Source organism: Lolium rigidum, chromosome 1 (genome assembly GCF_022539505.1).
Source record: "Lolium rigidum isolate FL_2022 chromosome 1, APGP_CSIRO_Lrig_0.1, whole genome shotgun sequence".
In the NCBI taxonomy this organism is placed as follows: Eukaryota; Viridiplantae; Streptophyta; class Magnoliopsida; order Poales; family Poaceae; genus Lolium; species Lolium rigidum.
In genome coordinates this window covers 206522064-206592233 of record NC_061508.1, presented here as the reverse complement: position 1 = coordinate 206592233, position 70170 = coordinate 206522064, and the positions used below count along the sequence as shown (strand labels likewise).

The window sequence follows — 70170 nt, the reverse complement described above, 5'->3', positions numbered from 1 at the left end:
CACAACCTCCGCCAGCCTGGCCTCGGCGGCAGCCTGGGCATCCTTCAGAGCTTGGTCCTGCTGGAGCGCGGCTTGCATAGCCTGTTCCTTCAGCTCCCTCGAGGCGGTCTTCTGGGCGTCCAGTGCCTCGTGATGCTCCTTGATGAGCTGCTCTTTTTCGCCTAGGCACCGGAAAGAAAAGTGTTAGCAAGTAGCATCTGGTAAAATAAAAAAAGAACGGATAGACCGGAAGAGAAAAAATGACACCTTTGAGCGTGGCAATCTGGACCTTGAGGGCCTCGATGGTAGCTTCCGGAACAGCTGTTGAACAAAAGATGCGTAAGTGTTAAAGAAGAAAACTTTCCGGTGAAAAGATGCCGGAAGAAAAGAAAGGAAACAAACCTTGGCAGTGGCTGTGGGCCTCGGCAAGATCCCGATGCTCCCACAGAAGCTCCTCGAAGAGCTGCTTCCGGGCATCCGCGGTGCTCTGTTCAAAGGAAGATAATTGTGAGAAAGAAAGAACAACGATCTTAACCCGAAACTCGGGGACTGGCTATGCCGGTTTCGCGCGTTTCTAGTTAAGTTTCGCGCTAAGAGCAAAGATCTTAACCCGAAACTCGGGGACTGGCTATGCCGGTTTTGCGCGTTTCTAGTTAAGTTTCGCGCTAAGAGCAAGATCTTAACCCGAAACTCGGGGACTTGCTATGCCGATTTCGCGTTTCTAGTTAAGTTTCGCGCTAAGAGCAAAGATCTTAACCCGAAACTCGGGGACTGGCTATGCCGGTTTCGCGCGTTTCTAGTTAAGTTTCGCGCTAAGAGCAAAGATCTTAACCCGAAACTCGGGGACTGGGAGGATAGACAAGATCCGGAAAGAAAGAAACCGGCATCGACAAAAAGTACAAGAAGGTCGGCGAAACTTACCACCACGTTGCTGGTGGCATCGTACCACGCACTGTCGAACTCCTTCACGGCACGCTTGAGCCGCATGAAGTGTTCTTCAGTAGACCGTGGCCCAGCGGGATCCGGCGCAGGAAGGCGATCCTTCCCCAAGCCCTTCGTGGATGCGGAGATGTCCGCATCGTTCCATTTCTGGGCATAGGGGAGAAGGTGCCCCAGCTCCTTGCCCTCGCGCCTTAGCTCAACGATCCGGCCCAGGAGGCCGGAAGGTTTCTCTGGGACCGCAGCGGCGGCAGGCCCGACATGCAGCACTAGAGACTGCGAGCCGGTTGACGCGCTGCCATCCACGGCCTTTCCGCGGGACGCCCCCGGCTTGAGGAACTGGGTGATCTTGGGGGTCGTCGGCGGCGGCTTTGGCTTGGCCGCGGGAGGTCCTTGGCTTGGCGGCGGAGTTGGAGTAGTCCCGGCTGGCTCGAGGATAGGAGCTTCCGGGCGTGATGCTGAAGAGGCCGGCGCGGAGGTATCCGGCGCGGCCTTGGTAGGGGAAGAGCTTGGTTGCTTCTTTTTCTTCTTCTTCGGGGGGGGGGGGGAACCAGAGGTTCCGCCCGCCCGGCAGTTTCGTCGTCGGCGCCGGTGTTGCTGGCGCCGATGTCTTGGGTCTCAGGAGGGAAGATAAGATCCTCCTCCGCGCGGTGATCTGGCGGTGTAGGGGCCGCGCGCCCCGAACTTGTAATGCCTCCCGGAGGGGAGGCAGAGATGATGCCGGCACCGGATGGTGCCGGGCTTGAATGAGGAGGAGGAGTCGAGGTCCTTGCCGAGCCGGCAGAGCCCTCCGGCTTGGAGCCAAGCTCGAAGCGCGGGGCTGAAAGAGAGAAAAAGAAAGGGTTGGGAAAAAGCAACCGGAAGAGAGCTTAGTAAGAACGAAATAAGCAAAAAGAGAAACAAGGAACTTACCCGGAAGAAACCGGCATCCGCTTGTGCTTGTAGCGCTTGGTGCCAACCTCCTTTCCCCCAAGGACTTCGATCCGAGGGCGTTTAGCGAGGAGGAGCTTGGCTAGGGCCGGCGTCAGCAGCCGGAGCCTTCTTCTTCTGGCCTTGGGCCATGAGTTTCTCCACAAACTCGTCGCCCGCCTCGGCCCCCAGAGGAGCAACGTGCTCGTGGACCTGTGGTTTGGGGCTAGCTGAGGGAGCGTCTACAGAAGAAGATACGTAACAGAAGAACATGAGAGAACGAAAAGAAGAGCTACCTCAATCGAGCTCGGGTCGTCGGACGAACCGGTCGGCTCCGGTGGAGACTTGCCGAGGCGCGAAGCCGGAGTCCGGCCCATCTTCAAGATCTAGCCAATGGATGAAAGGGTCCGGGTCGAACTTGTCGAGGGCACGCTTCCGGCAAGGGCCTCGCCGATCAGAGTCGATGCGGGGGAAGCGGTCCTTGGCCTGAAAACAAGCGAGAAAAACAGTTAGCTATAATACAAAAGTTACCGGTAAACCAACCCGAGTTGCACGAATCTCTTACTTCTTGGGTTGGAGGATTGGTGGAACTAAGAGGCCGGAAACCCCATTCCCAATCAACCGGCATGTCCGTTTGGCATATCTGGTTAGCCTTCAGGACCACGTCTGCCTTGCTCAAGGGCAGGCCGGTGATCTTGGTGGGATCACCGGGGCCATACATCTCGCTCATCTTGTGAACGCGATGCTTGAGGGAAAGCACCCGGCAGCTGATGAAAGTGCGGATGATATCGTCGGAGCAGATGTTGGTTTCTTTCATCAGCTTCAACACGAAGCGTACCACCCGGTTCGTCTCTATATGATCCGTACCAGGGTTGTAGTTCCAGTTGGTCTTGGCGGGCGGCGCCGGGTTGAAGGGCGGCAGGTTGATGAGATCGGTGGCGCTCTCGTTCTTCACGTAGAAGAATGTTGTCTGCCACAAGCGGCAAGACTCGAGGCCGTTGAACTTAAAAAAGGGGCTCCCTTGGCGGGAGCCGATGATGCAAGACCCGCATTGTACGGGGGGTTTGGGCTTGGGAATATCCTTGCCCTGGACCGAGTTGATCCGAAGAGAGAAAAAGCGTGCAAACGTCTGACGAGCGGGACGAATGCCGATGTAGCCTTCCATGAAGGCCACAAAACAAGAAAGGTAAAAAATGGCGTTGCCGGGAAGGTGGTGAGGCTGGAGTCGATAGAAATCAAGGAATTGGCGGAAGAAGTCGGAGGCGGGGAGGCCGAAGCCACGCTCGAAGTGAGCAAGGAAGACGACGACCTCACCAGGGTTGAGCACCGGTTCGATCTCGTCGCCGGGAATCCGGCAGGAGACCCCTTCCGAGTATCCTCCTAGACCGGTAGAGCCAGTCAATCTCATGTTGGGACACGTCGGAACCTCTCCAGGCTCCGCGTGTGATACCGGAAAGATCCTTTCCGGGGGCTCGGCTGGAGGTGCCGGCCTCCTGATCCTTGTTGGATTCTAACTCCATCCGGACGAGGTCTTCGGTTAGCCCGTCGGAGGTACTACTGCCTTGACTACTAGAGGAGGGGGCAAGGAGAGACTCTTCGCTAGACATGTAGATCTGGGCGACACCGGTATCTACCGAAAAACAGTTTTCCCCAGAAAGACCCTCGCGCGAAGATCTACGAGTAAGAGAAAAAGCAAAATAAAGAGGGGATAAATACTCTACCGGCCCAAGATCTGGAAAACTAAGAGAGAAGAAGTAAAGAAGTATCGGGCCTAACCTGAGGCGGCGGAGTTGCAAAAGGAGAAGTTCGCCAGAAGGAGGACGAGCCTAAGGCCGGCGAGGAGGTCCGTCGACGGCGAGGTGAGGAAGAGCTCGAGGAAACGCCAATGCTGCAACTGCGGCAGAAGCGCCGCAGAGGTTCTTCACGCGATGAAGTTCGGCGGCGTCCGGCGGAGTAACAGCGGAAGTTCGTCGGGCGGCGGAGCTCGAACGACGAAACGGAGCGGCGAAGGCGCAGAGGGCAAGAGCACTATGCGCGAAGAAGTGGAGAATGCGAGAAGAGGAAGAAGAAGGAGCGGTTTCGCCTTATAAAGGAGAGAGAGATGTGGGCCGAAAACCGCTGGGCCTCGGTGGTTTGGATCGTGGGCCGCGACGGTTCGCTCCACGGGCCGCCACGTGGCATGGTGATACACGCGAGAAAATAGAAGGCCACAGGGAAGGGCATACGGATCCGAAACGGTGGCCAGGATTCGCTATGAGGCAGTTAATGCGCGCGCGGGAGTCGAAGGGAAGTGACCCCTGACACTGGCGCGTCAGTCACAGTGCGCATGTCACTGACAGGCGCGGGACCCAAGATATTCTCGACTTCACCGAGGAAGTGTTTAATGACTAAGATACCGGAGGATAAGACACCGGAAAATATCTTGCAAAGAGAGAAAACGATAATCCGGGCAAAGATGCCGGATCCAAGCCCAGTGCCGGGTAGATTAAACCGGTATCCTAAGGTAAAGGAACCTGGCATGGTCTGTTGGATAGAATCCACCAGACTATACCAGCTTCGGGGACTAATGTTGGGGGGATGACCCCCGGTATGCCAAAGGCATGCCAAACCGGATGGTTTGTGCCATCAAGATACCGGTTTAATGTTCGTACCGGAACATACAGATAAGAAGTTAGCTAATTGAGGCTAAGCCGGTATCCCCAAGAGGGGTATGCCGGAACCGGGTAAAAGAAGATACCGGGCTACCGGAAAGAAGAGCATGTCGGCAGGACTGGACAAAGATCCTCTCCAGAGCTAGAAGACAAAGATGAGCTAAGAAAAGTAGCTTTAAACGAAGGGCTGACGATAAAGAGAAGGATGACGGTCAAAGAAGCCGGAGGACGTCAGCATCCCTGATTAAAGAGGACTCCGGTGTCATCTATGATTAAAGTAGCTTTGTAAAGTAGTTTGTCTAGTCAAAGATGCCATTAGGGTTTCTTGCCCTGTAAGCCACCCTCTCCCCTATATAAGGAGAGGGGGCAGCCCTTCTCACGGACACGCACGAAGAGAGCTAGGTTTAGAAGAACACTTGTACTGAGAAACTTGTAACCTGTTGACATCAATAAAGAAGATGATCTAGAGCGAGTTCTTCCTTATGTCTTTCTTCTTCAACCTCTAGCCTTGGCTAAGTTCTTGAGGAAACCATCCGGAAGTTCATCCCATCTAATCACAAACCCTCCCCCGAATCCTCTTGCGTCCATTCGGCCCCAACTTAAGCCATCCTATGGCATCTGTCTGTTCACCACGACGACAGTAAAAGGCACTCATACTCCGGTCCCAGGTAACTAAGTACTTTTCTGTTGCCGTTGTGTGTGCGCTCGAAGCTATTTCCTTTAGATCCTGCAATTGCATCTTTTTGTTTCTTGTTTACACTAGTAAGGCATAATGAACAACAATGAGCTTCTTATTCTATTTCCTGAGTTAAGACATGAATGGTTTAATGCGAAAATTTAAAAACCTATGGAACCTTATTTGCATGCTAGTAGTAATATTAGTATGAACGCTTTGAACACCATTGTTGATAATGATATAGAAAATTCTAAGCTTGGGGAGGTCGGTTTTGATGAGAATGATCTCTTTAGACCTCCGGGTATTGAGGAGAAAGTTTATGTTGATTATGATATGCCTCCCATATATGATGATTATAATGATAGTGGTCTTTTGGTGCCGCCTACTATGGAGGATAAATTTAATTATGATTATGCTATGCCTCCTATATTTTATGATGAGAATAATAATGATAGCTACTTTGTTGAATTTGCTCCCACTACAACTAATAAGAATGACTATGCTTATGTTGGGAGTAGTAATAATTTTATGCATGAGACTCATGATAAGAATGTTTCATTTGATAGTTATATTGTTGAGTTTGCTCATGATGCTACTGGATATTATTATGAGAGAGGAAAATATGGTTGTAGAAATTTTCATGTTACTAAAACACCTCTCTTTTTGCTGAAAATCTTGAAGCTGCACTTGCTTGATACGTCTCAAACGTATCTATAATTTCTTATGTTCCATGCTACTTTTATGATGATACTCACATGTTTTATACACATTATATGTCATTATTATGCGTTTTCCGGAACTAACCTATTGACGAGATGCCGAAGGGCCGCTTCTTTGTTCTTGCTGTTTTTGGTTCCAGAAATCCTAGTAAGGAAATATTTTCAGAATCGGACGAAATCAATGCCCAGCATCCTATTTTTTCCACGAAGCTTCCAGAACACCCGAGAGCCACCAGAGGGGAGCCCTGGTGGGCCCAGATGATAGGGCGGCGCGGCCATGCTAGGGCCCGCGCCCCCCTATTGTGTCACCGCCTCGTCAGCCTTCCGACTCCGCCTCTTCGCCTATTTAAAAGTCCCTGACCTAAATCTTTGATACGGAAAAGCCACGGGACGAGAAACCTTCCAGAGCCGCCGCCATCGCGAAGCCAAGATCTGGGGGACAGGAGTCTCTGTTCCGGCACACCGCCGGGACGGGGAAGTGCCCCCGGAAGGCATCTCCATCGACACCACCGCCATCTCCATCAACGCTGCTGTCTCCCATGAGGAGGAGTAGTTCCCCCCGAGGCTAAGGGCTGTACCGGTAGCTATGTGGTTAATCTCTCTCCTATGTACTTCAATACAATGATCTCATGAGCTGCCTTACATGATTGAGATTTATATGAGTTTTGTATCACAATTCATCTATGTGTTACTCTAGTGATGTTATTAAAGTACTCTATTCCTCCTCCATGGTGTAACGGTGACAAGTGTGTGCATCATGTAGTACTTGGCGTAGGTTATGATTGTAATCTCTTGTAGATTATGAAGTTAATTATTGCTATGATAGTATTGATGTGATCTATTCCTCCTTCATAGTGTGATGGTGACAGTGTGCATGCTATGTTAGTACTTGGTGTAATTGCAATGATCTATCATGCACTCTAAGGTTATTTAAATATGAACATTGAATGTTGTGGAGCTTGTTAACTCCGGCATTGAGGTGCTCTTGTAGCCCTACGCAATTAGTGGTGTTCATCATCCAACAAGAGAGTGTAGAGTGGTTTTATTATGTGATCAATGTTGAGAGTGTGCACTAGTGAAAGTATGATCCCTAGGCCTTGTTTCTAAACATCGAATCTCCGTTTACTTACTGTTCTGTTGCATGTTTACTCGCTGCCATATTTTATTCAGATTGCTATTACCACTCATAATCATATACATCCATATTACTTGTATTTCACTATCTCTTCGCCGAACTAGTGCACCTATACATCTGACAAGTGTATTAGGTGTGTTGGGGACACAAGAGACTTCTTGTATCGTGATTGCGAGGTTGCTTGAGAGGGATATCTTTGACCTCTTCCTCCCTGAGTTCGATAAACCTTGGGTGATCCACTTAAGGGAAACTTGTTGCTGTTCTACAAACCTCTGCTCTTGGAGGCCCAACACTGTCTACAAGAATAGAAGCACCCGTAGACATCAGCAAGCTACCGGGCGGATTGTTTAGAGGCGTTCTCGTACCAGTGGATAAGTGACGATGCCGCGAGTAGTCCCGTAGGCCGTAGTGTGTGTGTGTGTGTTGCCTTTTATTGAGGTAGCGTGGAGTTGCATTTTGTTAGGATTTAATTAATAGGTTAATTAAAGGGGTAATCCTCCCTCATGTAATTCTCTATGTTGGTTGGTTTGTCAACAGACACAACCCTTCCTCACACCTCTTCGAACGGACGTGACCCATATTCGCGTCCCTTCTCCTTGTATATGAGTTGTGAATCATCAATGGAACAGAACAATTGAATCATTTTGTTGTCTCTCTCCATTGCCTCTCGATTTTACTTCTAACACATTTCACTGACGCCCTGTGCCATAAACGTGTTGTACATCGGCCTTCTAGCCATGCCTATCCGCTCAATTCGTAAATATTTTCTTGGTTTTGTTCCTTCAGTTGCACCGAGAGCGACCCGAACGCGACGTCAAGCCCATTGGGCTCCGCGAGCCCAAGTACTCCCTGTTCGGCCCCAGCCTCCTCGGGGACACCGAGAAGGACCTGAAGGAGGCCCGCCGGCGCGACGAACCCAAAACTCCTACAAGCAACAAGATAAAACAAGGAGAAATCCTCTGAATCAGTAAATGCACATCAACCTAGCGTTGATTAACACCTTATGGGTAGTATACATCCAGTGGAAGGGAAACCTCCACAACCCAGCTTCAGCTTGCACACACTGGCTAGCACATCGGAACACTCGGACTCACGCGTATTGGGAAATCACGAAGAGTCATCATGGGTGCTTGAAATTTCCTCCAACTATATCGATACTGGAGAATAATATGATTAAAACCTACAAATGTTGACAATATTTTTCTTGTATGATTGCAAACATCCTTCACAATGATTCAGATCCAAAGACCATGGCCATGGCAGAGTGTAAACCACTTTCTCAGACTGAAACAATCGAAGGATGCAATCCAAGCAGAATTAGCCTCGCTCCTCAAAATGAATTCCCTATGCGGTTCAGTATGTTCTCTTCCAGCAACGAAATGAGATAACAAGGTGGTGAGAAAGCAAGGCTTGTAGCACAAGGTCAGATTTACGCAGAGATCCGAGACCTAATCTCCAGAAGCGAGTGGAATCTTTTTTCCGATACATTATATCATTGGTAGTACAAAATCATATATCTATGCAGTTGATAGATGTAGTGACTACATATCGATGTGGATCACTAGATTTGGACATGTATGGTTCCCGATGGAATCACAATCCAAATCGAAATGCAAATGCAACATGTATTGTGTAAATTTAATAAGTCACAACATGGCTTATTGTTGTCGGTATATTTTGGTACAACCGATGTAGTGAGTTCCTTATACACAAGGATTACTCCTACAATGATGATTACCCATGTGTGTTTGTCATACACAAGGATTACTCTTGCCATGACGAAGCACGTGATCATCTAAAAGACGGAATTTGAGATGAAGGATTTGGTGAAACCAAAACAGTGCTTGATATTACAAGTCGAGCTACTTCACTCAAGTATTATGGTACACCAAGCTGCCTATACTATAAATATTGGAGAAACTTAAAATGGACAAGTCATGTCCATCTCCCATGCTGGTTGTTTGATCTCTAGACGTAGAGAAAGATCCACTCAAACCACGGGATGATGTAGAAGAGATGTTGGAACTTGAAGTTCCATATCTTAGTGCCATTGGACCCACCAACGCAATTGGTTGGGAATCAAGAATATCTTTCGATATCTCCAAGGCACCACACATTACTTGACATATTCTTGTAATTTCAGAGAAATCTGAACTCCAATATCATCAGGATACACTGATGTTGGCTACTTGAATGATCCCCACAATGTGTATCAACATGGTAGAATTGTCACTCCATTGATGTCTTCGAGATAGACTCTGGTGACTACACCTACCAATTATTCTAAAATACAAGACCTCGTACACACATGTAGCTTTATGAAATGATAAAGCACATACATCAGTCATGTTGTATTGGTTCCCTTGAACCATCAACCATTATCTACACAGATAATATCGCTTGTGTTGCATGGATGCAAACAGGGTACATCAAGAGCAATATCATAAAACATATTGCCCCTAAATTGTTTTATCTCCATGAACTTCAGAAGAGTTGGGGAATAAATATCTTGCAAGTCAAATCATGCGATAATCTTGTTGGTTTGTTCATGAAGTCTCTACCAACTTCAGCATTTCATAAGTATTTTATGAAATTGGTATGTGACGGCTTCCAAATTTGCAAAAATCAGGGGGAGTATCTTCCTGAATCAGTCATGTTCAAAGCATCATATTACACTCCTTTTCCCTTTATGAGTTTATTATACAGATTCTCATCAAGGTTTTTAATGAGGTAATATCAACACAAGATATATGTCATATTTTCTGTTTTCCCCACCTGGTTTTTTTTAGGAAAATATATATGACATATATTATTCTCTATACTCTATGGGTTTTCCCTTTTACAAGGTTTTTCTCATATCGAGTTAACAAAGAGACAATACCAATTATATGCAGTGTTATTTTCTCCTTATTTTCCCACTGGGTTTCGAAGGAGTTTTAACAGCATATCCAACCATTATATGTTGCACCATTTTCTTCTTATTTTTTTCCACTGGGTTTTTAAGAAGTTTTAGCAACATATCATACACACTACTCTCCTCGTATTTTCTCCACAGGGTTTTTAGAGGAGATAATTTCAAAGATGATTCTAGAAATGACCAAGCACAAGGATAAAGAAGGATTAGGGGGAGTGTTAGGATTTAATTAATAGATTAATTAAAGTGGTAATCCTCCCTCATGTAATTCTCTATGTTGGTTGGTTTGTCAACAGACGTAACCCTTTCTCACACCTCTTCGAACGGCCCATATTCACGTCTCTTCCCCTTATATATAAGTTGTGAATCATCAATAGAACACAACAGTTGAATCATTTTGTTGTCTCTCTTGCATTGCCTCTCGATTTTACTTCTAACACATTTTACTGACGCCCTGTGCCATAAACGTGCTGTACATCGGCCTTCTAGCCATGCCCGATGCCTATCCGCTCAATTCGTAAATATTTTCTTGGTTTTGTTCCTTCAGCTGCACCGAGAGCGACCCGAACGCGACGTCAAGCCCATTGGGCTCCGCGAGCCCAAGTACTCCCCGTTCGGCCCAAGCCTCCTCGGGGACCTGAAGGAGGCCCGCCGGCGCGACGAACCCAAAACCCCTAGCGCTCTCCTGCCTGCAGGCGCCGCCTACTGACTCGACACCTCCGGCCGCCGCCGCCGCCGTCCCCCGCCTGCCCGCCTCCGCGCGTCCGCGATGAGGGTGAAGAAGCGGTCGAGGCACCGCAAGGCGGTCAAGTTCTACTCCACCTGCTTCGGCTTCCGCGAGCCGTACAAGGTGCTCGTGGACGGCACCTTCGTGCACCACCTCCTCGTGCACCACCTCCTCCCCGCCGACGACGCCGTCCGCGACCTCCTCTCCGCCTCCAGGACCACCCCGCTCTTCACCTCCAAGTGCGTCCTCGCCGAGCTCAGGCGCCTCGGCAAGTCCCACGCCCAGGACTTCGACGCCGCCCAGCTCCTCGCCACCGCCAGGTTACCGCCGCCGCTCCCCCCTCTTCGCTTCTCACCACTCTAATCTATGTGCGCATTGCTAGTTACCCGATATAATTAGAGTCAATTTTGGTTTGCGCTATCTGAAACCTCGATGCATTTTTTCTTCTTCTTGGTGAAACCTAGATGCAATTTCAATTGCGGATTAACTCCACACCTCCCTTTTATTATCTCTCGTTAGCTTGGTGCCATCACATCTGTTTTACTTTGTCAGCTTTATTGCGTGCAGTACTATCTTGTATCTATTAGTGCACTGATGATTATTTGTTCTATGGACTTGTGTTGATGTGTTTCAGTTGCGAGCATGAAAAGGTGGTCAGTGCAGTGGATTGTATCCTGTCACTTGTAGGTGATAAGAATCCGGAACACTACTTTGTTGCCACCCAGGATTCTGACCTCCGGGAAAAATTACGGGAGGTATACATTCTACCTTTCCTATCACCTGAACTTCATTTTTCGAAAGAATCCGTGCAGGGACACAGAGTACAATTGACAAAGATCATGACATCTGATGTAGCAGAAACAAATGCTAATAGAATGTATTGAACCATCTTCTGAGGAATGTCCTTATATGTATTTTTTGCTTGGATGTAGATTCCTGGTGTTCCTGTGATATACGGTCTGAAGAACTCCTTGTTTATTGAGCAACCCTCTGCCCAGCAGCGTAAGTTTGCTCAACTGGATGAGGAGAAGCGTATACATATGGAAAAGTCAGAATTTAAGAAGCTACTCAAGGCATCATCTGAAGAGAAGGCACCTGGCGATGGAATCACACCCGGAGTGGCAGAGAAAAGCAAGTTTAAAAGGAACAGAGCAAAGGTAATATTTACAGCTACTCTGTTTCATGGTATTCGATCGTTAGTGAGAGTCATCAACATTTTGAGTTAACGACTGTGTCTCCGCTATTTATACAAATTGTTAATGCTTGTCCTTTTGCAGGGCCCAAACCCACTCTCCTGCAAGAAAAAGAAACCAAAACCTCAACCATCAGATGCTCAAAATCTGGTAATCATTGTTACACAGCATTAGCAGTTTACATCTGTAAGCTTCATGTAATATCCGGAACACGCTCATGACAAGTATCTGTTGCAATGTTGTAAAAAAGCAAGCCTAGAGTTAAATTTGTATGTCATTTCTTGAGGTATAGAATGAGTAAGATAGATAAGAGGAGCTCATGTGAAGCTATTCTTGGGTAGGCACTTAGACAGTCAGACGCACCATTTTTTTGTTTTGTTTCTGTAGCTCATGAATTCTGTTATTTTGATATATCAATCCATCGCTTGACTCAAGAGCACTTCATGTATCCTGCAGGGTCCTGCAGCTGATGGCGAGGCGAAGAGGAAGAGGGTTAGGAAGCGGAAGAGAAGCGGCAAAGATAGCAATCAAGCAGAGACAGCGAGCTGATGGATCGACCAAGTTGCAACCAACAATGCCATCACAGCTCTGATCTGGCTTCAGTCCATTACAACCACGCCAAGATTATGCGTGGATGGTGTTTCTTCAGATGTAATACGTAATTCAATCATCTCTAGAGGATTGTATCTGGAAATGTTCTACAAATTATTAACACTTGTAGTCTATTCTGAGTTTCTCTGTGGAAGTTGAGGCTGTTCTGACATGTGTATTTTATTCCCAGTTTTTATTTATAAGTTCAATCAAGCCATCTCTAGGGGTACCTTTGTCAATGGGTTCGAATTTCAAGGTAAAATTTGACCTTAAATTTAATTTAATGTAGAAAATATAAGTTATATTGACACAAAAAGCATATCTCTAATTGAAAGAAGTTTTCGATGGTATAATAGCATGAAATTTGAGAACTCATAAATCCAAACAGAGGCAGAACCATCTACTTAAAAGAAATGGCATCACACAATGTATTATGCCATCTTAAACACTGCTGCAACAATGCGCTCAAGTAAGTTTTGCTTCCTGTAGAATAAACAAATGGGAAAAAAAATCAGAATATACAGCTACCGAAAGTGTCATCAGAAGGATTGTAGAGAAAGCTTTCGATGAGTACTTAATTTTCGGTTTGTTTGAGGCTGTTTGAACTTGTAAATCCTGTCCCAATTTCTTTTTTTTTTTGCGAAGGCCTGTCCCAATTTCTTATTTACAAGTTCAAAGAGGGCCCTTTGACTGTTGATTTCTGCTCAAACATTTAAGAAGCTTATAGTACAATTCTCACACAGGGTAACAGGGAACTCTACAAAAACGATTTTGCAACGAGATTCAAATTTTCAGATCCATCATGTTTCCCCTGTAAATTCTGAACGGAGATTTCTTCCCAGAAACCCAGAAGCGCCGAGGGTTTTGTTCCTTCAGTCTCAGCCCACCTGCCACCGTCGCCAGTGGCCGCTCGGCTCCGCCGCCTCATGCTACTCCTCCGCCGCGCGCACCCGCAGCGGCCGTGCCACCGGTACCTCTCCAGCCTCCTGGACCGCTACGGCTTCGTGCCGCCGGCCTCCCTCACCCCCACCCAGCAGCAAGATACGCCCCACGGCGGCGGCGCCGCCGACGCCGACAAGAAGCGCCGGACCAAGAAGCCCCCCTACCGGCCGCCGTCGTCGCTGGACCGCGGGGGCCGCCCGGCCTCCCACTCCGACCTCCCCTTCGACTTCCGCTTCAGCTACACCGAGAGCAGACCTGACGCCAAGCCCATCGGGCTCCGCGAGCCCAAGTACTCCCCCTTTGGCCCCGGCCGCCTCGACCGCCCCTGGACCGGCCTCTGCGCGCCCGCCGTCGACACCACGCTCCGGAGCGTCGACGCCGAGGACCCCGCCCCCGCCGCCGAGAGGGACCTGCAGGAGGCCCGCCGGCGCGAGCGAGAGCGCGTGCTCGGCGAGCCACTCACCGCCGCCGAGCGCACCTTCTTCGTCGACAAGTGCCAGAAGAACCGGACCAAGCGGCAGATCAATCTCGGTACATTTCGGGCCTGGTTCGAGAAATAATGATGAATTTGTGCTGCATTTTGGATTCAGTCGGCTGATATTTCTGTAGGGAGAGATGGGCTCACTCATAACATGCTAAATGACATTCATAACCACTGGAAGCACGGTGAGGCTGTCAGGGTGAAATGCCTCGGCGTGCCGACGGTTGATATGCAAAATGTGTGCCACGAGCTCGAGGTAGCCTCATCTCTTTTATATCAAAGAAACATGTATACACCATACTTCACTTAAGGAAGCATATGTATGCACATTTTCAGAGCTCTTATTTGATGTCAATAGCTATAATATTACTGTCGTGTAGAAGGGCGAGTAATGCTACCTTTTCTCCAGGATAAAACTGGTGGCCTAATCATCCACAGGCAGGGTGGTCTGTTGATACTCTACAGGGGGAGGCATTATCATCCAAAGAAAAGACCTGTTATTCCGTTGATGTTGTGGAAGCCAGCTGAACCTATCTACCCGAGGCTAATTAAAACCACAATAGAAGGGCTGACAGTTGAGGAGACAAAGGCAATGAGGAAGAAGGGCCTACATGTTCCTGTTTTGACAAAGCTCGGTAATCCTTGTTCCCCCTTTCCATTTACAAACATATGTCTAGCCATGTCTGAACAACCATGCCATTTCACAGCAAAAAATGGCTATTATGCTAGTCTCGTGCTGATGGTTCGAGATGCTTTTTTGGCTGATGAATTAGTTCGTATTGATTGTAAAGGATTGCCAAAAAGTGATTACCGGAAGATCGGAGTCAAGCTCCGGGTGAGTTTATCATGTAATATTAATGCTCGTTTGGCCTGAAATTAACACGTGACAGAACTCTTTGCTCTTCCATTCTTTTGTACTGCAGGACCTTGTTCCTTGCATTCTTGTGTCTTTTGACAAGGAGCAAATTATTGTTTGGAGGGGGAAAGATTACAATGAAAGCGTACAGGAGGCATTGCCTTCGGTTCTTGAATCAGAGAGTGCAGGAGCAGTGAAGAATGAGAATGGTGAACAAGAAGAAACATCAAGTGAGAATGTAGCAGCGAAAAATGGGAAGGATGAACAAGAAGAAAAATCAAGTGATTGGTCTTCAAATGAATGGTCGGAGGGCAGTAGCTCTGATGAAGTGCCAGATGATAAGTAGCCATTTCGTGGGTAGAATCTCCTTTGATCAATCTGACATGTCAACATCATACAGATAACATGACATGTTAGCCAACACCTTGTCTATTCTTTACCTGCGGTTATAATGTTATATCATTACTGCACTAGTTGCAACTATGACCAGTAGCTCTGTTTCTATTTTTCTAAGTCTCCGTGGGTAGTTTTTGGCGGTTGTACAAGTTAGCTAATTTCCATGAATGACTATAGTTCAGATTCACATCAAGCAATTGTTGCTTCAAGCTCGGCCAGTTAATAATAACTGGAGCAGAATATTGATCTTATTTTACTAGAAATTTAGAATGAACACGGTGAGACAGTGATTATTATACAGACGTCATTTGACTTTACAGAACTCATGCAATTATTTAACGAACAGCAATTCAATAATGCCGTCGGGTCTTTTCTGACCATGGAGGTTCTCTTGATTTTTCGTGTATTCACCACTACCAACTGAATTGGTTGCTCTTCCCACTTCCTTTTGGACTAATCTACCTAGAGGACAGGGTGCATGTTTTAAGCTTTTACAAGGCTGTATCGTTTGGAGGCGAGGGATCACAAGAGGCTGGCACATTGGCCTTTTTTACTCGTCAGCAACTCTGGATCAAGCAGTTCAGCCAAGGTAAGATATTGGAGGAAAACAAACTAGGCCATAAGACAATCTATTGAGTAAATTTCTCAGGACCACACCTTTGCCAAAACATTGGAACCCCCACCCGAGCAATGTATTTACAGAACCACACTTTTGCTGACAAACATTTCACAAGACCACACTTGCGGTGTGACTGGCAAAGTGTGGTATGGAGAAATATTCTGCCATATGAACTGTGGTTCTGTGAAATGCTCTCCTAGAAGTGTGGTTTGTTGATGCTTTGTGACAAAAGAGGTCTGTTTCTTGAGAAACTTGCTCTAATTCATAATGCCTCAGTTTGATTTCCTCCAATTCTCATGTTGGGTGCCTGCACTCTATCTGTGGACCTAGCTTTGCAGATGGACCAGTCAAGGTGAGATATTAGAAGAAACTGAACCATCATTCAATCTTTCCGATGGATGATTCAGTCCCCTCTAATCCTCGCTTTGAGTGGCGCATGCTTATCCCTAGCTAACCCAGCCTGTTTGCTGTCTCTAGGCTGTAGACGCCGGGCAATCAACCGAAGGTGAGATATTGGAGGAGGACAGACTGATCAGCGACAAACGATAGTACATCTTTCAGAACCAGTTTGTCCTCCTCCAACTCTCACTTTCACTGCCTGGCAAGCACTACAAAACTAACAACAACAGAACCATCTTATTTATTCAGATGCTACCCTGTGCTGGTGAAGCTGTTGCTCTTCAGGTCTAGTCAAATTTATAGCCATCTTCGGTAGAAGATAGGTCTTTGAGATTCAGGATGGCAGCGGCATATATTTCTGTGACACCTGCATGCGCATCCTGCCTGAATTATGTTCAAAAGGCTGCAAGACTTTGTGCCCTGTACTATGTACCACTGTAACTGCCACATGCATCTGATCAGGCTTCAGTTCACTCTGATATGCCAACTTTAATCCCTAGCCAAGGGAATAAGAGCTTTAGTCTTTGGTACAGTATGTTGCTCTTTCCCCGCGCGCCCCCTTGTATCGGATTTTTGGTTTGATTTTCGTAGTTATATCGCGGTAAAATAAAGAGCCCAGATCCGCATGTAGAGTGGAAGCTAGGGTTTGGACATGCGGTATAAATTCAAATTTAAACATTGCGAAAAAATCTGAAAAAATCATGCATGTTCACAGCACATATTAAGATAACCCCTAAAAATTTCAGATCGAAATTCGAAACATACATCGAGAAACAAAAAAGAGAAACTCAGATGTGAATAGTCTACACAGAAACTCAGATTTGAATTCGGGAACTATTCATTACAGATAAAAAAGAGTTCAGTGTTTGGCCCAATACAGCTGAGGAGCACCACCAAAAATTTCTTCAAATAATACTAGGCACAATAAAACACCACCGAAATGAAACGATAGCTCTTTCACAGTAGTGTCTTGTGCTCAGCAATCAGCACAATAACCTGCTTTCTAGCTGAATGGCGTACATGTTCACGAAGAATTATTCTAATCATAAAGCAAATCATCCATGCAAGGGGTATAGATGAAGGACTCGAGTGTAGGAGTCATGAGAGGAAAATGGCCTAAGCCCGACGGGGAAAGTGACCCCAAGTATTCCAACTTGGAGCTACCCAGGTAGTAAGCATATCCCCTAAAACGGTTGCCTAAGAATATAATTTCCTTGCAAGGATGGTAGCCCAAGAAGTCGACGCCGGAGTAGGAAAACGTGGAACCTCTGTTGTTGTTGTTGCTGTTGTCCATCTCTCCTTCCGCATCAGCCATACTATCGTCGTCGGAGTCCCACTCGTTGTTTTGTTCGTCCTCTACGGGGTCCAAAATCCAGGACCTATCAACCTCTGCTTTTCTTTGGTGGCGCAGAAAAGAGGGCTTAAGATCATGCTGATACTTGAGCTCCCATTCTGGCATTTGACATGATCGCTCAGATACTTGGCGCAATATCCACACCCGGAGGTGATAGTCGTGGATACTAGTGTAATAGACACCATGCTTTGATTTCCCCACCCAAATGCTTGCTTGGTTTCTCGTGCTCGTCGTCGGTACGTGATCCCGCAGAAATATCTAATCTTGGAGTCTTGATCACTTCATATTTCTCCTCCATTGAGCCCACCCTGTTGACGTCACGCTCCATTGAGCCCACCCTGTTGACGTCACGCTCGTAAGCTTCTCTTACAGGCGGCGGCAGGTTGTCGTAGCTGTAACGGATCAGGATGGCCGACCGTCCATTGCGACGTTCGGGATATGGCTTTGGCTTTTCGGGCACCTCAGGGAAGTAGAGCACGTCGTAGTGCAGCGAAACGGTCGGGTCGAACATAAGGTACAGTCGGTGGCGGTAGAAGCGCTGATGATCGGTAGGCGTCGGCGGCGGCGGCGGCAGTGCTGCGCACCGCCGTGTCGCCGGATTGCACAGGAATAGGTTGGTCCCGTTTTGGTAGATGAGGATCCCGTTGCGGTGGTCCAGGACTCGCGAGGTGTGGCACATCCGCCGGCGGGGCAGGAAGGAGAGGGCGTGGTCGACCCGCGACGGCGAGGCGCCACGGGAGAAGAAGCTGTGCGTCTCCTTCCCAATGTGGTTGACGAAGATGCCCCGCAGGGACCGCGGCACGAGGTGCGCGACGGCGTGCAGCAGCCGGCGGGTGTCGACGACCGCGCGCCAGTCCTTGCAGACGCTCCGGCACACGGCGAGGCTCCGTGGCGGGAGGCGGCGGACGACGTGCGCGAGCATATCCTCTGGAAGATCATCCATGCCGGTCGACATGCGTCGTACGTCTCGATCCTGTTTGGCCACCACCGGGTTCTGTGGCGTGCGCGCGATAGTACTCGCGTGCCCATCATTATAAGGGACGCGAACAATTGAACGGCAAGCAAAGCCCAACGGCGTGTCGATCTCAAGCCTATCGATTGGGCTCCTTTCCGTTGTCATCACTGATAGGGATTCCTCCCTCGCTTGCTCTATCCCTCGATCTTGAAAACGAAAAGAAGGAAGAAAAAAAAAGATTGCCACGTGGACAGAAAAACCGGTCCTCGGCCGGTTCGTGACCAAATCGCTCACCAAATGAGAGTTTAGTGACCGGTTTTCACATTTTGAGACTTGAGTGACCAGTGTGCTCATCTCGAAAAAGTTTGGTGGCCACCGGTGCGTTTTCCTCTATGAAAAATGTTTTGTAGCCTAAACCGGTTCACATCCGTTTTCACCCCTAGCTAGCTTTCTATCGACAAGCTCTTCGAAACTAGCTTCTACTATATGTATGTGCAAAGGACGTCAGGTTGTTTCCTCGGTGAGGCAGCGTAGCCACGCTGTCTCGGCAAGTTCTTGATCACCCGGCAGCCCAGCGCGCCAAAAACGAGTCTCTTCACAGCACATTCGAAGTAGAAGGAGAGGCAGGGTGCTCGTCTCGGAGATTCCACATGTAGAGGGTGAAGGTCATCGCAGAGTCGGGCACCGTGGCAGGCGCCCCGTACTCATGAAGAAGCCGGATATCGGCGTCGTCAAGGAACTAGAAGCCAACCGCGTCCCAAGAACCGTACGTCAAACGAACTGACACTCGAGGAAGATGTGCATACTGCTTAGTCGTTTCCAAGGGAGCTTGACGTATGGAGCAGATTGCTTCAGCCTTCTGCGGCAGACAGGATGTTCTCCCGCAGCAGCGCCGTCCGGAACTGGATATGGGCCTTGAACAACAACCAAGCGAGAACTTTGTTAGGATTAATCTTGATTTATGTATCTGTATTTTCGAGTTCATATGCATGTAGTTATAATTTTAGGACTTGTAAGCTGCCGAAGCTTCGTCTAGCGCCAATGGCGAGATGCCGCGCTGCTGCGCGATGCAGTTTGCAAGGTGAGATGCCAATGCCGTGTGAAACGGCATGGCGCATGGAGAAGAAGACGGCCTGCATGGTCTAGTGTCAGCCATGTGAATCGGTAATTTAGTTAGTGCATGCATGCGTTAGGTAGGTGCTTGGCCAAGTCGTGTGGGAAGCTGCGCAAGTGGTGGACGTGGGCATGTATGTAGCTAGTGATTAGTTAGCACATGGAGTTAGTGGCCGAGTGTGGCAGCTGGCCTGTTCGTGCGCGTGTCTACTTAAGGCTCTGTATGCATACTTAAGGCTCTGTATGCATCGTGTTTATTTGAGAGATTAAGGAGTTGAGAAAATGTTGGCTGTGAGAGGCAGCCACCGTCCAAAACACTTGCGTCTCCATTGCTATTTCTATGAGAGTTTAGAGGTAGGTAGAGGTAGAAGAAAGGGAGCTGCGAGATGCAGCTCCTACAAACTTCACCTTCGCCGGTGCAAAGTTTCCAAGGGAGATGTGGTTGGCTGTTTCCAAGGGAGCTTGACGTATGGGGCAAACTGCTTCAGCGGCAGACCTGATGTTCTTCCGCAGCAGCACCGTCCAGAACTGGATACGGGCCTTGAACAGCAACCAACCAAAGAACTTCACCTTCGACAGTGGAAAGTATCCTGACGAGGTTGACAACTTATTTTGTAAGAATTGTGACATGTTAATTTTGGCACAAATATGGTAGGAACTTCTACAAGTACCGTCACGTCACTTTGAGTACGGAAAATAATTGTCCAAACATACAAATATGAAGTCTAACTTAAAAGATCTCAACAAAATAAACAACCCGTTTATTGATGATGGATCTTAAATCTGATTCACGTTTTTGAATTAGGAAAAAGGCTGGTTGACGCCATCATTTTGCGCATACATGCCAAATAATTACTCCCTCCATCCCTGAAAACAAGACTTATAGTTTGTTTCAAAGTCATAAAAATTGAAGTCTGACCAGATTTTTAGAAAAGACTAGCAACCACTCCAATACTATATGAAAATATAGATCTAACTATGTAGATTTGGTATTGCAGATGTTAATGATACTTTCTAATCAACTTAGTACAAAACCAGCCTATCACATGTTTCATTCTGTTAGTAGTCATTCTTTTCGGTTCTTGAATCAGAGAGGGCGGCAGTGAAGAATGAGAATGGTGAACAGGAAGAAACATCAAGTGAAAATGCAGTAGCCAGCAAGGGGAAATAGGAAGGGTGAACAAGAAGCATCAAGTGATTGGTCTTGAAATGTGTGGTCTGAGATCAGTAGCTCTGGCGAAGTGCCCGATAATATATACTACATCCAAATTTAAATAAAGTTAAGACATGTTTCACGGGACGGATGAAGTAGTTCATTTCTGGGGTAGAATCTTTTTAGATCAATCTGACATATCCAGATCACAGAGACCACACTGACATGTCAGCCAACACCACCAGCTTGTCTATTCTCTCTGTGATGATAATGTTGTATCACTAGTCACGGCCAAAACCAGTAGCCATGTTCCTATTTTATTTATTCTCCATTGCAAGTTTTTGGCGATTTTCAAGTTAGTTAATTCCGATTGAGTGGCTATAGATCAGATTCTCATCAAGCAATTGTAGCTTTAGGCAAAAACAGCTAATAATAACTTTACCATAATCTTGATCTTATTTTACCGACTACCAATACAATGAATATGGTGAGACAATGAATATTATAACCAGAAGAACATCATGCAAGTTCTAATGAACAGTGATTCAACAATGTTGTCTGGTCTTTTCTAGCCCTGGATATTATCTTAAGTTTGGTTTTATTCACTACTGCCAACTGAATTGATTCCCCTTTCCCACTCCTGAACTAATCCACCTTGAGGATTGAGAACAGGGTGCATGCTATAAGCTTTGACAAGACTACATCAGTTGGAAGCGAGGGATCACAAGAGACTGGCATGTTGCCTCTGCTTCACTAACAGTTGGTTAGCAACTCAGGATCAAGCAATTCGTCCAAGGTAAGATATTGGAGGAAAACAAACTAGGCCATAAGACAGTTTACTGAGTCAATTTCTCAAAACCACACCTTCTTTGTCAAAACTATCGAGAACCCCACTTGAGGAATGTATTTACAAAACCACACTTTTGCAGACAGAACATTTCACAAGAGCACACGCCTTGTAATTTAACCTACAGAGTGTGGTTTAGAGAAATATTCTGTCATATAAAGTGTGGTTTTGTGAGATGCTCCCCTAAGTATGTTTTCTTGATTCTTTTTGACAAAATAAGTCTGGTTCTTGAGAAAGCTACTCAAGTTTAATTATATCTGCCTCAGTTTGATCTCCTCCAATTCTCACATTGGGCGACTGCACTTGTTTCTGTGGTACCTAGCTCTGCATGGTTCCCAGATGGACCAGTCAAGGTGAGATATTAGAAGAAACTGAACCATCGTTCTGTCTTTCCGATGGATGATTCAGTCCCCTCTAATCCTATCTTTGAGCGGCGCATGTCTATTCCTAGCTAACCCGGTCTAATGGTTCTCTCTAGGCTGCAGACGCCAGGCAATCGACCGAAAGTGAGATATTGGAGGAAGACAAGCTGGATCTGCGACAAACGATTGTTCACCTTTCAAGACCGGTTTGTTTTCCTCCAATTCTCATTTTCAGTGCCTGGCAAGCACCACGAAACTGGCTACAATAGAACTTGTCCATTCTGGATCTGTGAAGCTGCTGCCCTACAGCTCTAGTAAAATTTATAGCCATCTTGGTAGGAGGATAGTTCCTTCAGATTTCGAACAGCAGCAGCATATATTTCTGTTACGCCTGCATGTCCATCGTGCTTTGTCCTGAACCCCGCTTAAAAGGCTGCAGGACTTTGTGCCATGTACTACGTACCACTGTAACTACCACATGCAGCCGATCAGGCTTCAGTTCAGTCTCCATATATGCTTTTCCCTCTCTTAGACTAATGGACGTCAACGGTCAATAGGTAGCTTTCTCTCGTTTTTCAGCATGCAAAAAAGAAAGTTGAAATAATGACCTACGTACATCACTCCCACCATGTTCAATCATGACATTAACTTAAAAGATAAAAAAAGATCTTAAAAGACATTCACTTGTGTTCAGATTTTATTTCCTGTAGAGGTCTGAGATCTCCGAAATTCCATACAACAACCAAGCATTTACAATTTACAGACAGTGAACAAGAAATGGCATTAACCTAGTAAAACTGCTGGTGCCTCCTTTTTCCGCATCAACTCAGCATACACAGAAATTTCCGAGAAAATAGCCAAACACTAAGGGTCCAAACAAGGCTTCACAGACATCACACCCAAGACATCAAACTATGCGGGAGAGCTAATATGCAGACAACTAGCACTCAAGGCTTCGATGAGAAAAGGTTGGGGTAGGAGAATGGATCGTCCTCCAACGATGGCGATCTCTGAGGCACATGAGAAGGTGCATAACCCTGCATGTCATTGGAAAAGGAGTCCTGATGATCAAATGCTGGTTTCTGTGTCACCTCAGTTTGATGATGACTTTCCTTCTCGCTACCATCGTTGTAGTTCTCATAAGCCCTACTGTTCTTCTTTAGATCGGCAATACGCAGTTGCGCAAGGTTTGCTGCAGCACGGGCTGCCGATGCAGCTCGCTCTGCTGAATCAGCAGCAGTTTGGGCAGCTGAAAGCACGTCATCCAAATCAATATTTTGCCTGCTCTCTTTGGGAGATGCCGAGTGCACCTGCTCTGAATGCTTCGAGAACATGTTAAAATCGTTTAGTGTTTGGGGAGGGGTCACCACTTCATCAATTGTCCTTGTGTAGAATTCTGGCTCTGTTGGCTTCAATGCAGGTGTTGGAGAATTTAAGGGAATCGAGTCATTGCTCTCCATTGAAGAAGCAGAAGCAAATGGTGGGGGAGAGGCAAAAGGAACAAATTGCTTCTTTTCATTTGGGAGAGCTGGCATACTTGGCTGAGCAAATGGTGCTGAAACAGGGGGCTGTGAACTTTTCAGGTTATTATAGAACGTAGCATCAGCTGTTGGATTCTCTTCCAAGTCGGACGGGTTTGAGAATTCATGAGCAGACGGGTTTGAGAATTCATGAGCAGACGGGTTTGAGAATTCATGAGGAGCCGACTGGGAGCTTTGCACATGTGGACCAATATCTGGGGTTGATGGAGTATCAGAAACCGGGCGAATTACTGCTTTTGGAACTTCAGGCAAATCCAGCTCATCAAAACCGCCATCAGACTCATCGTCTTCATTAGATTGGACCGCAGCACTTGCAGCTACTGTTTCCTCATGTTTCTCCTTTGGAAGAGGAAGCATTGAGCCACTGAAGTAGGTGGGTCCATTCTAATGAAAGGAAACATTTACGAGGTGAGATTAAAAAATAATGAACTAACCTTATTTTCTGTTAAGCAAATACTTACCAACAGATCTTCATGGGGTTTAAGATATTCTGTCTCTGTTTCTGAAGGATCCCAATCGATCTCGTGCTCCTCAGCAATCTCCTTCAGGAGTTTCATCTTCACTTCAACCGGAGGAGGACGGATAGAAAGCAGTTCAATTATCTGCAGAGGTATTGATTCAGATCGTTTCAGCATCCTTCTAATCTTTAAGTAGCATAACTAAAATACTTTCGATGGAAGTTGGCATATGACCTGCCGGTTGACCCCACAATCTGGCATAAGCTCCGCAGCTGCAGCAACAAATTCTTTCCCATACTTTGTGGCAAACATCATCTGGACTTGGATCAGTTCAGGCAAATCTGAGCATCTTGGAGCAGCAAAACAGATGCTGGATATCGCCTCCTTGAGATCAATAGGGCACTCCCTGAAGCAGGCAAAGAAATTTAAAAGGTTAGCACCAATAATTTAGCTGCAAAGCCAACAGAAACTGTATAACCATTAACCACCACGTTTGAGAGGATACACTTGAACAAAGAATTGACTAAGGATGTCAGAAAGATAATTTAGTGCCACACCCTTTGGGGAAGGTCAAAAGGAGGCAACAATCTGATGCTTAGGGGCATATGTGCTACCAGATATGCATCCTTCCAAATTACATTAAGAAAAGTTGTTCTGTATTACAGAATAAAGAACTGATATAATATATTAGAGAGGCAAACTAACATGTTTGAAAATAGATGACCACTTACAGACATGAAAGAAAGCCATGTTTTAAGTTGAATAGAGATGCCATTCATGACATGCCAGTCCAACTGCAAATGCAACTGAGCACTAACAACAGATTGCAGCTACTCTGGGACTAAAGAGATTAACTTAACCTATCAAGTGCCACAGGGCATTAGCCATAAATTAGTACTGTATTGATCAGCTCAAGTCAGCCAGGGCAGCAGCTCCACTGCTCCAGCACACTTGAGTGGAATTTGACATGTAACGAACTCGATCCACAAAAACAATTGCATAAACCAAAGAACACTAAGCCTTAAGCCTAAATATGGTTACTGAATGAGAGAGACTGGGAGAGCAGGACAGGTTACAAACTTTTGCGCCTCGATGATGGGTAGGCGGACGGAGACGAGCTCGCAGAAGAGCTCAAGGATCTCCTGCGCCGCCATCATGTTCTCCTCCCGGATGATGTGCTCCACCTGCGACCGCAATAACGCAATTAAACCATGGCTCATGAAACCCAAGACCCCGGTACAAGCCTAAACTAGAGGCCCCTTTACCCTGATTCTGGCGGTGGCCTCCTGGCCGGCCTCGAGGAGCTTGGCGATGTCCCGGCGCATCTGGCGCAGCTGCAGCTCCCTCCGGTTCCGCAGCAGCTTTATCCGCGGGATCGACAGCTTGAGCAGCGTCTTGCTGGTGTCGCGCGCATCAAGAAACGAACCGAATCAGAAAAAGAAAGTCGCGGAATCGAGACCAATTCGTTCACAAACCAAGAACTCGTGTCCCGGCCAAGAAACCCCGTACCACTTGGCGCCGCGGAAGGCGCCGCCGCCCCCGCCCTTGCCGAAGAAGGCGTCCAGCATCGACATGGCGCCGCCGGGGTCCCGATCGATCGGTAAGGTGGAGTGGGGTTGCTTAATCGAGTGGAGGACGCGCGTGGGGTTTGTCGATCTGAGTAGCGACGGCGAGATGGAGGAAGAAGAGGAGGAAGAGGAGTCGATGATGAGGTGGAGGTGGAGCCGTGTGCGCGGCGGCCGGTGTTGTGTGCGCGTAGGCCGACGGACCACCTGCTCCACTAAGACAAAAGATCTGGACCGTCCGTCCGGACACGTGGATGGGGAGAGATGGGGCCGGGAGACGCGGCGGTGGCTTTGCTGTCTGGTGTCTGCGACTCTGTCTCGAGCTTTGCTTCGCTACAAAGAAAACTAAGATTCCTTGCCTTCTCGTGTGTATTTTACTTGTATAGTTTCTAATAATAATAGTTTTTTTTGCGAGGAAGAACAAGTGATATTAATCCAGAATCCTTACAGAACAGTCCACCAGATAAAGCAAAAATACAAACAAGTTCTGAAGGATAACGAAGACGACGCGGACGAAGAAGCCGTGCCGCTGGCGCGCCGCCGCCGCTCCTCTTCTGCAACCTTGGATCGGACGGAGTCCCATGGCGTGCGGGAAGTCAACGAACCTCAAACCCAAAGGGCCTCCACCTTGCATCGCCACCATCGTCTTCAATCTGAATCGCATCACCTACAGCTTACATACCTTCAAACTCCGGAGCCGCCGCAGTCGATCTCCGGCACTGGAGCTAGGCGCACGGCACCTCCACCGAGATGCGAGCACCGGGAAGGAGGCAGAGATGTGGTGGGGATCCGCAAAACACCACCACCAGAGAAGATCTCCGCCTCCACAAACCACCAGATCGAGCGCGCCATCCTCTCCCCAGCGCCGCCGACAGGAGACCCACTCACACCTAGCTATGAACAGACGAGATCCGTGGTTCCCCCGCCCTCCCGCAGCCGGAGCGGCCGACAGAGGGGGAGGGAACCGGCGAATCGCCGCCGGCGAGCTAGAGCGAACGAGAAGGGGAAAAAATCGTCTATCCTACTGTAGCGGGGGAGAGAGCCGAGCCAAGGTTCTCAAGACCGTGTAGTATGTTTTTAATAATAATAGTTTACTAATAATAGTGATGTATATTCTCGGCTCTGATGTAGGTTGATTACTATGTTTATGCAAGGTGGACGCAACCTTGATATCGAGGCTTAAACTAAATTATGGGAAAACAACCATTGGTATTTGCATGTATGTTGTTTTTGGACCTATTCACCTCCTTCTGAAGCCCTGCGACCTAACCTCCTCCTCCCGTGACCCCTGTGCGGTGGCACCGCCCCGCACAGGGGCTCCCCCTACCGATCCCCTCGCCTCCTCCCACAATCTCTCCTCCCTCTACCGTCAACGGAGGCGCCGCCAGGAAAAGCTCGCGCGACATGGCGCTGGTGGGGATGTGTTGGGCGTGGACATATGGGGCGCTGGCAGCGCCCACTCTACCTCCTTCAGCTACGGTGGTGCGCGGCGGCGGCCAGAGGAGCAACGCGGCGGATGGCTAGCAGCGGCGACGAGGCGGGCTCGTGAGGGCCCCGATCTTGCACCTTGCTGGCTCCTAGGCGTAGCAACGAAGGCGGCTCTTCCCGCATCACCATGGGAGCCGAGGCATCAGCCTCCTCCCCATAGGTGGATGGCCTTGATGGGATCTGCGGTGGGTGATCTTGGGATCCCACGCCGATCTCCGTTTTCCAGCGGTGCAGGTCCAATATGCGTTCCACCATCAATCTATTGGTCTTTTTTGGTAGGTCGGGCGGGCGAGGATGGTCGCTGCTTGGGGGCTCGGCCTGAATAAAGGCAACGGTTCTAGGGTTCCTCTCGTGCCAAGATGAAGACATGCTTGATGCATTTTCTCCTTGATCTGGGTGGGGTGTCGAGTTCCAGAAGGCTCCGCCGGTGAACTCCCTTTGGTAAATCATGCCTAGAGATTGCAGGATCGGATGGGATTCGATCATGCGCACCCATGTTTTTCCCGACCGTTTGGTTTCGGGAGGGACTGCGTCAAGCTCCGCTATCTGTTGTCATCATGGAACATGTCTTTTTCTTTCCATGGTGAAGTCAGAGACGGAGAATGGCATGGAAGCTGAGATCTGAGGACTAAAAATGGTGGTTCGAGTCTTTGCGGCGATGAGGAACTTGCTTGTTATTTCGGGATTTGTACCAACGGTATGCAAGTGGGAGCGACATCATATGTGAAGTTCAACGGCTCTTGCAAATCCAAAGTCTGGCTGTAATAGGTTTTGTCTGGCAATAACTTGTTGAAGGCATTGTTTTTAGAGAGGGGGTTTGTGCATTGTTACCTTGTTGGAAGCGTCGCTTATAAAGAACTTGGATTTCAGTTTTTGTCTTGGGGGTGTTTTTGCCGCTGCTACAAGGACTTGAGCATTGTAGCAAGTTTTTAGCTTTTTTTTTTACTATTTGCATGTGTAGTACCATTAGAGTATTATTACATTGTTGCAGAGGTTAGGTGCAATATTCCCTTTATCGAAAATAGAAAGGAATGTTGTTTAGCCTCAATGTTAGTTTTCTAACGGCTGAATTTAAAGAAATCCTAATGCGGAAATTTAATTCGGCTCCCGGGTGCGTATGCTCCCTCTACCAACAAAACATATTTTGAAGTGTGGAAAAATTTTGAAAAAAATTCTACATGTACATCTCCATAATATATGTGTATGCGTCAAGTTTCATGAAAAAAAACAAATGGCCTATGTAAAAAAGAAAAAACACATCATGTGAAAAGCATTGTTTTCAGCACTGAATTTTGTCTTTTTACACACGTCACATGATAACTTTATTTTTTATGAAACGACTTTGTGGGCGCGTAGCACGTAAAGATGTACGTGCGAATTTTTTGTTTCATTTTTTTTGATATTTAAAATATGTATAAGATGCATTTCAAAATATAGGGAGCATATGCTTCCATGTTCCAAAACACCACTCCCCAGAAGATGTCTCTAAAAAATGTTTGAAGACTTCAAAGATTTGCTCGCTTTTATACTTTATTTTCTAATTGCTGGAGTCTGGAGACAAGTTTACAATTGGACATAGGTACTTCCTGTTTCATAATTCTTGTCATTAATATCTAGAAGATACATTTCATGCATAGATACATCCAAATTATCCACAAGAATTATGAATGTAGGGAGTACAAGCTATATGTATTAGCCACATTTGACATTCCAAGACAGTACCTACCATGTTCAACATGAGCAAGTACAGTGGTCTTTGAAGAGACGGACATGTGGAGACGGACAATCCAAGACAATACCTACCATATACAACATGTCAACATGAGCCAGTATAGTGGAGTGGTTTCAGATACATAGGGTATCATATTCAATCCTTTGTGTCAGAGTCAGGTCTCGGACATGGTATATAGCGGATACTCATTTCTCCAGACCATATATCCAAAAGCTCTCTCGGTTGGATGGACGGTCGGAAAGTATATTGTTCCTGTAAGAATAGGTTAACACGATGTGAAAAAGTACCAACATTAAAAGAAAATTCGGTTAGTCATACGAGGAATGCAAAAGAGATCAACCTATATCACTAACACTGCAAATATTGCAGAAATTTACATGAAATTCCAGCATTGTAAACAGACCAGAACTGAGCCATCCGTCCGACAATCGGATCAACATAAACAGTTTACCAGCCGCATTGCTAGGCCTCACTGGTGAACAGATTATTGTCACTAAAGTAGTTAACCTCGGAACAGCAGCACGCACCAAGGTGTCATTATGAACAAATGAGCATGCTACCCTGAAGATTAATTCGTCTGAAACTCATCAGATCCTACTACAGGCCAATCCAATCTACATGTTAGATTGTTAGATTACTAGTGCGCGTCACAACTCGTCCATGCCATCCCCGCCTCTGCCACAAGTCTTCCGCTCTTCAACGCGTGCGCGTCACAACTCGTCAATGACATCACCGCCTCTGCCACAAGTCTTCCGCTCTTCAACACGCTTGGCTGCTTCTGCTGCTTCTAGGGCTGCAATATCTACACTTGTTCAAACCCTGTGTGTGTTTGATCATGATGTGGCCAACAAACATGGGACATCTAATGACGACGTGGATTGAGAGATGGGGCAGTTCTACTTGCCACCGTACCAACTTTTCCCAAACTTAGCGTGGAAACTACTTGGCATCATACCAACTTTTTCCACACTTAGCATCGACAGCCAGTTCAACGTTCAGGATGTTGGTTCCGTAGAAAGGCTTGGACATGCACTCTACCACGATGGCCCTGGCCATTTCAGCAGATTCCGTTGGCCCTTCCAGTATCACTTCATCGTGCACCTGAGAAATGCCAACAAAAAGATTCAAAATGGTGTATTAGGCTTGGGGTTGGAATAGAATAATTTGGAATCAAAAAGGTAGTTACAAAGTATCATGTCAATTGCATTTTTTTCCCCTTCCTCTTTCAAGAAAAAAAACATAGATTTGATTCCGTAACACTAGTTTTTTGTTTGCGAGGAAATCTATTTTGTTTTTAACAAGAAAAAACCAAAAAGTGGTCTCAACCTGTAACAGGAGTCTCCAACCGAGCTCCTTAAGGAGTGCATTTCTTTCTATCTCAAGCATTGCACACATGGCAACATCTGCTGCACCGCCCTGTGGATTAGAGATACATTATTATAGATTTGCCCAAGTCAGAAACAAGTGGAGCATCACAACAATTGGGCTATGTTCAGTAGCAAGTACCTGCACTGGTGCATTTATAGCAGCACGATCAACATGGCCTTTTTGAACATGAAGTGCATGGGTCATGTTAGGAAAACGGCGTGATCGTCCGAGCAACGTGTAGACTTCACATTTTTCCCGTACAAGCTCTTTCTGCCTATTTTGCCAAGCTTTAACTTCCTTTCGATCACTATACCATAGGTTCAGTGTATCCTTTGCTTCCTTGACAGTCACCTGTTCAGATGGTAAGCTATAACTCTGAACTGATTGTATCAAATTATTTTCTAAGAATACATAATTTGTGAAACTGTACAGGGTTATCAAGCGGCGTTTCTCTAGCATGCTAGTAGTTTCAATAAACAGAGCTAATTCGACATGCATCTTATAGTTTGGCAAGAATAAAAAGGGCAACAAAGCAATCTCAGTGATAAGGCCCATATCTCCAGCAACTGCTGCCTTGCTGGGTACAAGGTGATGTGCACAAGATATCCATCCTGTATAATATTCGGATTTGATTTCCATCCTGGGTCATTGGTGATAAGGACCAAACAAACACCAATGAACTAAAATACTGATCCGTGGGGACATATTTCCATAAAGCATGTGGAGGATGAGGGTGAAAGGAGAGTACATCCTAGGCTCAAGAGGTTAGGGGGGATAACTGAAAAAATCATAGCTGACGTACATGGCGCATATGTTTGGGTTAACTGTATAAGAAAAAGATCTAATCAAGCTGTTTTCTGAATCAGGTTGTCAGCACCAATTATACTAGTTAGTTCAAATGCAGATGTAGCCAATAAGAGTTCATACCTGCCAATCCTGAGCTAGCCCCCGGGCTGTCTTTCCATATGCAATGGAGAAATTAAGCATTTTAGCCTTCCTTCTCTCAGCACCAAAAGCATCCTAAAATCGAAAGAAAGATACCAGATTAAGTTTCATGTACTCTGCATACTACAAAGCATCTAGCAAACCAAAACTTAAAACAGAGACAATTCATGCGCAATAAAAATTTAACAAAGACTAACTTTTCTGGGAAAGTACAAAAAACAATGTGCGACCCTGCCGACGTGCGACCCTGACAAAAGGGGCATCTACACACAAAGAATCACTGCTACAACTTATCAAGGTTGGCTACTAGAGATGCAAGGCCAAAAATATTTAGTGAAGATGAGTGCTCGATGACACAAACAACGAACGTGTGGCATGCTTGGTTTTATGAATGCCCCAGGCCAGAATGAGTGCATTAATCTTGGATGCCACAGTGACATCGGACCACTTTGTGTAGAAAGTGGGGGTATCCAACAAATTTTGCAGAATTTTAAACTTCTTAGGGGGGCAACATCAAAGGATAACAACATCATTGGATAGGCCAATGTATATGTACGCGTCGAAGTCGTCGCCTTCCTCGCTTCTGGACGCTCTGCTCGCGTTGGGACACCATCAACAGGTGAGCGGGAAAGAGAGCTGGCGGCGGGAAAAGTGAAATTGGGGCCAAATTGGAGGGAAATTGGGGGGGGGGGGGGGGAATTGAGAGGGTAAAGAGAGGAGAGAAGGAGGGGAACACACTGTGACCTAAATCGAGTGGATTGAGAGAGAGAGAGGAGCTCTCTCTTCTCCGGCGGCCAGCTCCTCCTCCGCCAGATCTCCTCCTCCTCCGGCCAAGCTTCCGGGCATCTCCTTCCGGGCGTCCTAGCTTCCTAGGAGTCTGCAGCACCGCCGGGCGCCGCGGTGGCTGCCTCTCCGCCCGGCCTCCTCCTCCTCCTCCTTGCCCCATCTCGGATGGCCTCCTCCGACGGCAACAACAGCTGCGGGGACAGAGAGGTAGGTTGAGCTGCGCGTCTTTGCTCGTCCAGCCCCGTCTCGTTGGGCCGGTTGGGCCGGGGATAATTCTTTTTTGCCCTTTGAGTATACTGGGCCGGAGCCCTTTCCTTCGCTTCGCTTCGACTGAAGGCGTCGCCTCGCCTTGCGCCTTGAGCGCCTATGCGTCCAGGCGCACCCCCACCAGAAGGCGTTAAGGCGTCGCCTTTTAAACCATGGGGCCACCTATTTGGGGACGGAGCGGGTACAACTCTAACACCCACTCCTCAAACTCATGGTCAACCATGCTGAGTTTGGAGAGGTAGAACCTATGTTGTGTTCTAGTCTGGGCCAGCTGTACATATTTAACAATATACCCTCCATTAACTATTATAATATGTTTTAGATATTTCACTGTGGACTAGATACAGACCGAAATGAGTGAACCTACACACTGGAACGCGTCTAGATACATGAGTTTGACAATATACCTTCCATTCACTATTATAATATGTTTTAGAAATTTCACTGTGGAATAGATACAGACCAAAATGAGTGAACCTACACACGTGTCTAGATACATGCATTTTGGAAAACCTAAAACATCTTATAATTGTTAACACTTCCTCCGTCCATAAAAGGAATCTATATACTAAATCGGGTCTAGATACATCCAAATTTAGTAAAACTTGAGACATCCTTTTACGGACGGAGGGACTATAAAAGTTGCAGTAGGGAATTTTCCAGCTGTTGCTAGCAAAAATAAGGTAAGAATTTGATCAAGTAAACTGCTAATGATCTAATTGCATGGAAGTGGAACAAACAAATATGGCCAATAGTCTTGAACAGTTCAAATGAATCAAGCATAGATTTAAAAAGTATGCTCAGCATATTAGTGACTCTGAGTCAAGTACCTTCAACAATGGCACTGGAGGCTTCTGTTGATCTGGTTGAGGATCCCATTCAAGAAGGACCCTTTTTCCGTGAACAGCATCTCGGACATGCTCATACATATTCATGGCTGTTCTAGAATGGAAGTCACCACCAGCCTTGAAAGCATCCAGCATGCTTTTACAACTAGTAAGATGGGCTAAGATTCTCAGCTCCAGCTACATGAAAACGAACCTTTCATCAGGTCAAAATAGTCTCGGGAATCCCAAAATACAGAAGAATTACTACTGAGCATAATTTGGCATTTAGCATACCTGGCCATAATCAGCAACAACAAGAGAGTTCCCTGGAGCTGCAACAAAAGCTTGGCGGATCTTATATCGATCTTTTTCATGTGCAGGTTGATTCTGCAAGGGAGATTATTCATGTATTGAGTCTAAAAATAGTTTTGTCAGTAGGAATAAGATACTACAAGTTATTTTACTAAAGCCACTGGTGAATGCTTATATTTGAATTTTTCATTAGCTTGTGTGCTTTATGTTAGTCCCTAAGTACTTCACAAAGTTCATGTTGGCAGATGTGTGTACAAAAATAATGCATATGCTCTGAAGAACTGGAGAACATGCACATGCATAACATGTTCATCTTGCGTAGAGAGCATCTGTGAAACAGCAGCTTCTATTATCCTCTCAAAACAAGCACACTGGAGAACAAAAGTAGGCAGTGCTTATTTGCATTTTTTTACTTACTTGAATTTATACCTATTACTACTGCCGTCCTAACATAAGTGTCTTGGTTTTGTCTATATACGGATGTATCTAGACGCATTTTAGTTGAAGATAAATCTGTATCTAGAAAAAGTTGAGACACTTATTTTAGGACGGAGGGAGTACTTGCTTGTATTTAACTCTCTTTTCTTGTATACTAATACAGCTTGTGCTTAACAACTGAGAAGTGAGTTGTTACTCTTTTTTCTGGGAGATGACATAAATGCGAAAGATACATACCTGCAAATTAGGTATTCGTGCTGATAAGCGCCCAGTTTCAGTATTGATATTTATTGAACAGTGAATGCGCCCTTCCTTACATGATATATTACCTCCCTGCGATGTACAAAATAGTGTTAAGACTAGAATACTGGGTGGTGCACATAGTTCAAGGTTAGCTTGAACCTCCACCACCCCTCCACGCACGCACAACCCCACACCCAGGAAAATAGCAATGTGTACAGTTGTTGAGTTGTCTCACTCAGAGAACACACAAGCACAGGTCAGCACTACGCAGCATAGCAGATATAAACCTTCAAAGATACTCGAAGGGGAACAGTGGAAAGTACAAATGTACGATGCTATGAAATTTTTGAAATCCAGATGAACCCACCCGTTTTTCTGCCATGTATCAAACAGTAATACTTAAAGCATTTAAAACTCGCACTTGTCGGCGCACATGTCACCGATTGTAGGTATGTCCATGCCTCTGAAAAACCTTCCATATCCATGCTGGGAAATTGCCAAATGGTGGTTCATAGAGCACCAGGTAGAAAATATTTGAACTGAGAATGTCGCACAGCTTGATTTGCATTGTAAATGCATCCCATATATGCAGCCTTAAGGTAGGAATAAAAGCTCTAGTCTACACAAGTAAGATCAGCTGGCTAACCTGCAAGGGAAGAATAAAGCTGGATATCAACTTGTCAATAGAGGAGATTTCACATAGAGCTGCAATTGCATGGCATGCTTCCTTTCCCTTCTTTCCTCCACCAAATGCTTTATATGCAGTTCCATATGATGATGACTCATCTATATCCTGCTCGGGAAGTTCTGAACCATTGCTATATTCATCATGCTCTTGGTCATCGTCCATTGTGTAAATCTGATCCATGGGTATCTTACCAGACAAAGTTTTCAATGCATCAATGCTGAGTGAAGGCCACCCACTCGGGGAGAACATATTAATTTTCAGATCTTTCACAATACCATAAAGTTTGATTGTGCGAAACTTTGAAGCCTTCTTGCCTTCCGGAGCTACATTTTCATCATTCTGAACTTTAAATGTTTTACTTTGTGGGCAGGTCTCACCAGATTTATTCCTGCTACGAAGTTTAGAGAAGTTAAACGATTGAAGCATGCATAAGCAATGACTGCTGGCAAGCAAAAGGAAAAGAGGGATTATGTTTACTCTTTCTCAGGAATTATACACAAAATGACTGGCAGATCCAAAAAGCAGAGGAAGATCCAGTTTCTCATTCCTCTCTTGTTGATATGAAGAACTACAAATGCTCGAAACTAAGTAAAGTCCCATCTTAATTTACTCTGAAACTGAGTCCTAATGAAGAATCATGAGCAAACACTACAATTATACTACCGCTCAGGTAAAATCAACTAACATGTTAATTACTATTTTTCAAATACTTGAGATGTTCTGATTAGACATATTTTAAAACTGTTTCATGAAAAGGCATCTTTAGGAATGGGAATGGAGACTAATTAGTTTAGGGATACTTCGCAACACGATGTGGGTGATAATAGTAGTTAACATCCAATTTATATCCTGTGTCACAGTGTGCATATGCAACGCAAATGGATAATGTGTGCGAATTTCAAAGATTGTCAGAATTAGTAACATAGCTTTGTTAAGATCCTAAACATGTCACAAACTACTGAAGATATCCTAGCATAAATAATTTGCAAAATCCAAAAGATAATCGATGTTGAAACTTTAAAGAGGAGATAAGCACAATATGGCGACAATACCTGTTTTTAATGCCAGCAAAGAAAAGCTGGCGAAGTTGTACATCACTATTCAGATTCATGTACTTCGCATCTGGACAATATTTAGATGCCCAATTCCTAAACTTATCTGCAGCCCTTTTCTGTTCAGCAACAGCTGTTTTCTCGATCACTGAAAGGTAAGCACGGTCAACAAGCATACCCTCTGTTTCCATCTTCACAAGAAGGTCACCAAAGGGGCGCCAATACTCTTCATAGAAATCGTACATTGTTCCTCTAGGACAACCGTCAAAAATCCATTCTTTTGTTTCAAGCTTACATTTCAAGCTTTCATAAAGCTTTAGTGTACTCACTGCATCCAGTGATGAATAGCAAATCCACATCTCCCTGTCTTCCCTTTGCAAATTTTCAACTGGTTCAATATATATAATTTTCCCTTCGGCTCCATCCTTCCTAATCTTTTTCTTACCAAAGATTGTTTTCATTGATGACTTCCCGATTTTAGTTAAGTCCTTCCCAACATCACTCATGACTCTAGGATCATTTGTAAGTCCTTCAAGTGAATATCCACCATCAGTTTTCCTGTTAGAATCCCAAAGGCGTGCAAGATGCATTGTATCAGCGTGAAATCCAGCAACCTTGATTCCGTAGTTCTCAATGACATGGCTATCAAAACTATAGTTATGCCAAACCTACATGATGAAGAGCAAAACAAATGATCACTTTCAGCGACTCAAGAAAAACAAAGCTTGCAATAATTGATAAAGCATGATCAACCAGTAATACGTAAAAAAAATCTGAATTTGCAGTTCAAATATAGCAGCGTCTACGCCATAATGGAATCTTAGAAGCAGATTTGCATTATGAAGCAGCAAATCAATCAGGCTACCATATAACAGATTAAGACATGAGATACCACGATCAACAAGAAAGTATGCACTTGAGTTAGTCCAGTGACACAAACTAATGGTGTGGGTTTTGGAAGGAAGCCAAGTATTAAAATATATGCCTTGGTTATTGGTTCTTTTCACATGCAATCAAGGTAGTGTTTTACTGTTAGAAAGCCACATCCAAAGTATTTTGCTATTAGAAAACCAGCAATTATGTCATACTTAACTGTTGGGCATCTCATGTAAAATGCACAAGTATAAAAATTAATGCAGTACATCCAACTTATTTCAAAATTAATCCAAAACAGTAAATAGACAATGGCACAGGGCATTCCAAAAGAACAAAACTACAAGAAGCACAGCAAGAGGCACAAGGAACTCCATGTTCCACCCAACAGATAAAGGGAAAAGAATAGCAATATATTTACACCATGATAAATAAGGAGGGATAAAAATTGGACCTTCTTGATAGACGGGTCCTCAAAGAATGGAGCAAACTCCATCAAGACATCCCTTCCACCATCAAGCACATCCACCCAAATGCATGTTTTCTCGTTTCCAAAATCGGCATGTACATCAGAATTTTCTGAATAGATGCTAAAACATATTACTTCTCCATGATCAACTGGTGACTCCTTTTTGACATCAATATTTGCTACCTGCATAAGATTGTGCTAGCCCAAATTAAAACATTTTAATGAGCTTAGGATGAGTTATGCAATGAACTCTATGCTTGTCATGGATTAGCAACATTGGACCATTTGGTATAACTGTGAGCATATGAGTTCTCAGCATAGCCGCTACCCAGCGGCAATTTACGATGTGTTGCTGCAACCATGAGAGGCCAATACTGCCTATGACGTACTCCCTCCTTACCAAAATGTAGTGCATATAAGTTTTTTCAAAAGTCAAACGATGTAAAGTTTAACCATATATGTAGATAAAAAATATCAACATCTAGATTACCAGATCAATACTTAGATTAATCATTATGCATATTTTCATATGGTATACATTTGGTGTTGTAGATATAGATAATTTTCTCAATAAACTCGGTCAAACTTTACATCGTTTGACTTTCTAAAGTTCTTATATGCACTACATTGTGGCACGGAGGGAGTATTTATTTTATCATTCCTCCTAACATTTGGCGTAGTTTATCTGCTTACCATGGATGCTGATAAATTCATGACAGACGGACATACACCAAACAGAACAACTGTTTCTTGTACTCCCTCCGATCCATAATAAGCGTCGGGGCTTTAGTTCAAATTTCATCAAATTTAAACTAAAGCTCCGACAGTTATTATGGATCGGAGGGAGTAGCAAATGCCATTTGAGGACCATAGCTATCATCTGTCAGAACCAACTTCTTATGATAACTATGCCAAGTGGACAAAACATATGTAATCCATGGAACATCACTATAAAGAGACATTACTTCACTAACAAACTTATTACCCAGTTGGTAGCTTTTAATGCATCTAACATTGTCTGATAGGGATAAACAGCATAATCATTCTAGAGAGAAGGAAACAAGCCAAGCAGATTTTTGCTGAATACCTCCGTGTCGCATGCATGAACAAAGTTTCTGTACTTTGTAGTAAGCAATTGTACAACATTCTTTGCTGACTCAATATTGTCAACAACCAAAACTTTGTCATAGATACCAGCAAGAGCCTTCCGTTTGCTTGTAGACTCGTTGGTCAAGAAAGTTCTATCTGGGAAAGATGGTACCACCTTCTGAGATATGAGTTTGTGTTTATTTGCATACCCAACATTAGTCTTGCCATCAAGCCCTGAAGCTGCCTCCATATTTGAGATATTAGGCAAAGGAGCCTCCATGGATGAACAATCATGCGCCGAAATCTCCACATTAGAGCTACTAGGCATGCTCAATAGTTCGATGTCATCATCAACATCACTCATTGGGGTTGAAAGAGCATGGGCAAACTGATTTGTCAGATTACACTCAGCCAAGTCTGTATTGGCGTGTCTATTTACAATGGAGTAAGACGGCACTCTTTCTCTTAGATTATGCATGGAAGGATAGTTTGAACTTCTGTGATTGCCATAGGTTTCGTGATTTGGATTTCCAACCCTTAGAGGAGTGGCTCCGTTGTGGATGCTATGACTGGCGTTGTTGGTGATTCTGAGATAAAACATCCTCTTGCTCTCAAGCGCCCATTCATGTTCGTTACTTTGCCCATTCATGTTGGCATACAATCCAAGCCCGCACGCGCTGCGTTCTCTAATTCCCATGTCTGAACTATTAGAATAGTCTTGCCTGTCAGCCAGAATCAGTTCGAAAATTAGACTCTTAAGATGCAGAAACCAGTGTGGAATTCTTAACTACTGAGACAACGGGAAAGAACAATCATTATAACTAGTTCCAACTGAAATGAGGTACGCAGGCCACTGGGAGAAGTTCTAGCTGACCACTAGTACAAGGTAATGAGCAGGTTTTTGCAGGAGGAATGGTGTGGTCATAAAACATGATATATAGCTTCCTAGTACAAAGTAATGAGCAGGGTTTTGCAGGAAGAATGGTGTGGCCATAAAACATGATATATAGCTTCCTAGTTCCTAATACAAATATTACTGGCCAGGGTAGCATCGCGCCCACAATCTCGAATAATAAGTTTATAAAAGTATGTGTTCGCTTCAAAAGCACATATATATGGATTCCTGGCACAGATATTACTGGCCAGGGTAGCCTTCGCCCATAAGCACATATCCAGCTACCCATCAACGAAACCATCACCCTCTGCAGCTCTGCTCCAGGAATACATGAATAGCACATACATTTCATTTCACGGCACAGTTAATCAGTCCCCTATTTCTCCATTTCCATTTCCATTTCCCCTTCCTTGAAAGGAGTACGCCAGCGACCTACCCACGTCCTAGAGCAACCAATAAATAAAAGTCAAAACATCGCAACCCGGCGGCAGGGCAGGTACCTTCTTCGGCCGGGGAAGGCTCGGGGCAACGGCGGGCGGCGGAGGAAGGGGGAAGAGAGCCACGGCGGCGCCGAGCACGGGCACCGCGGCCGGAGGCGCCCGGACGCCGGCGCCGCCGCCGCCATGGCGCCCACGAACCGCTTCAGCTTGGAATCGGCTCGTACACCTCCTCCTCCTCCTCCTCCTGGTACCAGTAGAGCACCGCAACCGAAGCCGCAGGGCGCCGTCGTCGTCGGCTGCGGCTGGTGCGCGCGAGGTGGGCTGGGCGGGGAGAGGCAGGGAAGAAGGCGACACAGGGTTTGGCTTTGGCCGTTCCGGAGCGCAGCGGGTCGAGGGTTTAAGCGGCGGATCCCGTCTCCGTGGCTCGATGGCGGGGTTTAGTGGAGGGCAGCGGTAGGCGTGTCTCTACTGATCGACGCGTCTTCCGTTTCTACGTCTTCGAAAGCTGTGGTTTTGGAGTTCTTCGGGACCTTTTTTAAATTTTAGACCCCTCCCAAAACTTTAAAATTTCTATGACCCTTTTTAATCACGCCCTGTTGGATGGCTTAACTTAGCTGGCTAGATTGAAATGACTTAGCCGTTTTTTGTCCCAAAAATAGTTAGGCCATGCCATTTAGGATGGCTAGTTTGTAAAGATTTAGATCGTCTCAGAGTGTTTTCGAAACCTCTTGGGTAGGGCACACCATTTTGTATGGCTAGATTCAAATGATTTACTCATTTTAAGCATAAATTTTGATAAAATTTGCCAACCAAAATGAGGTGTCCCCCTATTCAGTTAAGCCATACAACATGACAAGATCATGGACATAGAACTTTTAAAGTTTTGAAAGGAGCTAAAAATGATCTAGAGTTTTAAAAAGGCCATTTAGAACAAAGAACACCAGGTTTTGAGATGGAATGTTACACTCCTTTCAAGGAAGGGGAAGTACCTATATAATTTTCTCTCTCATATTTTTTTGATGCTTTTCTCTCGCATAGCTGAAAATGATACGACATCTATCAAGTGAAATAGATTTTGTACTGACTTGGAGAATATTGCCGCTATCAGATTTCACTGGGGGTTCACCCAATTTGGTTGCAGCTGGTCTTTGGCCTTGCGGATTTGATGATCCATAAGTATAGGGGATCGCAACAGTTTTCGAGAGAAGTAAAAGCCGAATTTATTGATTCGATACAAGGGGAGTCAAATAATAATATTTATAAGCATTAACAGATGAGTTGTCAATTCAGCTGCACCTGAAAATAGACTTGCTCGCAACAGTTTATCAGTAGTAACAATTTTATAGCAGTGACAGTAGTGAAGTAACATCAGTAATGAAATATAAACAACAATAGCGATGATTGCAGTAAACAGCAGGATTAAAATACTGTAGCCATAGGGATAGATGAACGGGCGCTGCATGGATAAGATAGTTCATATAATAAGAAAGACATGGACATTTACATGTAACAATGATAAAATCATCCTAGTATAAAATAATCATATGTGTGTGTTCATATTTAGTCGTACGTGCTCGCAAGGAGAAACTAGCACGGCATCTTTTGTCCTATGATGGTGCTCCAGGGACGGCGCTAGACAATTTTGGTGCCGGTTGTTATGGAAGCGGTTGGAAAACCCCAAGAAGAAGGTGTGATAAGCACATCAGCAAGTTTGTACTCGGTAAGAAACCAAGGTTTAATCGACCAGTAGGAGAAAGGAGTGAGTTCTGAAGGTGTTGCTAGCTGACTATTGGCAGGGCGCACTACCGGCATCAGCAACAACGTGGAACCTATACACAACACAATTGCAATACGTTGCCCTAACTCACAGTGAGGTTGTCAATCTCACTGGTTTTGCTGATAACAAAGAGTTAATCGTATGGTGTGGAAAACGATGTTTGCAGTGAATGAAAAGAGAACATTGCTTGCAGTAAGTAAATAGAATAGGATGATTGTATCAGTGTAAAAGAAATAGGACCGGGTCCACAGTTCATTAGCGGCGTCTCTCTATAAAGATAAATAGCATGTTGGGTGAACAAATTACAGCTGGGCAATTGACAGAATAAAGTTCATATATAGCAAGATGATTACTATGAGATTCGTTTTGGCATTACAACATAATAGATAGACCGTAATCCAACTGCGTTTATGACTAATAATCCACCTTCCGTTTATTGACCAAATCCCTTTCAATATTAAGTTGCAAGCAATAGATAATTGCATTAAGCAATGTGTGTAAAGTAAACAATATAATTGTCCTTGGATAAAACATTGTTGTTTTCTCCCTAGTAACAACAACACATCTACAATCTTAGAAGTTATTGTCACTCTTCCAGAAAACTAGAGGCATGAACCCACTATCGAGTATAAATACTTCCTCTTGTAGTCACAAGCATTTACTTGGCTAACGCATCTACTAGCAACGGAGAGCATGCAAGATCAAAAATAACATATGACATGAATATAATCGATCTCAAGCATCGTATTCAATATTCATCGGATCCCAGCAAACACAACATGTAGCATTACATAATTATGATCTTGATCATGATAGACAGCTCACAAGATCTAAACATGAGGCACAAATTGGAGAAGACAACCATCTAGCTACTGCTATGGACCTATAGTCCAGGGATGAACTACTCACGCATCACTTCGGAGGCGGGCATGGCGATGTAGAGGCCTCCGGTGATGATCTCCCCCTCTGGCATGGTGCTAGGAAGAGCTTCAGAACTCTCCCGAGATGGGTTCTGCAATGGCGGTTGCGACGGAACTTTTTGTGGATGGAGTCTCGTGTATTCAAGGTTTTTCCGAGATCGTGAATAAATAGGCGGAAGGGCGAGGTTGTTGGACGCCAGGGGGCCACACCTACCCTAGGCACGGCTGAAAGTGCATGGAGCCCCCATGTGTGGTTTTGGTAATTAATGACAATCCCTATGGACTAATGTTTGCATTGAGTTATATTTGTAGGAGTTGTCCATAGGCAATTCTTGAACCATATGTGACAAGGGATTAACTTGTCAATGCCTATGGATTGTAGGCTAGGGTTTAGTTAGAAGTAGAGGGCAAGTAGATCTCGAAGGTTTCAGCCGAAAAGTACTCGACGATTATGGAAACTAGGGTTTGCAGACAATGATTCGATGATCTCCTCGTCCCTCGACTCCCCCTTTATATAAGAGGTGGAGCCGAGGGTTTCGTTTTGTACAAGTTACAGAGTCCGGGACGGTTTCTAACTCATCCCGCCGATTTACAAACAACACTTCCTATTACAATTCTACTTTCCTTAATATATCTTGGGCTCTCGAACCTTCTTATTCTTCGGGTAGTGGGCCTTCATTAAACCCCGGGTACCATCTTTGGCAGGCCCATTTGGGATGCCTATGTCGATACCCCCGAGATTTTGCTTGAATCGTAGAATCAGGGAAAATCTCCACTGTTTATTTTTATTCGACAATTTAACCTTTTCTATATTTCTTTATATAAATTTCTATATTGTACAGGGATATTGGTAGTTGGGGCTAGTTCATCTGACGGATCAGGTACTAGTTAACTGCTCTAGTGGCAATCCGCAAAAACCTACTTCAAGATCACGTCCCCGGACATGATCTCGGGATATCGGTGTAAACTTCGACAGGTGCCGCTTAAGGTCTTACCATTCCGTCAAGTCCCGAGTCAAATTTATCGAATACCTAACGCGTCCGTTAGGATTTTTCTTCGTATCCGTTGATACGGATAAAAGTAGCAGTAGCGCAGTCTTCGGCGATGCCACGCCCAGCAGAATGGATCTGGGGTCTTACCTTCGCAAATTTGCGGCATTCAGAAATTGATCGCGACTTTGGCGTTCTGAGAATATATTGTCGAGTGCTTTTCCGGCTGTCGGAATGGCACATTTTATCGAGTCAAATATGACATATTAATCTCCCGATGGGAGTATATGCAGAGTTAATTATAACTCGAAATATACTCTCTTGCTTTTCTATCTTTCTTTCTTTTTCCTTTTTAAATTTCATCGGGCACGCGAACAGCGTTCCCGATGGGAGTAGCCCCCGAGGCTACAGCCAAGAACTTGTGCTTGGTTGTAGGCTCAACATTTTAGTCCACCTTGTCACTATATTGCCATTACTTCCCGATATTCTCTCTTTTCTTTCTTCTTCTTTTTATATCTCGGGTGCGCGAACAGCGCTCCCGATGGGAGTAGCCCCCGAGGCTACAGCCAAGAACTTGTGCTTGGTTGTAGGCTCCCACAATTTCTATATTTGCCATAGTCGAAATTTTACTTTTATCGAAGTAGCCCCCGAGCATTTGGGCAAAAACTTGTTTTTGACCAAAGGCTCCCAAGTATTCAAATAACTTCTCCCGTCGCCATTCTCCTTTTATTTTTCTTGTCGACATATTTTCCTTTGTCAAATTCTCTTCAGCTCTATTAATAGTCGAAATTTTTCTGCCTTGTGGGTCCATTGTTCCCACCACGTTGACACGTCGTGCAAGTGGGGGACACACGTCCTCCGCTTTTCCTGGCGCATGTTCAGTAACGCCTGTTCCATTCCATCTCCATAAAAATACCTTTTTACCCTCTTATCTACTAGATCTCTTTTCACCACACGATTTCTTCATCCGACGGTTCATTACTTCTCCCGAAGCCTATATAAACCTTTCTTCAACCTCCGTCCACTCCTTCGCTTGCGCCGCACATCTGCTCCCCTCTGCAAAAACTCCCCTGCGCCCATCTCTTTCTAATCTTCTGCGCACACGAACATTGCTTCTTCGGTGTCGTTGATGCCACCACGCACGCGCCTCACTCGCCATAGCACTCCGTAATCCACGATGGCTGCCGAAGATCTTGAGTGGGAGAGATCTAAAATCTCCAACCAGGATGTCAACTTCGATGAAAAGGCTTGGCCTCATGAAGAAGGAAGACGCCATCCGCTTTCCCAGCGAAGAAAGCTACCCCAACCCTCCAATGGAGTACCGGGTTAGTTTCGTTGATCATCTCATCCGCGGCCTTTCTACCCCAATCCACGATTTCCTCCGCGGTCTTCTCTTTGTCTATGGGATTCAGCTGCACCAGCTGACCCCCAATTCCATCCTTCATATTTCTATTTTTATCACACTTTGCGAATGCTTCCTTGGAGTCGCTCCTAATTGGGCTCTTTGGAAGCGCATTTTCTGCCTTCGCCGCAATGGCGCTCACAACGCCACCTACAACATAGGTGGTGTAGTTATCTCAGTGTCCGAACCGACGTCGATTACTTCGACGTCAAATTTCCCGACTCTGTCCAAGGATGGCGCAAAAGGTGGCTCTATATACACGAAGAAAGTGCCAACTCCGTGGAACACAACATAGTTCCTTTCGACGGAAACGCAAAAATTCAACGCCGCTACTCCCGGGATGTCGAAGCTTCCGAAGAAGAGAAGAAGGCGACGAAGCTCTTATGTCTCGTATTCATCAGCTCCAAAATACTCGAGGCAAAGAGTTATCCGGTGTCCAAATCACCGCCTATTTTCTTAGGATTAGAGTGCAGCCTCTTCGGGCTCGCAAAAATCCCCTTTGGACGTATTCTGGCGTCAATGATGCCAATAGGCTCTCCAATGATCTTTCTGTGAAGGACTTGGAGAAGCTTATTCGAAGAATTACCTCGCTGAGCAAGAGGGATCCTATTCCTTCTTCTTGTCGCGTTGAGCCATACAGCTCCACCAATCCTCTCCCCGAGGTATTTTGTCTTCTCGAATTTTTATTTTGTTCCGAATTTTCCCTGCATCTCATTGTATTGATATTTATTTACTTTTCCTTTTGCCGCTATTTTCCTGCAGAATCATCCTGCTATGGCTTCCCTTCCTCCTCTTCCTGAGGATGGAGAAGTCGAAGAAATGGGCATTGTCACTGACGAAAATCAAGAAGCTCCATCCTTTGTGAATGATCCCGTGGATTCTCGAAAATCTGCAGGATCTTCCGAAGACACTACGTCGGTCCAATCTCCTCCTCCCGCCGTTTCTCCACAGAAGAAAAGGAAGAGGAGTGATGCCGAAGATTCCGGCACATCCAAAGCCGAAGAAGTTGTTCCTTCTCATCCGAAGGCAGCTTATGATCCTTATATTGAATCCCTCGTCAGCTCGTAAGTTACCTTGATTTCCCCTTACTTCTGGAGTCGAAGTTTTTCCTTGTCTTGCTTTTTATGCTATTTGATCCTCACTCGCAGTGATGATGAGGAAGAAGTACCAACTCGTGACGTAGCTCCTCGGACGAGCACGTCACATACTTTAGTTATTTCGGAGAAGCCCGTTGAAGGAGAAGAATCGTCGCCTCCTCAACAAAATCTTGATACATCTACTCCTCCTTCGAGCCCCCTTGTCCCTTCACCAAAAAGGGCGAGGGTTGAAATGATCATTGAGCCTCCTCCTCAATTGAGCAGCTCTTCGTCGCAGCTCTTGGATGATGTAAGTTTGTCGATATCTATATTTCCTCTATTTTTCTTTTTTAGGCCCTCACTTTTTTTTAATGCCGATGTTTTCTCTTACGTCTTTCTTCTTTGACAGCCCATGATCAAAGATCTTATCCGCATCGGATCCCAATTTATTGGGTACCGCGAGTATGCCAGCAGAACCGAAGGTAATAACCTTTATATTTGCCGTTCTTCCTTGTCTTTGCTCCTTTTTGTTTGTCGCGATTTTTTGATTTTTTCTCCCTCTTTTTTATCTTGATAGAGAAACTTGCAGAGGCCAATAAGCGTGCCGACGCACTTGCTCACAAACTGGAGCAAAGTGAGGCGGCTCGCAAGAAAGCCGAACTTGCCGCTAGCGAAGCTAAAGCCGAGGCTGATGATGCCAAAGCAAAGGCTGCTAGTGTCGAGGAACTGCAGAAAAGGCTTAAAGATGCCGAATCTGCTTTAGACGAGCAGAAAGCTGCACAAGCTGCTCGTGAGCAAGGGATCCTCAAGCGTCTGAAGTCGCAAAGTCGACGTACTCTGAGTAATATTATCAATCCCTTCTATTTTATTGTACTTCCTGTTTCTTGATTTTCGACTAATGTTTTGTCTCGTGTGGCAGCCCAAACAAACCAAGATTTTGATCTGGAGAATCCCGTCAATGACCCTCTCCTTGACGCACTTTCTCTTCTGGAGTTTCATGGGCGCGAAATTCGTGAAGGCGTGGCAAATGCTAGTGCAGGTTTGTCGGCGTTGTTCCCCTACTTCTTCCCGAAGAAAGAGGAACCTTCGAATTTCCTTGCCCTTGCCAAGCTTTTCAATTCATCAGAAGACCTTGGACTGAAGATGCGTCAAGAAAATATGAAGGTTGCTGTCGAAAACACTGTTGCCCTTGTTGCTGACAGCCAACAGACGCTTGATTGGATGAAAGTTGGTGACACCGATCAGATAGAGCAGTCGAGATGGAGGTCGTTGATTAAGGCGGCCAAGCCCAACACGAAGAAGATCTTGGCGTATCTCGGGATCAAGCCAGCTTGGACTCCTAGCTCCTCGAGGCCGGAGGTCTAGTTGCATGCCTCCTTGTTTTTTCTTTCTCTGTCTTTTGCTCTTGTCGCCATTTTAGCCTTGGCGACAATTACTCGTTAGTCCCCCCGGAGAACTTCCTTTTGTAATGTCCATGTAAATTTTCTAGAAAGTAATGAAATTCCTCTTCGTGCTTTTCATTGATCCTGGGCCTTTCTTTTCCGGTTAATATTTGACAATTACTCGACCACTCCTTGCTCGTCGCTCGCTTCACCTACATCTTCCTTCTCGAAGAAAGTACCAGTCGACCATAATCCCCTCGAAAGTTCGCCAGGCAGACATTTGTCGGAAGATTTGCAAGAACTTCGACAACAACTTCAATCTATGAAGAAACAGACGTTGGTCGTGATGGAGCAATCTCGGAAAGCATCTGAAGGAGAAAAACTTGCTCTTCATCAAGCCAAAGAAGCTATGGCTGCTAAGGATGCTGCTGTATTGGAAGCAAAGGGAGCCACAACCCGAGAAAATAGTATGCTTGAGCTAATGCTGGAAGCTAGCACAGATATGTTAGGTACGTTTTTGCGATCTTATGATGCCTTCTCTTTATTTTGTTGTGCCTTTCTTCCAATTTCTTGCCCTGTTGCTTTAACAGGCTCGGTTCTTGATTCTGCTGCCGAAGATCGTAGAGTGAATGAGAGAACAAATCTTCTTGTCAATCTTTCCCTTAATCATGGCTGTTTGTTCCGGCCACTCCCGAACGAACCCAACAAATTGTTAGGTTCCAAGATCGTGCTTGCCAAGTGCGCGATTTTCTCGCTTTTGCACGGCGACATTAACCCTTGTCTATAGGAATCTATTTCCGCGAAACGAGGTTCCAAAAACTCTTCCCGAATTATTGGAGGTATTCGGAGATGCTCCCCGCATTCATAACTTTGTGCGGGCTCAACTCACTCGCTGGAGCGAGATTTGCCATGATTATGATAAACATCTCGTTATCCAAAGTTGGACCCGACGAAGATTGTTGCTCGGTTGCTCGGCCAAGAAAACGCGTCGGAAAAATGATATTGACTCAATCGATGCGATGGTAGCTCCCGTGGCCGAGTCGATGATAGATGAACTTCTTCGGATGGACTCAGAGTTCTTTATCAAGGGTTCTTATGCTGAACATAAAACAACCAGAGGCTTGTCCGTAGATAGTATCTTGGGATTTAACTGACTTGTATTATATTGGAAACCTTGTATCTCACTCTTTTTTGATTTCCCTCCTCTCTTTTTTTTTATATTTCCGAAGGAACTTATTGTATATTGCCGAGGCCCTCTATGTTGTTGAAGCCCCCGAGCCTAACTGGGCGAAAGTTGTACTATTTTTTCTCCTTGAAATCTATCTTTTCTGTTGTAATAACACATCCTTGTTTTTCCCTTGGATGGATTGCCAATCTTCGAGTATCTTTGATGTCGAAATTCTATATTTGTATTGCGAGGTTCTTAGACCAAAGCATTTAAGATTTTTGATGTGTACACTATATTTATGATTGCTGGCTTCCGTTTTTTTATATTTGGCGAGGTATTAACGTACCAAGGCGAAATATTTCAGTGAATCTATATTGTATGTATTTTGAAACTTAGGCGTTGAGCCCCCGAGCGTGTCGAAAAATAAGAAGTATATCTCCACTATCTTTATTATATTGCAGCACCACGAGCCCGCCTCATTAAAAACCTTTCCCGGCCCCACTCGGTGCCCCGAAAAAAGGAAAAGAGTGCGTCTGAAAACTCGTGGGCGTTTCAGTACATTGAAGTTTTACAAGGACTATATTTTAGCTCTAGGCGTAGAACCGCTCGAGTTGCGCCACGTTCCAAGGGTTTTGCTCCTCCACCCTCGTCTTCTTGTCCTTTATCCTGTATGCTCCTCCTCCGATTACTTCTGTGACGATATAGGGACCAAGCCATGGTGACTCGAGTTTTTCATGACTTTTTTGCGTGAGCCGAAGAACTAAATCTCCTACTTGGAAGGATCTTGGCCGCAAACGTCGACTGTGGTAATTCTTCAAGTCCTGTTGATATTTGGTGACCCTTGATAATACTTCGTCTCGAGCTTCGTCGAGTGCGTCTATGTCGTCTTCCAATGCTGTCCTTGAAGCTTCTTCATCATATGCTCGTGACTCTCGGGGAGTCGTGCTCTATTTCTATTGGTAGTATCGCCTCCGCGCCATGGACCGGAAAAATGGGGTTTCTTGTGTCGCCGTATTTGGTGTTGTTCGGATGCTCCACAACACACTTGGTAGTTCTTCAGGCCAGGTATGTCGAGCTTTTTCTAGTGGTCCCAACAGGTGTTTCTTGATGCCATTGCAGATAATGCCATTGGCTTTCTCGACCTGCCCGTTGGTTTGAGGATGTGCAACTGACGCAAAGTGCATCTTAATACCCACTTCTTTGCAGTAATCTTTGAATTCGTTGGATGTAAAGTTACTGCCATTGTCCGTGACGATGCTATGAGGCACTCCAAATCTGAAGACGAGGCCTTTTATGAATTTTACTGCGGATGCTCCATCCGGCGAATTTATCGGCTTCGCTTCTATCCACTTTGTAAATTTGTCGACGACTACTAGCATGTATTACTTTCCTCCTGGCCATGATTTGTGTAACTTGCCCACCATATCGAGTCCCCATTGTGCAAAGGGCCACGACAAAGGTATTGGTGCTAGTTCTCGCTGTCGGAGAGTGAGGTTTTGCGGCGAACCTTTGACACGCATCGCAAGTCCTTACTATTTCTTTGGCGTCCTCGATTGCTGTCAACCAGTAGAATCCTGCCCGAAAAATCTTGGCTGCGATGGCTCGACTACTCGCGTGGTGGCCGCATATTCCTTCGTGCACATCCTTTAGAATTACTCTTCCTTCTTCGGGTGTTACACACCTTTGCAGAACACCTGAAATACTTCGCTTGTACAGTTCTCCTTTGACCACCGTGAAAGCTTTAGACCGTCGAATTACTCGCCTTGCTTCAACTGGATCATCGGGTATTTCTTTCCTGAGGATGTATGATACATATGCTTGCATCCAAGGAACTTGTACCATCATTACAAGCTCTTGTTCATCTTCATCCTCCGTGGTTTCTGCAAGGGGTGTCGAAGTTCTTTCTTTTTCTCGCACCTTTTTTGGTTTTGTAGATCTCTCCGATATTTCTTCCCAAAACACTCCGGCGGGACCGGGAGGCACTGCGACCCGATGTTTGCGAGGACGTCGGCTTCATCGTTGCTCAATCTACCGATGTGGTTTACTTCGCATCCATCGAATAGCTTCTCGAGTTCATTGTACACCTCCTTATATGCTACCATGCTATCATTGATCTGCATCACATTGGTTCATAACTTGTCGGGCCACCAATTGTGAGTCGCCAAAGATTTTTAGTCGAGTTGCACCGCATGCTTTTGCCATCTTCATCCCGTGTATGAGGGCTTCATATTCTCGCTTCATTGTTAGATGCGTTAGGGAACGTCATCCGAAGGATATACTTCAATTTGTCGCCTTCGGGTGATATAAGTATGACTCCTGCGCCAGCTCCTTCTACTCTCTTGGACCCGTCAAAATTCATGGTCCAGGTTCTCGACAGGTCTGGGGGTCCTGTGTTTTGCAGCTCCATCCACTCTGCGATGAAGTCCGGCAGAACTTGCGACTTGATTGCTTTTCTTTTTTCATACGTGATGTCCCGAGGGGAAGTTCTATTCCCCAAAGGGAGACACGACCCGTAGCTTCCGGGTTGTTCGAGTATATTTGACAAAGGAGCCTCATTGACCACTATGATCGGGTGTGCCGAAAAATAGTGGCGCAATTTTCGTGCTGTTGTGAACACTCCGTATGCTAGCTTCTGGTGCTGAGGATACCTTTGTTTTGACGGCGATAAAACTTCGCTGACGAAGTAAACTGGCCTCTGTACTCCGTGGAGTTTTCCTTCTTCTTCTCTTTCGACAACCAGCGCCGTGCTCACCACTTGGGGCGTGGCTGCGATATATAACAGGAGAGGTTCCTTTTCCTTCGGTGCCACCAAGATTGGTGGTGTCGAGATTTTGCGCTTCAAATCTTCGAAAGCTCTGTCGGCTTCTTCGTTCCACTGGAATTTGTCTCCTTGTTTTATTAGAGCGTAAAATGGTAACGCTTTTTCTCCTAGCCTGGCGACGAATCTGCTCAAAGCTGCGACTCGCCCAGTTAACTGTTGTATCTCTTTCAACTTTGTTGGCTTTCTCATTGTTACAATAGCTTGTATTTTATCGGGATTTGCCTCAATCCCTCTTGCTGAGACTAGAAACCCCAAGAGTTCTCCTGCTGGGACACCAAAAGAACACTTCGTCGGGTTCAACTTCAGGCAGAACTTGTTGAGGTTGTCGAACGTTTCCTTGAGGTCCTCTATCAGTGTTGATCCTTCTTTTGATGTTATGACGACATCGTCGATGTATACTTGCACGTTTTTCCCAATCTGTGTCGCCAAGCACTTCTGCATCATCCTTCGATATGTTGCTCCCGCGTTTTTTAGACCAAAGGGCATTGTTCCGTAACAAAACACGCCATAAGGTGTAATGAACGCAGTCTTTACTTCATCTTCTTCTTTTAACCTGATCCGGTTATAACCGAATACGCGTCCGGAAGGAAAGACGTTCGCATCCAGCCGTGGAGTCGATAATTTGATCGATCCTCGGGAGGGGAAGTGATCCTTTGGACAATGTTTGTTGAGACACGTAAAGTCGACGCACATGCGAAGGACCTTAGTGTTTTTCTTTGGCACCATCACGGGATTTGCTACCCATGTGGCTTCTGTGAATATCTCTTTGATAAAACCAGCTTCTTGTAGTCGATTGATTTCTGACAGCATCGCTTTGCGGTTTGGTTCCGAAAAACGCCGCAAAGGTTGTTTGATTGGTCTCGCTGATGGATCCAAATTTAGGTGGTGCTCGGCAAGTTCCCTGGGTACTCCTGGCATGTCAGCTGGACACCATGCGAAGATTTTCCGAGTTCTCACGGAGGAACTCGACGAGCGCGCTTTCCTATGCGATATCCATGTTGTTTGCAATAGATGTCGTCTTTTTCGGATCCGTCGGGTGAATCCGCACCTCCTTAGAATTTTTCTCTCGTATTGAAAGTTGATTCTTTATTTGGCCTTCCAACGTCCGGCGATACGTCGTAATCAGTCATACTTTTCGACGCCAAATACTCAGCTTGCATCCCGAAAGTTTCTGATAACCGATGGAAATCCTTGTCGCACTTATCCACTAAGGCGAAGCTCCCTTTGACTGTGATTGGTCCCTTGGGTCCAGGCAATCTCCACAACAGGTATGTATAGTGTGGTACTGCCATAAATCTAGCATATGCTGGTCGTCCCAACAAAGCGTGGTACTGCGATGGAAAATCCACGACTTCAAACTCCAGTTTCTCGATTCTATAATTTTCTCGGGTTCCAAACTGAACGTCGAGGTTGATCTTCCCCAATGGGTAACTTGGTTTCTCCGGTGTGATGCCGTGGAACCTTGTGTCCGTTGGCTTCGGGTTTGCTAAGGATATGTTCATCTTCCTCAATGTATCTGCATACATAAGGTTTAAGCTGCTGCCACCATCTATGAATACTCGAGAAACATCAAAACCCGCAATAACTGCTGGCAGAATAAGTGCCGACTACCCCGGTCGAGGAACTTGCTGCGGGTGATCCGCTATGGTGAAGCCGATGTCTTGCCCCGACCAATTGAGGTACTCAACTGTTGGTGGAGGCATTTTCTACTGCCATGAATACTGTCTCGAGATTACTTTTTGAGTTCCGTTGGACGGCCTTCCCTTCGAATCATCGACACCGCTCCGTTTGAGTTAGGATCGACATAAGGTGGTGGTGGAGGTGCTGCCGCTATTCTGAGCTGATGCCGATTGTCGTCTGTAATCGCGGGAGGTGGCGGTAGGTGAACTTCGCTTCTGGGCTCCCGAGAATTTCTCTGTGCTGCTCGAGCGTGAGCGTTTTCTGCATATCTGAACATTGCCTGAAAATTTCGACAGTCTTTCTGCAGGTGCCCTGACTGTCTTTTCCCGTTGCTGTCGAGGAAAAAGTGCATCTGGCACGGTCCGTTCAGCATTTCTTCGGGGGACACAAAAGGTCTTGGAAACCTTGGCCCACTATTTTGTCTGTTGCGGGAGTCGTCCCTATTATCACTTCGCTGCTCATTGCTTCTCTGATAATCATCTCTGTTGTTTCCTCCTGTGTTTGCCCGAAATCCTGCCGAAATTTGCCCTGGGGCGTCATAATTCGGATACTGCCGAGGAAATCGTCGCCTCGATTGATAATTTCGACCACGGTCCTCCTCCGGCGACCTCGTGTCGCTTATTGTGGACGGCGTCTTCTCCGTCCGCCCATCTATTTGCTATCTCCATCAACGCGGATACTGTTTTTGGATTGGTCCTTCCCAAATCCTCGACAAAATCTCCACGCCTAATTCCTGCGACAAACGCATCTATTGCTCTCTCGTCCGATATATTTTCTGCCGAATTTTTTATGATGTTCCACCTTTGGATGTATTTTCTCATTGACTCATCTGGCTTTTGTCGACACGCCCTCAGCTCTTCTAACGACGCAGGTTTTTGCACGTGGACCCGAAGTTCTTGACGAATACGTCCTCGAAACTTTCCCAGTTGTCGATAGATCCTGGCGGAAGTTTTTTGATCCAAGATCGTGCGGCTCCACTTAAGTGCACCTGAATACTTTGCATGGCTGTTGCTCTAGTTCCTCCAGTTAACTTCACCGTCTCGAGGTAATCAATTAGCCAGTCCTCTAGATCTTGCAGGCCGTCGAACTTTTTGAAGTGATCAGGCAACTTAAATCCCGACGGGACTCGAGTTTTTCGTACTCTCCTTGTGAAGCACGGCAGGCCGCACATATCCTCGTCGTTAAGCTCCGGGGATTGCCGATGATCCCTTCTGCTTTGTCTCGCTCTATCGACCCTTGCTTGTGCTTCTGTGTCTCTTGCTCCGCTTGGTCCTTCAGGAACTGCCGCCGTTGCCGCTGCAGGTCGTGGACTATTTTGCCTTGCCGCTCCTTCGGGAGGCGTTGCTACGAACAGCTGTCCCCATAGCTCCAACCCTCGCTAACGCCATATTGTATAATGTTTCCCTTGGATCTCCTGGGGGTGGCCTGGATGCGAGGATGTAAGCTTGTGTCGCCATATATCCAGCTTCTGGTGTCTTAGGGATAATATTTCCTCTTGTATCTATCAACATAAAGGACATGTCGAGGTTTTGAACCAAGTGCTCTCTTTCTGCTTCGGGTATGTGTTGTAACCTTGATCTTCCTCTGATTCGAGCCTCCTCGTGGCTATCACCCGAAACTCTAGATTGTCCACTTAGATCTGCCCTTCTCCTCGCTGGATGCGAAGCTGCCTCCTTTCTCCTGTTCAACTCAGTATGTCCGTTTTTCTATTTCTCGGGCGGTTCGTGCGAGCCTATATTGATAAGCTTGCAGTTCTTGAGCTGTAGCTGTTGTCGTCATTGGCTCCGAACCATCTAGGGCTTTTGCCGCTCTATCCCAGTGCTGCTTGTGGAAGTTGAACTCGACACGTGGTGTGGGCCCGACATATTTAGTGCCCATACCTCTCCTTAGATCCGAGGGATCGACAAAAGGATTACCCAAATCGTCGAAAGCCTCCGATGTTTCCTCTTGATTGTCGATAGCATAAATCTGATGATATTTTGTACTCCGATCTATGTTGGGTTTGGTGACATCATTGTTGAGATTGATGAAGACCTTGCCCACTGTGATAGATTTGTCAATGAAGTCGTAACTGTCGACATCGCTTGAGCCATCGCTTATATATGAGTCCGCAGATGACTCAAACGATGTGTTGCTGAAGATCTTGGCGAGTTTCTCTCTTGCTCGATGCCGACGTAGCGTGTTGCCGAAGTTTCTTCTTCTGACTCGGTTGACGATGCATAGCTTGAAAAATCAGAATCGACCGCCGACGATCCCGACGAAATCGGAATTTCGACACGATACGATCCTTCCTTCTCGACGCGAAAGTGAAACCTTCCGAACGTCATCTCCATGGGCTCCGCCAGATACGCATATGCATCCAAACGGGAGGGTGGGTGAGGAACAAAATCAACAAGACCAGCAGCGATCTGTTTACCTCGATCCATAGTGTTGCTTCCGGTTGACGATGTCGAAGTTCTTGAACGTGCCATCGAGATCAGATCCTTACGCCTCTAATTCCCACAGACGGCGCCAATTGACAGACGGCGCCATTTGACATCAATATGATGAAAAATGATGAAGGATATCAAGTGTCAAGTATGTCTTGAAGATGAAGATGAAGTGAGCCCTCAAGTTACTTCAAGACATCAACATGATGAAGAATGAAGAAATGTAGTGCAAGTTCAAGATGAGCCAACTCGAAGAGTTCATAAGCTTGAAGCTTGCCATGGAGAAATGATGTGCAAGTTCAAGATGAGCCATCTCGAAGAGATCCTTTGCTTGAGTCTTGCCATCCATATGGTGATCATGGATATGTGAAGATGCGCCGAAGAAGAAGCTCTCCCATGGTGGATTATGGGGGAGCAATCCACATGGTGGTCATGGTTATGTGAAGATGCGCCGAAGAAGTAGCTCTCCCATGGTGGTTTATGGGGGAGCAATCTACAAGACTTCGTCAAGCAAGCACAAGCAAGAAAGGCGTTCCATCTTGTTGAGGTCAAGATCGTCGTCATCAAGCTCAAGTGGAATGCGCAAGTATAAGGTTTGCTCTTGATAGGGTTTCTTTCTCACCGGTCTCATAGTGTAGTTGGAGATCGGTTTATAGTTTAGTTGCCGTACTATCAAGAGGGCTCTCGAGTGAGTAACTCGATCGTATCGTTCGGAGAGAGCTCAAACCTTTGCATCCTTGCATCATCTTTCTTGATTGTTATTTGGACCTTATCCATGTGATGTTTTAGAGCTTGTGCTTATTCTCATGACAAGCTCTAGTTCATCGAAAACGGATTTTGCATAGATCACTTGTTGCGTTTTCGAGTTTGGTTCATCATCTTTCTTGGTTATTATTTGGATCTTATCCATGTGATGATTTAGAGCTTGTGCTTATTCTCATGACAAGCTCTAGTTCATCAAGAATGGTTTTTGCATGGGCAACTTGTTGCATTTTCAAGATTGGAGGTTTTACCGGTATGTCTTTTTTAGATAGGTCAAACCTTTCATAATTTGTTTCTATCCTCCGTTGTTGGACTATGATGGTTTCCTGCATGATCTTGTAGAGCTTGTTCCTAGCTTTAAAACAAGCCCAAGATCATCAAAATCGGAGTCCGGATGCTAAAGTTATGCCCGTTCCAGTTTGATGTTTCTGCCGGTTTCGGGGCGGATATTCCGGCCCAAGTTTGGGGCGGATAATCCGGCCCCCGGAAAAATCCGGTTTTTGGACAAATCCGGGCAAATATCCGGCCAAATGTCCGGCCCCCATCCCGAGAGCAGTTTTCTCATGTCCTTAGCCGTTTTTCGGGCCCCGGATATTTTGCAAATATCCGGCCCGGAAAATCCGGCCTGAGCTGACCCAAACGGTCATATTTCGATGGGAGGGGGTATTTAAGCCCCCTTCTTCCTCCTTGGGCAGCTACCTCTTCCCCTTTGTGCTCTCCACCATTGTTGACCTTGAGAGCTTCCCTTTCCCTCTACTCCTCCTATGCTTCTTGAATCTTTTTGAGGGAAAAGGAAGAGGAGATCTAGATTTACATTCCTACCAATCAAATCCCTCTCTTTGTGAGGGGAATCCACTAGATCTAGATCTTGGAGAAATTTGGTGTTCCTCCTCTTATTTGTTCTTCCTCTCTTATTCCCCCAATAGCTTTTGTAGCTTTGTTGGAATTTGAGAGAGAAGGACTTGAGCATCTTTGTGGTGTTCTTGCCATTGCATTTGGTGCATCGGTTTGAGTTCTCCACGGTGATTCGTGGTGGTGAAAGCAAGAAGGTTGTTACTCTTGGGTTCTTGGAACCCTAGACGGATTCTAGGCCTTTGTGGCGATTTGTTGGGAGCCTCCAATTAAGTTGTGGATGTGTGCCCCAATCTTTGTGTAAGGCCCGGTTTCCGCCTCGAAGGAAATCCCTTAGTGGAACCGTGACCTAGGCCTTTGTGGCGAGGGTCACCGGAGATTTAGGTGAGGCGCCTTCGTGGCGTTCGGTGTGTGGTGTGAGTACCGCATCTTGGGGTGAGGCCTTTGTGGCGTTGGTGTGCATCGAGCAACCACACCTCAAGGTGAGCCTCTTGTGGCGTTCGGGAGCACTAAGCAACCGCACCTCTCCACCGGAGATTAGCACTCGCAAGAGTGTGAACTCCGGGATAAATCATCGTCTCCCGCGTGCCTCGGTTATCTCTATACCCGAGCTCTTTACTTATGCACTTTACCTTGTGATAGCCATCGTGCTTGAAGTTATATATATCTTGCTATCACATACTTGCTTGTATTGCTTAGCATAAGTTGTTGGTGCACATAGGTGAACTCTTGCTTAGAATAAGTTGTTGGTGCACATAGGTGAACCATAATATATAGACTTTGGGCTTGACAAAGTAAACGCTAGTTTTATTCCGCATTTGTTAAGCCCATCTCGTAAAAGTTTTAAATCGCCTATTCACCCCCCCTCTAGGCGACATCCGTGTCCTTTCAATTGGTATCGAGCAAGGTCTCTCATTCTTAGGCTTCACCGCCTTGAGAGTAAAGATGTCGGTTAGGGGATTAGCGCACAATAACTTGTTTATATTTGATGGCACAAATTATGATCTATGGAAAATTTATGTGCTTAATATTTTGCGGCGTATGTCCCCGGACATGGAGCGATTTCTTGACATGGGTTTTTCTTCTCCTAAGGATCCTCAAACTTTATCTCTTGAGGAGGAGAAAAACTCTTGTCTCGATGCTCTTGCTTCTCATGTGTTTTCCATTGTTGTGAGCAATGTAGTTACTTCTTCAATCATGCCTTTTGGGAGCGCTCATGAATTATGGACAAAGCTTCAAGATAAATATGATGTGTCCACTATCATTGAGGATGATTGTTTTGCTTCCACTTCCGGCCGTGATGAGTTCTCATCTTCATCCACTTCACCAAAGTGTGGTAAGACACAAGGTAATGATATGGTGAGTGGTGATGAAAATTGCAATATTGATATTGAGCTTACTATTGATGATTCTTCATCTCTATCTCATTGCAATGCTTCATCTTTGGACTTAAACACATCTAGCACTAGAAATGATTTACATGCTTGTGTTGATAGTCCTTGCATATCATGTGTAAGTTGCTTGAAAAAATCTAATGATGATATGCTTGCATTGTCTTGTGGCCATGATAAAAATGATTCTATTTCCTCTAGTTGTTGTGTGTCTAACAATGTAGAGGAAACCAAAGATTCTATTGGTCAAGACAAGATCTTGAAAGGAGCCTCAAGTAACTCCCCATCTTTATCTCACGGTCCTCATATATGCCTTATGGCCAAGGGTTCCACGGTACCTCCTACCATGGAACCTAATATGTCTCGTGGTGATAAGAATGAGGATGAATATGAAGAAGAGGATTGGGTTGTCTCTCTACGCGATAAAGGTGAGAGTGTATTCAAGGTTCTTTACAAAGATAAAATTGCTATCTCTCACTTCTTTGAAATCTTGACTACCGCTATTGAGAGCCAAAAACTTATTTGGATGCATGAGAACACCATTGATAAAAATGGTGCTCTTGAACGAGAGTATGCCGATGATGTAGCATCATTAAAGAATGATCTTGAAGAAGAACAAGAGACCGTAGCCTCTCTTGAGGAGCAACTTCAAACCCTTGAGGTGTCTCAAAATGAAATATTTGCTAAACTCACTAAAGAAAGAGACCATGCTAAAGCTAAATTAAAATTGCTTAAAAATGAAAAGTTCAAAGTTGGTGTTGGTCATGATAAACTTGTTAATGATCTAGATGATCTAGACAAGGCCCACAAGGCCTTGGAGAGCGAACACTCTATCCTCACCAAGTCATATGAGCAACTACAAGCTTCATATTTAAAAGAGCATGCTATGTTACCCTCTCTTCTTGATATGTCTTGTGATGATGCTTGTGCTACTAACTCTACTTCTTGTGAAGCATCCATCTTGAAGGAGAATGTTGAGCTAAGGGCTCAACTTGATTTGCTAAATAGCAATTATGGGAAATTGGAAGAAAATCATGGAAAGCTTTCTAGCTCCCATGAGGATCTTCTATCCTCTCATGATAGGCTAAAGTTAGCTCATGAGGCTATCATATCTAAGGCAACACCTTGTGAGCCTCATGTGGGTACTAGCACTACTACTCAAAATGTTATATTGCCATGTGCTAGTCCTAGTAATTCATCCACTCATAATATTGCTAAATCTTGTGATGAATTATCTTCCTTGCCTTCTTGCTCTAACAATGAAGGTTCTACCTCCTCTAGTACTTGTGTTGTTACTAACCATGTAGAGGAAATCAAAGAGCTCAAGGATCAAGTCACTTCTTTGAAGAATGACTTGGTAAAGAGTCATGAAGGGAAATGCAAACTTGACACGGTGTTAAGTGTGCAACAATCCCCCAATGACAAGAGTGGACTTGGATTCAAATCCAGCAACAAGAACAAGTCCAAGAACAACAACAACAAGAAGGGCCAAGTACAAGTCAAAGACCCAGCCAAGATTGTTTGCTTCAAGTGCAAAATTGAAGGGCACCATGTTAGATCTTGCCCTTTGAAGAAGAAGCAAAAAGGGAAGCGGCCTCAAGCTCAAACTCATATTCAACCTCAAGTTGAAGAAATTCCACTTCCCAAGAAGAATCAAGCCAATGCTCCCATTGTGGAGAAATCTAGTGAGAAGAAGGAGAAGAAAAGAACTTGCTACATATGCCGTGAGAAGGGCCACATCTCCTCTTTTTGCACTATTGGTACCTCATCCAACTCTATCTCCATTGATGATGTTTATTCTCTTTGTAAGGATGAGGGTGGCAATGTGTTTGCCAAATATGTTGGTGCTCAAAGTGGTGTCAAGAAAAGAACCATTTGGGTTGCCAAGCCTATTGTGACTAACCTCTTAGGACCCAACTTAGTTGAGGACCAACAATCCAAAACTTGATCAATAGGTGCTTTTGGAGGGCATTGGAGACTTGGCTACATCATGAAGAATTAAGGGATCTTCATCATTTATATTATCTCAAGCCAAGTCTTGATTATCTTGCTTCTATCATATATTTAATGTTCCTCCTTGCGGTAACATGTGCTCAACTCATTTATATTGAAAGTTACTCGCTCCTTTGCATGTGTTAGTTTTGTTCCTAACATGTGTTTGTATATGTTGTGCTTCCTACTTGCTTTTCTTGAGAAATCAAGTCTATGCATGTTGGGTTGCACACCATGTATTTGTGTTTGTGTTGGAGCCTCTTTGCATCTTGTTGTATCTTATATGGCTCTTATGAGCGATTAATGGACAATCACATTTTGGGGGAGTGATATTCCTTTGGGAATTTCATGATCCTAAACAATGTGTGTACATGAGGAATATCACTTAGAATTGATATTGCGAGATTATCTAGTCGCTATGTGGTATGTCATCTTCATGAGAAATTCAAATTCTAATGTCCATTAATATCTCTACTTGGATCTTATTTGCCTCTTGTGAAAATAAATTCCTTATCACATTATGGGGGAGTAATAAGCTTTGTGCATATTACAAGCCTAGAAAATGTGAACATTTGAGGTTGTGTCACATAGAATTGATACCGTAAATTATCTCTCTCCTATGTGGCATGTTTGCTCAAACAAGCTCCAATTTGCTTAAATGGCTTCATTGCTAATATCTTTGTGGATCTTATTTGTGAAAGTTTTCTTGGCATGGTTTTTCCCAACGTGTCCCTCAATACATTTTTGGAAAACCATGTGCTTCAAGTCATACTATTAATTGCTTTGCATGTTGGTATGAATACTATTAATTGCTTTGCATGTTGGTATGAATACTATTAATTGCCTTGCATGTTGGTATGACTAAATGAAGCTATCAAGAAACTATCTTTGCATGATGGTTAACTCTTATCTTTTACCATATGCTTTGTTCGTTGTAAATATGATCTTATGTATACTTACAAACTACCACAGGAAATATTTCCTAATACCTCTTGTCATAGGACAATTGGTAATCAATTATGAGGTAGATATTTATTGATCATATCTACATTGGCTCTTGTATTTATATTGCCTTATTTATTGCCATGAATTTGTTATGCTTTGACTCCCATGTGTCTTCCTTGCATCTTATGGATCTAATTTGTCTATTCAAACGTTCTTAGCATTTTTAGTAGATATAGGTAGCGTGATGATCCTAGTTTTGTGCATTTTGTATCCATATTCTAAATCCTAGATAATGCACTAATCTTGGGGAAGCTCTCCTATATTTGTTATAATGCTTAAACTTCTCTTGATCTTTATCAAAAAATTGGTTTTGGGAGACATAAATTTTCTTTTTGGTACTTTGTGCCATCATAAAAAGTGTCGAGGGTTTGGTTTATTTGATGGAACCTTGCTCTCTTGGGAGTTGGTTATCTCATTCCTTTGTGCTTAGGTTTAATTAGCTTCTTATAATGAGATAAGTCTTTGGAGTCAATCTTGTGTTGATTTGATTCTTTGATATAATTTGGACAACCATTGTCTCTTGGTTTATTTGGTGTTTTGTCCAAATTGTATCTTCCTTTGGTTCTTGAAAGTATTGTGCATGCATATTTAATATATGTATATCTTATGGCATGTGTCACTTTCTTTGATCCAATATATAGGGTAAACTCCATCAAATCCTAATTTGACTAAGATGTGCATGAAATTCAATTTCATATCTATATGCACATAGAATTGTGGAGTTTGTCCTATATGTTGTAGTGTGTCTAACTACTTCGGACCCAATTAGTTTGGGGACCATTTTGTACTTACCTTTGTGTTAGGTACAATGGATATGCATTGAATGCTTGTCTCACTCTTCGAAAGAAGTGGTGACTCAATGGTAACTTGAGGCAAGCTAGGATGATCAACGAACACATATCTATTACATCCACACCAATGCTATCTTGGTAACAAGTATCTTCTCATGCATACTTTTCTTGTATCCAACCTTATGGTTGCATCTTGGCATGAATCTCTTGATTTGCAAATGTTGTGCTTCTTGCAAAAGTCTTTATGAAACCTCTTTATTGTGAATGTGAGTAATTTGAGATGAGTGCATTTGTTGGGAAGTATTTTAAATCATGCTCATGATTCATCCATCCCAACTATGCCTATCTAGCAATTTTGTTGCATATCAATTCCTCAAGGCTCTCACATGTGCAATATAGATGAAAGTGCAAATTTAGTTACTTCTTTTGGTATCCCCGTTTGTGATACTTGTTGCCTTTCTCAAATGCATCCCAACTATCTTCTATCCCTTGTTGATATTTTTGATGTATTTTAGTTGTTTGTAGTTGAAGTTCATGAATGTACAATAAGATAAAATTGAGCCTTTGGCCATGCTATTAAGCAAAAATTCTTATTGGTATATTGCATGACTTCGTCTTGGATATCATACTATTTTTCTTGCGTATCTATTTTATGTGTGCATGTTTCTTTGTGGATAAATATCTTTGTGATATTGCCCACTCAGAGAAACTTATACACATAAGAGATGATACATCTCCTTTTGATATCTTATTTATTTATTGCGTGTTGATTGGTCATGCTAAGCAATATAATTCATTGAAGACTATGATGATGCTTTTTGCTCATCCTTGTAATAGTCTTATAATATGCTTTATCATGTCTTTCACATATCCTCTTGGTTGAGCCTTTTTATTATGGTGCCTCTTACTTGTTGCTCAACTATTTGTTTGTTTCAAGTGTTTAGCTTACTTTTCTATCTATGATCTATTACAAATGTTTGTGTTTTAAATGAGGGAGTGAGGATTCCATGTTATGCATATTGTATTCAAATGCAACATTTTATTTTATGCATGTACATTGGGGAGCTTCCTCATTTGATTTAGAACACTATCTTGTGGTGATCATTAGAGTTTGATTCACTTGGTATCTTTTGTTTTTGAATGATATTATGGGAGTGATGATTCCATGTTTGTGCACTTTATACTCCAATGCAAATTGTCTAGTTTTGTGCACAAACCTTGGGAGCTTCCTCATATTATTTAGAGCAATCTTCTTGATCTTATCATAATATCTATCTTTATTTTGGTATCCTCTTTGTGGTTCATTTGGTTGCTTGCTTCATTTGTTGAAGCTTCTAGACTTTGTTATCTTTTTGCAATCTTTGATCCTATCTATAGTGTGATTCCTTCCGAATATTCGTCATCGGATATGTGCATTTGATTCCACTCAAATTATGAGAAATGCACACGCTATGGAGGAACTCTCACTATATTGGCCTTCTAAATTTTTCACCCATTTCGGCAATTGGTGCCAATGGGGGAGAAGTTTGGAGGGTTTAAGGGAATTTGGTTGTGTCTTTGTTTTGTGCTTAAGCATGTGCCTTTATTGCATTGCATCTTGTTGCTTTGCATAGTTGAATATTTAGAGAAAACTCCACTAGGATTTGAATGCCAATATATGCAATGAAAGTCAAGATCATTCACACATGCATATATTATGGGGGGGTTTGCTCTATATATTCAACTTATTTCTTACTTAAATTCCTTATATAAACCCTCTCAAAGAGATTGTCATCAATTACCAAAATGGGGGAGATTGAAAGTGCATGGAGCCCCCATGTGTGGTTTTGGTAATTAATGACAATCCCTATGGACTAATGTTTGCATTGAGTTATATTTGTAGGAGTTGTCCATAGGCAATTCTTGAACCATATGTTGGCTTCAAGGTTGCAATAAGAAGAAATTGATGAAGGATATCAAGTGTCAAGTATGTCTTGAAGATGAAGATGAAGTGAGCCCTCAAGTTACTTCAAGACATCAACATGATGAAGAATGAAGAAATGTAGTGCAAGTTCAAGATGAGCCAACTCGAAGAGTTCATAAGCTTGAAGCTTGCCATGGAGAAATGATGTGCAAGTTCAAGATGAGCCATCTCGAAGAGATCCTTTGCTTGAGTCTTGCCATCCATATGGTGATCATGGATATGTGAAGATGCGCCGAAGAAGAAGCTCTCCCATGGTGGATTATGGGGGAGCAATCCACATGGTGGTCATGGTTATGTGAAGATGCGCCGAAGAAGTAGCTCTCCCATGGTGGTTTATGGGGGAGCAATCTACAAGACTTCGTCAAGCAAGCACAAGCAAGAAAGGCGTTCCATCTTGTTGAGGTCAAGATCGTCGTCATCAAGCTCAAGTGGAATGCGCAAGTATAAGGTTTGCTCTTGATAGGGTTTCTTTCTCACCGGTCTCATAGTGTAGTTGGAGATCGGTTTATAGTTTAGTTGCCGTACTATCAAGAGGGCTCTCGAGTGAGTAACTCGATCGTATCGTTCGGAGAGAGCTCAAACCTTTGCATCCTTGCATCATCTTTCTTGATTGTTATTTGGACCTTATCCATGTGATGTTTTAGAGCTTGTGCTTATTCTCATGACAAGCTCTAGTTCATCGAAACGGATTTTGCATAGATCACTTGTTGCGTTTTCGAGTTTGGTTCATCATCTTTCTTGGTTATTATTTGGATCTTATCCATGTGATGATTTAGAGCTTGTGCTTATTCTCATGACAAGCTCTAGTTCATCAAGAATGGTTTTTGCATGGGCAACTTGTTGCATTTTCAAGATTGGAGGTTTTACCGGTATGTCTTTTTTAGATAGGTCAAACCTTTCATAATTTGTTTCTATCCTCCCTTGTTGGACTATGAAGGTTTCCTGCATGATCTTGTAGAGCTTGTTCCTAGCTTTAAAACAAGCCCAAGATCATCAAAATCGGAGTCCGGATGCTAAAGTTATGCCCGTTCCATTTTGATGTTTCGCCAGCTGTAGGGGCGGATATTCCGGCCCAAGTTTGGGGCGGATAATCCGGCCCGCGGAAAAATCCGGTTTTTGGACAAATCCGGGCAAATATCCGGTCAAATGTCCGGCCCCCATCCTGAGAGCAGTTTTCTCATGTCCTTAGCCGTTTTTCGGGGCCCGGATATTTTGCAAATATCCGGCCCGGAAAATCCGGCCCGAGCTGACCCAAACGGTCATATTTCGATGGGAGGGGGTATTTAAGCCCCCCTTCTTCCTCCTTGGGCAGCTACCTCTTCCCCTTTGTGCTCTCCACCATTGTTGACCTTGAGAGCTTCCCTTTCCCTCTACTCCTCCTATGCTTCTTGAATCTTTTTGAGGGAAAAGGAAGAGGAGATCTAGATTTACATTCCTACCAATCAAATCCCTCTCTTTGTGAGGGGAATCCACTAGATCTAGATCTTGGAGAAATTTGGTGTTCCTCCTCTTATTTGTTCTTCCTCTCTTATTCCCCCAATAGCTTTTGTAGCTTTGTTGGAATTTGAGAGAGAAGGACTTGAGCATCTTTGTGGTGTTCTTGCCATTGCATTTGGTGCATCGGTTTGAGTTCTCCACGGTGATTCGTGGTGGTGAAAGCAAGAAGGTTGTTACTCTTGGGTTCTTGGAACCCTAGACGGATTCTAGGCCTTTGTGGCGATTTGTTGGGAGCCTCCAATTAAGTTGTGGATGTGTGCCCCAATCTTTGTTTAAGGCCCGGTTTCCGCCTCGAAGGAAATCCCTTAGTGGAACCGTGACCTAGGCCTTTGTGGCGAGGGTCACCGGAGATTTAGGTGAGGCGCCTTCGTGGCGTTCGGTGTGTGGTGTGAGTACCGCATCTTGGGGTGAGGCCTTTGTGGCGTTGGTGTGCATCGAGCAACCACACCTCAAGGTGAGCCTCTTGTGGCGTTCGGGAGCACTAAGCAACCGCACCTCTCCACCGGAGATTAGCACTCGCAAGAGTGTGAACTCCGGGATAAATCATCGTCTCCCGCGTGCCTCGGTTATCTCTATACCCGAGCTCTTTACTTATGCACTTTACCTTGTGATAGCCATCATGCTTGAAGTTATATATATCTTGCTATCACATACTTGCTTGTATTGCTTAGCATAAGTTGTTGGTGCACATAGGTGAACTCTTGCTTAGAATAAGTTGTTGGTGCACATAGGTGAACCATAATATATAGACTTTGGGCTTGACAAAGTAAACGCTAGTTTTATTCCGCATTTGTTAAGCCCATCTCGTAAAAGTTTTAAATCGCCTATTCACCCCCCCCTCTAGGCGACATTCGTGTCCTTTCAACGGCTAGGGCCAGGGCCGCGCCTAGGGGTGGCCTGGCCACCCTGCTGCGCCTCCTCGACTCCCCTTCGGACTTCGTCTTCGTTACGGTAAAATATTGACTTCGGATTTTGTTTAGTTCAATTCCGAGAATATTTCCTGTACAACTTTTCTGAAACCAAAAACAGCAGAAAACTGAGAACTATTATTGTGGCATCTTGTCAATAGGTTAGTGCCAGAAAATATATAAAAGTGCAACTAAGTGTAAGTAAAACATAGTGGAATTGGTGTAAAACAAGCATGGAGCGTCAAAAATTATAGATACGTTTGAGACGTATCATCCTACCAGCCCGTTTGCAATGGGGCCTCAAGAGAATCTACTGGTAATTAAGGTACTCCTTTTAATAGAGTACCAGAGCAAAGCATTAACACTCCGTGAACACACGTGATCCTCACATCATAGTCACCCCCTCCGGTTATCCCAATTGTTGTCACTTTGAGGCCTCGGGTTCTGGACAACGATGTGTATACAACTTGCAGGTATGATAAAAAAAAACAATAATTATCCTCATCTATCAATAACATGTTTCAGATCTGAGAAGATGCCACTCTGGCCCAAAGTGACAAGCATTAAGCATAACAAGTTGCAACAATGTCAAAAATACTAATAACGGATACTAGGCACTATACCCATAACAATCTTATAACTATTACATGAACGATCTCATCCAATCCCTTGCATCCCCTACAGCCTACAGCGGGGAATTACTCACACATGGATGGGGGAATCATGGATGATTGATGGAGAGGCGTCGGTGATGGCAATGGCGATGATCTCCCCCAATTCCCCGTCCCGGTAGGGTGCCATAACGGAGTTTCTGGTTCCCGGATTGGGGTTTCTGGTGGCGGCGGAGCAGCGGAACTCTTTCTGGAAAAACGTCAACCCCTGGTGTTTTTAGGGTCAGAGACTTAATATAGTCCAGAGGAGAGGTTGAGGGGGTGTCCGTGGCGGCCAGACCACCCCTAGGAGCGGGCCAGGTGTGGGCCCCTCGTGGCCCTTCTCTGTCTCGTCTTCTAGCTCCGCGAGTATTCGGGTGAAATAGGGACTTTGCGATATTTCCCGGAGATTTTCTGGAAAGTTGGATTTCTGCACAAAAACGAGATAGCAGGGCAATTGTTCTGAAAACAACGTTAGTCCGTGTTAGTTGTATTTAAAACACACAAATTAGAGGAAAAATAATAACAAAAGTGTTCGGAAAAATAGATACGTTTTGAATATATCAGGATTCATTGGTCATCGAGGTCAAATTGGCGCATACTGGTGCATCCATTTTTGTTGGTGGAGGTCAATTGTTTTGGGAATTTTCGATCTTGCAAAATGTGTTACGAAATATTACAAAACGACTATCATTTTTCTGTGTGTACCCACAAGTAAATGTTGCGATGATTACTCGATGTATGCTACAAAGATTTCTTCAAAGCTGAAAAATGTATATGCGATATTACATGTGTAAGAAAAATTTATGCTTCGTTGCAAATGAGGACACACTTTTATGTTTTGTTGCAACCAAACTAGTAATCTGTTGAGGTTTCAAGGTTTGGTCTCGGCTGATTGGAGCTCTTCGTCTACCATGTTGGGGCTTCTCGTGCAATTTTTCTACTGTTGGTTTTGTCACTTCGGTCCTTGCGGTGGCTTAGCTTGTAGTGCGGTGAGTTTGTGCGTGTTTTCTTTTTTGGATTTCGGTATATGAACATGATGTTTCGCCTCACATGTGTAAATGCACATATCATGAAAAATGCATTCAAAATGTTTTAAAAAATCAACTGAAATTCCAAGGTGTATATATCAACAGTCTATGTTCGCACACAAAGTTTTGCGGGAGAAAAAACATTTCTTGTGGCCGGTGTAAAAAAATATAATTATACACAGGCCACAAGAGAATGTATTTTTTTTGGGTATTTTTTGGAATTTTGAATATTTTAAAATGTGATTTTTGGCGCTGCGTGCATCCACACTTATGAGCAAAGTAGATTTGCATATCCCTCTTTTCTTGTAATCACGGTGGTTCCTCTGAACCTATTTTGTAGGAGGTTATAAAGCCTAATAGACAAATATGAATGAAAAAAATCAAGGTGAGCATTAGCTCCCCACAACCATTAAAAAGGATATGGACGTGTTCAAAATATATATACTTTCATCTTTCAGCAGTCACAGAATAAATGTTGTAAGTAAGGTTGCATACACACAAAATATTACGTTTGGTGTATTTCTATTGCAATGGTGAGGCACCAAAGAATATTCCACTTCAGGGTATCGGATGGAGAAGCCGGCCAATTTTCCTCTTCAAACCGCCTCACGACTAGCATTGGAATATTTATTTAGAAAAAGATGAGCTTTATCAATTCACCATGAACAAAATTATTACACTCATACTCTCTACGTTCGGAAATAAGTGGACATTTCGCCTTAAACCTTGTCCTTAAAAGCAGGGGCGGATATCTCAAAAAAAAAAAAAAAAAGGCAGCAGGGCTACCGCCCGGTTCTTGGCCCATCTAGTACCTCTATTTTTCTTGTAAATTTCATATTAAATAATGAACTTCTTTCGTATTAAAACATCATTTATGCATTTAGCATCTAAAAGCTAATATTATATGGTTTGGGAGCCGGTAGGGGATTTTTTCCCACAGTTTATAGGCATTAGGAAATTAGCCATGGTCTTCTCCAAATCCTGGGTTCGTCACTGCTTAAAAGAGTGTATTTCTACCTTCCCAATGTACTTTAAAATACTTCCTCCGGTTTATATTAATGGACTTAACTTTGTCTAGATATACATACATCCATCTAGTCTAGAAAGTTAATTAGATACATACGAATCTAAACAAAGTAGAGTCCATTAATATGGATCGGAAGAAGTAGCAAAATTTGCTTCTCTCTTATTGCACGAAAATTAAACCCAATAATATTCACCACATGTTTTCTCCATTTTATACATACTCTTAGCTTATTAGAGGTTAAATAACTAAAGAGAAAAGAAAGACTAGTTTGCATCTTCTCAATGCAAATTTCTCTTCACTTGATAATACGTCTTGAAAAACCTACAATTGTCTCTTCATTTGATAATTTGTGGATGGAGGGAGTAGACCACAATCCTCAGAACACACTTAGGGGCATTGTTACACATTACAGGAGAGTAAGGCTAATATAGCTAACTTATGCGTATCACGTGGTATTTTACCCCTTTTATTTTGCCTATTGTTTGTTCAGTGGTGGCAAAAGTACGAAACACTAGAATAAGTAAGAAAATCATTTGGCGTGAGCCATGGTGGACGAACCTATATGAATTGGAGGGACTAAAAAAAACTTGTGTTTATTTGGTTCATCTTTCCTGTTTCAAATAAACTCTGTAGAACTTTGATCTTAATTTTTTTTCTATGCATCACTCTGTACTTAATTTTAAAGAGTTATTTATTATCCTCTTAGTCTATGTTTTCTGAAAAAAACGAATATTGTAGTTGTAGACTAAACTCAGCTGATACAAATTCAGTAAGGGATTATATCCGAAAATCCATCTGTTGTTGCATCACCGGATCCGTGGCGCAATGGTAGCGCGTCTGACTCCAGATCAGAAGGTTGCGTGTTCGATTCACGTCGGGTTCAAAACCCCGAACTATATCCGGCCTAATCTTTTTTTTTTTTACTTTTGCTTTTTCATTCCATCTCCCGGAGATAGATTCGCAGTGTGTCAGTTCCGTCACTCTCCTCCCGGTCTCTCTCAAATCACAAAAGCAAGATCGGGGAATCAAGCCCGAGCAAAGCCATACCATACCGTGGTAGCCATGGATCCGACCAGCGCCGCGGCTCGCCGGAGCTCAGAGGACGAGGCGGCGGCCTTCTTCCGCGCCGCGCCGGCCCTCCGCGAACGCGACGCCGTCGCCGCCACCCTCGCCGGCTTCGTCGCCCGCCACTCCCGCTCCGCAGGCAAGTCGCCTCAGAGCCCCCATTATTTTGCCAACTTCTGCAAATCCTCCAATTCATCGCAGAACAT

At 44.6% G+C, this 70170-nt stretch overlaps 5 protein-coding genes and 1 non-coding gene across 7 annotated transcripts in view; 4 read left to right on the top strand and 2 right to left on the bottom strand.

The window, feature by feature from the left end:
• Positions 1-10685: 10685 nt before the first annotated feature.
• LOC124683009 (rRNA-processing protein UTP23 homolog) lies at positions 10686-12604 on the top strand. Its single transcript, XM_047217595.1, has 5 exons — positions 10686-10969; positions 11284-11404; positions 11582-11806; positions 11927-11992; positions 12299-12604. Exons 1-5 carry the CDS (start codon positions 10692-10694, stop codon positions 12389-12391), a joined length of 783 nt encoding a protein of 260 aa, XP_047073551.1. The 5' UTR covers positions 10686-10691; the 3' UTR covers positions 12392-12604.
• A 755-nt stretch (positions 12605-13359) lies between these two features.
• On the top strand, positions 13360-15209 carry LOC124654402 (CRS2-associated factor 1, mitochondrial-like). The gene is made up of 5 exons (XM_047193412.1): positions 13360-13906; positions 13985-14112; positions 14266-14491; positions 14564-14691; positions 14780-15209. The coding sequence occupies exons 1-5, from the start codon at positions 13360-13362 to the stop codon at positions 15056-15058; spliced, it is 1308 nt and encodes a 435-aa protein (XP_047049368.1). The 3' UTR covers positions 15059-15209.
• A 7350-nt stretch (positions 15210-22559) lies between these two features.
• Positions 22560-25553, bottom strand: LOC124688777 (IST1-like protein). Its single transcript, XM_047222415.1, has 6 exons — positions 25419-25553; positions 25175-25307; positions 24990-25093; positions 24144-24315; positions 23913-24053; positions 22560-23835 (listed from the first exon to the last, which is right to left on the bottom strand). Exons 1-6 carry the CDS (start codon positions 25481-25483, stop codon positions 22858-22860), a joined length of 1593 nt encoding a protein of 530 aa, XP_047078371.1. The 5' UTR covers positions 25484-25553; the 3' UTR covers positions 22560-22857.
• A 3465-nt stretch (positions 25554-29018) lies between these two features.
• LOC124688759 (DNA polymerase I A, chloroplastic-like) lies at positions 29019-38787 on the bottom strand. 2 transcript variants are annotated; one of them, XM_047222405.1, is made up of 11 exons: positions 38050-38787; positions 36948-37145; positions 35621-36288; positions 34527-34956; positions 33875-33970; positions 33182-33274; positions 32891-33085; positions 30990-31082; positions 30201-30413; positions 30021-30110; positions 29019-29795 (listed from the first exon to the last, which is right to left on the bottom strand). In XM_047222405.1, exons 1-11 carry the CDS (start codon positions 38746-38748, stop codon positions 29634-29636), a joined length of 2937 nt encoding a protein of 978 aa, XP_047078361.1. In that variant the 5' UTR covers positions 38749-38787; the 3' UTR covers positions 29019-29633. The 2 variants fall into 2 exon arrangements, with proteins under 2 accessions (XP_047078361.1, XP_047078353.1); XM_047222397.1 differs by having other exon boundaries at positions 34527-34959; positions 38050-38736.
• A 30923-nt stretch (positions 38788-69710) lies between these two features.
• TRNAW-CCA lies at positions 69711-69782 on the top strand. Its single transcript has one exon. It is a non-coding gene; the product is annotated as a tRNA-Trp (tRNA).
• Positions 69783-69946: 164 nt separating this feature from the next.
• Positions 69947-70170, top strand: part of LOC124688748 (phosphopantothenate--cysteine ligase 2-like) — a 3234-nt gene continuing 3010 nt past the window's right edge. Inside the window, exon 1 of the mRNA XM_047222387.1 lies at positions 69947-70103. Coding sequence (XP_047078343.1) covers positions 69962-70103 — 142 coding nt within the window. The 5' untranslated portion in view covers positions 69947-69961. The remainder of the gene's footprint in view (positions 70104-70170) is intronic.

Bases quoted from the DNA above. Each gene is read 5' to 3' on its own strand.
- LOC124654402 (XM_047193412.1), top strand. From the start codon at position 13,360: ATGCTACTCCTCCGCCGCGCGCACCCGCAGCGGCCGTGCCACCGGTAC. The intron at 13,907-13,984 runs GTACATTTCGGG...ATATTTCTGTAG, and splicing joins CAAGCGGCAGATCAATCTCG to GGAGAGATGGGCTCACTCAT. The intron at 14,692-14,779 runs GTGAGTTTATCA...TTTGTACTGCAG, and splicing joins AGATCGGAGTCAAGCTCCGG to GACCTTGTTCCTTGCATTCT.
- LOC124688759 (XM_047222405.1), bottom strand. From the start codon at position 38,748: ATGGGAATTAGAGAACGCAGCGCGTGCGGGCTTGGATTGTATGCCAAC. The intron at 33,971-34,526 runs GTTAGCCAGCTG...TGTACATCGCAG, and splicing joins GCTTTATTCTTCCCTTGCAG to GGAGGTAATATATCATGTAA. The intron at 30,414-30,989 runs GTATGAACTCTT...CCATCTGAACAG, and splicing joins GGCTAGCTCAGGATTGGCAG to GTGACTGTCAAGGAAGCAAA.
- LOC124683009 (XM_047217595.1), top strand. From the start codon at position 10,692: ATGAGGGTGAAGAAGCGGTCGAGGCACCGCAAGGCGGTCAAGTTCTAC. The intron at 10,970-11,283 runs GTTACCGCCGCC...GATGTGTTTCAG, and splicing joins CAGCTCCTCGCCACCGCCAG to TTGCGAGCATGAAAAGGTGG. The intron at 11,807-11,926 runs GTAATATTTACA...GTCCTTTTGCAG, and splicing joins TTAAAAGGAACAGAGCAAAG to GGCCCAAACCCACTCTCCTG.
- LOC124688777 (XM_047222415.1), bottom strand. From the start codon at position 25,483: ATGTCGATGCTGGACGCCTTCTTCGGCAAGGGCGGGGGCGGCGGCGCC. The intron at 25,308-25,418 runs GTACGGGGTTTC...GCGCGACACCAG, and splicing joins GCCTTCCGCGGCGCCAAGTG to CAAGACGCTGCTCAAGCTGT. The intron at 24,316-24,989 runs GTTTGTAACCTG...TGCCTGCTTCAG, and splicing joins CCCATCATCGAGGCGCAAAA to GGAGTGCCCTATTGATCTCA.